Source organism: Bos indicus, chromosome 3 (genome assembly GCF_029378745.1).
Source record: "Bos indicus isolate NIAB-ARS_2022 breed Sahiwal x Tharparkar chromosome 3, NIAB-ARS_B.indTharparkar_mat_pri_1.0, whole genome shotgun sequence".
Classification (NCBI taxonomy): Eukaryota; Metazoa; Chordata; class Mammalia; order Artiodactyla; family Bovidae; genus Bos; species Bos indicus.
Window position 1 is genome coordinate 19688771 of NC_091762.1, and position 69239 is coordinate 19758009.

General features: G+C 48.7%; 3 protein-coding genes across 15 annotated transcripts in view; 2 read left to right on the top strand and 1 right to left on the bottom strand.

Annotated features, from left to right (window-relative positions):
• The window catches only part of RFX5 (regulatory factor X5), a 10084-nt gene extending 343 nt beyond the window's left edge, over window positions 1-9741 (top strand). For 2 of the 4 annotated variants that reach the window (XM_019955605.2, XM_070785695.1), the window contains exons 2-10: window positions 639-767; window positions 1019-1052; window positions 1472-1554; window positions 1996-2115; window positions 2303-2422; window positions 2564-2645; window positions 2945-3146; window positions 3366-3466; window positions 3620-9741. In XM_019955605.2, the coding sequence (XP_019811164.2) occupies window positions 652-767; window positions 1019-1052; window positions 1472-1554; window positions 1996-2115; window positions 2303-2422; window positions 2564-2645; window positions 2945-3146; window positions 3366-3466; window positions 3620-4609 (1848 nt within the window). In that variant the 5' untranslated portion in view covers window positions 639-651 and the 3' untranslated portion in view covers window positions 4610-9741. Of the gene's footprint in view, window positions 1-120; window positions 232-638; window positions 768-1018; window positions 1053-1471; window positions 1555-1995; window positions 2116-2302; window positions 2423-2563; window positions 2646-2944; window positions 3147-3365; window positions 3467-3619 lie in introns of those variants that run through there. The other 2 variants (XM_070785694.1, XM_019955607.2) reach the window with 2 other exon arrangements.
• Window positions 9742-17020: 7279 nt separating this feature from the next.
• Window positions 17021-45710, top strand: PI4KB (phosphatidylinositol 4-kinase beta). 6 transcript variants are annotated; one of them, XM_070785703.1, is made up of 14 exons: window positions 17021-17445; window positions 21194-21244; window positions 25352-26288; window positions 30888-30932; window positions 33360-33587; window positions 34456-34683; window positions 37566-37675; window positions 38268-38372; window positions 38869-38992; window positions 39714-39979; window positions 43256-43388; window positions 43616-43736; window positions 44388-44450; window positions 44826-45710. In XM_070785703.1, the coding sequence occupies exons 3-14, from the start codon at window positions 25380-25382 to the stop codon at window positions 45005-45007; spliced, it is 2514 nt and encodes an 837-aa protein (XP_070641804.1). In that variant the 5' UTR covers window positions 17021-17445; window positions 21194-21244; window positions 25352-25379; the 3' UTR covers window positions 45008-45710. The 6 variants fall into 6 exon arrangements, with proteins under 6 accessions (XP_070641804.1, XP_070641803.1, XP_070641802.1 ...); XM_070785702.1 differs by lacking the exon at window positions 21194-21244 and having other exon boundaries at window positions 17022-17445; XM_070785701.1 differs by lacking the exons at window positions 17021-17445; window positions 21194-21244 and adding an exon at window positions 18342-18487.
• Window positions 45711-45930: 220 nt separating this feature from the next.
• Window positions 45931-54597, bottom strand: ZNF687 (zinc finger protein 687). Of its 5 annotated transcripts, none has more exons than XM_019955612.2 (9): window positions 54440-54597; window positions 49329-51451; window positions 49019-49197; window positions 48452-48628; window positions 48190-48352; window positions 47700-48032; window positions 47467-47579; window positions 47132-47273; window positions 45931-47017 (listed from the first exon to the last, which is right to left on the bottom strand). In XM_019955612.2, the coding sequence occupies exons 2-9, from the start codon at window positions 51432-51434 to the stop codon at window positions 46520-46522; spliced, it is 3711 nt and encodes a 1236-aa protein (XP_019811171.1). In that variant the 5' UTR covers window positions 51435-51451; window positions 54440-54597; the 3' UTR covers window positions 45931-46519. The 5 variants fall into 5 exon arrangements, with proteins under 5 accessions (XP_019811171.1, XP_019811182.1, XP_070641799.1 ...); XM_019955623.2 differs by lacking the exon at window positions 54440-54597 and adding an exon at window positions 54243-54347; XM_070785698.1 differs by lacking the exon at window positions 54440-54597 and adding an exon at window positions 53754-53950.
• Window positions 54598-69239: the final 14642 nt, after the last annotated feature.

Consider the following 69239-nt stretch of genomic DNA (forward strand, 5'->3'; position numbering starts at 1 on the left):
CCCCCTACTTTGCAGCAACGCGGGATTGAATGGAGGGGGAAGGGAGAGACTGGGGGCGCGCGTCGGGAGGGGAGGTGAGGGCGATGACGTAGGGGCCGGCGACGTGGGGAGGGGGAGCTGCGGGGGAAGCCGTGGCGAGATTAAGTAATGAGAAGTTGGGCCCAGTTTTTTCCAAGCCTGGAAGGGCAGAAACTGTTCGTATCCTTTCTGACCTCCCAGGCAAATTCAGTGGTGAGGAGTATATTAGAGAATTAGACAACTTTATCCTGTGGTGGTGGTTGAGGGAAAGGAGGGTAGTATGGGGTTAGAGGCAGAAATGAAAATTTCTCTCTAACGTGGATTCCCAATCCCCCGTATCTCTTCCTTTACAGTTTTCCACATTTAGGAGACTGCAGAAAGGTGGGGCAGATAGAATGGAAATGGCAAAGATCTCTTTGGGTATATATGGGCCTGGAGAAGTAATGGAATAATTTCTAATTTTTGTAGAAGGCAAATTATAGAAAAAGACCACTGGGGAAATTCGGAGGCTTTCTTTCTGTTTTTCTGCCTTTCTGGGTAGAGAGGTGAGGAGTGCCCTGGGACCTCCAGCGGGGAAGGAAAATCTTGTTAAATCTTGTCCTGTCTTCTCTCAACTCTAGCCCTCATGCCAGGATGGCAGAAGATGAACCTGATGCTAAGAGCCCAAAGACTGGGGGAAGGACTTCCTCAGGTGGTGCTGAGGCGGGGGAACCCACCACCCTTCTTCAGAGGCTCCGAGGTACCATTTCGTAAGTACTCATCACCATCTCTAAACCTTGTTTCAGACCTGGGTATAGATCCCTATAGCACTTCTCTTCCTCTGTATTGGATGACCTGCACCTCCCCACGGGAGTGCATCTGACCAGGGGAGATTTTCATCATGGTAGCAGTTCTTGAGCACCTGCTAGGCTTTTCAGACCCCTTCCTCTCCCTAGCAGTCAGCCACAGGGATGGGGAGAAATCTTTTGTATGACCTCCAGCTTTTTCCTCTTCTCTACAGCAAGGCCGTGCAGAACAAAGTAGAGGGGATCCTGGTGAGTATTTACGGAAGAAGGCAAGAGAGATGGCATTGGTGGGGGGGATGAAGATGGTGAGGATATGGGTTAGAAAGATTCATGCAAGGGAGTCAGGGAGTCAGTGCTGTCTGCCCTGTCAGAAGATAATTGGCTTTACAACTTGTTATCGCTTTGACCTTGAGCATCTCACTTCATCTCTGTGACCTCTTGTGGAGAAGCCCAGTAGAGATAAAATCAGAGCTGATCCCCTCCACTACCCTTCTCACCTTGGTAATCCTTAAGGGCTCCTAACCTTAAATCATTTCTAAGGTCCTTTGTCAGCCTGACACTCACTCACTCAGCTAGACTGTTTAGTAAGGATCAGGATCAGAGGGTCCTACCTTGGGTATTTCTTGGCCTTATAATTTTTCCTACCTCTCTGTTACTCCCTACCTCAGCAAGATGTACAGAAATTCTCCGACAATGACAAGCTGTATCTCTACCTTCAGCTCCCCTCAGGGCCCAGTACTGGAGACAAAAGGTAGGTTTGGTGCTGGAATTTTAGATATCAGAGGTGCTTATTTTTAAAGAAAGGCTCCCTAGGGGTGGTCCCTGGTGGTCTAGTGGTTAAGACTTCACTTTCCAATGCAGGGGGTGCGGTTTCAATCCCTGGTTGGGGAGCTAAGATCCCACATGACTCCTGACCAAAATGTAAACAACAGGAGCAGTATTGTAACAAATTCAATAAAAACTTAAAAAAAAAAAAAAGAAAGGCTCCCTTAAAAAGGGCTTGGTGAATAGGAATACTCATAACAGCTCTCCTTAGTCGGGAATAAAAGTTGCTGTCCTGCCTTGGTTTACCAGAGAAAGGTGAATTCTGGATGCACTGATTCAGTCCAGCCCTACTGAGGTGATAATCTGGATGGAACCAGGGCAACTGTTGGGATGTTGGCAATACTTGTCTCTCTTATTTCTCTTGCAGCTCAGAGCCAAGTACACTCAGCAACGAGGAGTACATGTATGCTTACAGGTGGATCCGCAACCACCTAGAGGAGCATACCGACACCTGCCTGCCAAAACAAAGTGTTTATGATGCCTATCGGTGGGTGGATGGGAGGGGGTGTATGGGGGCTGGGGAGGTGGGCCTAGGACTACCCCCTCCTCCCTGGAGAGGCCCCTGCCTCGATGGAGCCGGACTTCAAGGGTCTCCCAACCTTGATTCCCAGGGACCCTCTGAACCCACCCTTCTTCTCTGAGTGTTCTTCCCTCTCTGTCCCTGCCTCACTCAGGAAGTACTGCGAGAGCCTCGCGTGTTGCCGCCCGCTCAGCACAGCCAACTTTGGCAAAATCATCAGAGAGATCTTCCCTGACATCAAGGCCCGAAGGCTTGGTGGCCGGGGCCAGTCCAAGTATCCTTGACTGGAGAGGGTGGGCTGGAGGACCTGGGGAAAGAACCTTAGGGTGAGGATGTGAAGAGCTGGAAGTGGAAACAGCCCAACCTTCCTACATGGGGACCTCCAGTGTGTTGGTTACCCCTTAACTTATGTCAGATATTGCTACAGTGGCATACGAAGGAAGACCTTGGTATCTATGCCGCCCTTGCCCGGACTTGACCTAAAGGGCTCTGAGAGTGTAAGTAACAACCCTCCGACTGCACTCTTCTCCCCAAAGTAGATGGCAGAGGACTTTGGGAGGTGTTTTGAGGCCTGACACAGCCTAGGTCGTTTGGCACAGTTTCTCAGCCTATAGGATATGCCCTTCTGCCTACGCTATGGCTGAGGCAGAGGAGAAAGAGAATTTGGGGGTTTCTGGGATGGCATGATAGAAGCTACTGCCATCCCTAGTCTGGTCTTATGGTCAACATTGGTGCCTGAGAGGGGCGCAGGGGCCTTTGTTCACAGTGTAATTGGGTGTGTCCTTCCCCTGTTTAGCCAGAAATGGGCCCAGAAGTAACCCCAGCGCCTCGGGATGAGGTGGTAGAAGCAGCCTGTGCCTTGACCTGTGACTGGGCTGAGCGAATCCTGAAACGGTCCTTCAGTTCCATCGTTGAGGTTGCCCGCTTCCTGCTACAGCAGCATCTCATCTCTGCCCGATCTGCACACGCCCATGTGCTCAAAACTGTGGGACTCGCTGGTGGGTGGACCCTGTATTACGTTCAGAGAACCCTTCAGCCACTTTCAAGCTTAAAGGCTCTCCCACATAAATGAGGAGAGAGACACCTTCTGTTCCTAGAGACCCTTCCCAGACATGCCTTAGCCCACCTCTTTCTCCTGCCTCTCTACCAGTCAGAATCACCTCCCTCCTCCATTCTGTTCCTTCCTCACCGCTTTTCCTTTTCTGGCACCTCCGCAGAAGAGGACGAACATGCCCCTCGGGAACGGTCATCTAAATCCAAGAACGGGGTAGAGAACCTGGAGGGCGGTTCTCATAAGAGACCAGAGAGACAGGTCCAGGTGAGGAAGCTGATGCCCTTGACCTTACTCCCCTGGGCTGCGGGTGTAGTACACCCTTCGCCCAGTGGGTTCAGTACTTTTTCACGTCCTGTTCCTATATTCCCTCCATTGTCCAGTCTTCCCACTTACTGTGTTCTTCTCTTTACTTTTTAGCCTCCTAAAGAGCTAGACCCCCGAGCTGGGGCTGGCCCCTCTGCACGTGGAGAGAGAAAGAAGAGTGTAGCGGAGAGCCCGGCGCCAGTAGCCAATAACCCGCAGGTTAATGCCCTAGTGGCACGGCTGCCTCTGCTCCTCCCCCGGGCCCCTCGCTCACTTATTCCGCCAATCCGAGTCTCTCCACCCATCTTGGCCCCCAAACTTTCTTCAGGCACTCTGAAAATGGCTGCACTGCCTCTGCCCAGTAGGGCTGGGGGACCCCAAGCAGCTGTTCCCATCATTAACATGATCTTACCAACGGTTCCTGCTTTGCCTGGACCTGGACCTGGGCCTGGGCAAGCTCCCCCTGGGGGGCTCGCTCAGCCAAGGAGTGCAGAGAACAGGGAAGTGGGCATAGGGGGTGACCTGGGACCCCATGACAAAGGTGTCAAGAGGACAGCTGAAGTGCCTGTGAGCGAAGCCAGTGGGCAGGACCCACCAGCTAAAGCCACAAAGCAGGATCTAGACGATACAGGAAGTGATGCCAAAAGAAAACGGGGGCGCCCTCGAAAAAAATCAGGTGGAAGTAGGGAAAGGAATTCTACCCCCGACAAGTCAGCAGCTGCTGTGGACTCAGCCCAGTCCTCAAGGTTACCACGGGAGGCATGGGCCTCTGGAGGGGAGAGCAACTCAGCTGGAGGATCAGGGGGGCCAGGGCCAGTAGGAGAGGCTGAGAAGGGGGTGCTTGCCCAAGGTCAGGAGGATGGCGCCGTTTCCAAAGGAGGAAGGGGCCCCAGTTCCCGTCATGCCAAAGAAGCAGAAGATAAAATTCCTCCTGTCACCCCCAAAGTGAGCGTCATCAGGGGCAGTAGAAGCCAAAAGGAGGCTCTTCATTTGGTCAGGGGAGAAGTAGACACCTCCGCACAGGGTAATAAAGACTTAAAGGGGCATGTGCTTCCGAGCTCCATTCCCCATGAGCGGAAAGACCCCAAAGCGGCACCCCCATGATAGGTATGTGGGAAGGAGTGTTTATAGCCCTATGTTAACTCTACCTGGCTGCCTAGAAGAGGCCCTTCTTTGCACTTGCTTCTCACTTGGCTCTTCATTCTCTTCTGTATAGACAGCTGAGGCACCCTGTCTTACATAGTGCCTGATTTTTGCCTCTCACCTTTCCAGCTCAGTCCCCTTGGCTTTAGAGTCACTAATCTGTAGTGACCCCTCTCCTGGATCCCTGCACTATCTTGTGGGAATATAGGGATGAAATACGATGAATGCCTAGGCTTGGAGTCTTTTGGTTTTAAATCATAGAAAACCTAACTCAGACTGGCTTAAAAACAAAGATTTATTGGCTCATGTGACTGGCAAGTCCAGAGGTAGGGCCAACTCCAGGTAAAGCTGATCCAGTGACTCCGTAAGTCTCTGAATACCTGATTGATTTTCCCCCCTACCTTCTGTAGGATCATCTTAAGCCTGGTCCACCTCGTGGCTGCCAGCACTCCTGGGATTCCATGTTTCCTCTCTCATGTCCAGCCAGAAAGAGAGGGCATCTTTGTGCCAGGAATCCTAGCAATAGCCCTAAGATTCACTTCGGTGAGGTCAGCCTGGGTCACACACCCATCCCTAGCCAGTCACTGTGGGCAGGAGATTGGTATAATAAATGCTAATTTGCTTGTTTACGCTACATCATGGCCTGTACCTTTTGAAAAAAAAAGGCAGGATCAGCCTCCTTAGAATCACATAGATTCCTCAATGGGGACTGGGAGTGGGGAGTTCCCGGGGAGTCACCTGACACCTGGCCACTGCTAAGAAGTAGGTGTGGTTTTAGCTTGCTAGGCTGAGACCAGTTATCTTCCTTCCTTTTTTTCCAGATAGTTTTGAATTTTCCTTACAGCAGCTGTAACCTCTTTTCCTCTTATTCTGGTCTCAGGGAATGAGAGGGAAATCTTTCTCATTTGGAGACTAGCTCTTTAGTCTCATTTGGATAACAATCCCCCTTTTTCTTCCACCTCCTTCTCAGAGATGGGTATCCTTCATTCTCCTCTTTCTGAATTTTAGTTTTCTCCTCATTCTCAATGCTTCACTCTACTGCCTCTTTCACCAAGTAGAGTGAGGTTTACTCCCTAGTCATTTTATTAAATTCACTCTGTATCCACCAGGTGTCAGTCTCTTGTCATGTAAGTGTCAGGACTTAGCTGGACCGGGATTGTGGGTTTAGGCTGTGTGTATGGAAGAAGGTACCTTGCCTATCTGGGAGCACCAGTAGGAAAGGAATTCAGGTATATATTTGGGAAAAGCAGTAAACCAACCAACATTAATTAAGGACCTACTTTATCTTCTGCATAGGGTAGCTTCCATCAGGGATTCTCCATTTTCTTTCAGGGAGCCTTCATTCATTTGTTCCTTTATTTCCACCATTGCAGATTTTTAAAAATTATATGTAATGTTTGATATCTATAAAGAATATATTTAACGTAAGTTATGAAGCATAATAACTAAATGACTCATCACCCAATTTGTACATTAAAACATTAGAAATACTACTGAATTTCTCGTGTTCTTCCCCTAACCTATGCTCCTGGCTCTCCCTAGAGGTCACCACTATCTTTAATTTTGTGTTTATTAACTACCTGCAATATATACATACATACATATATATATATATCCTTTCCATTTATGTATATACCCTTTAAAAATGGTTTTGCTTTTTAGCTTTACAAAATTTTATTCTCTAATACTCCCCTGTGGTTTGCTTTTTTTTCCCCACATAACATTATTTCTAAGATTCATCCATGTTGTAGATAGCTATTACTCGCTCATTTTTATCTATATAATATTGCAAGTGCATAAACCACAATTTATCCATGTCAGTGGACATTTGGGTTGTTCCCAGTTTTTTGCAGTTATAAATAATGCTGCTACTAACATTCTTGTACAGGTTAGTGCCTTTGTTTTTAGTAAGCTTTCTAAGGCTTCTGAGATGATTCCTTTGGTCTGTACACCCTCTGAGTTGGAAACTGTTCCCTCTTGTCTCATTCTCTAAAAACGTTTATATTAGATTGAACTGAACCATCCTTTGATCGTTTGATAAAACTTACTTGGTAAGCCATTTGAGCCTGGCCTTTCTTTGTGGGAAACATCTTAATTTCAATTTATTTAATAATTATAGGCTATTTGGGCTTTCTATTTCTTCTTGAGTCAATTTAGGTAAAGTGTTTTTCTAGAGTTTTGTGCATTTTACATCATTTATTTTTAATGAAATTCCTTCCATGTTCTTTTTCTCCTTTGCTCCCTGGGTGGTCGTGTCCTCCTTTTCATTTCTGCTGTTTACTTGTGCCTTCTTTTTTTCCCCTTTGACCAACTACACCAGAAATTTGTTTTACTTGTTTGATTTAGCTGCCATTCTGGGCTTTGTTGATACTCTCCCTTAAATATTTGTTTTCTACTTCATTAATTATGGATGTTATCTGTGGTATTTCCTTCTGCTTTCTTTAGATTTAATTTTATGTTCTTTTATATCAACTCTTTGCGACCCCATGAACTATACGGTCCGTGGAATTCTCTAGGCCAGAATACTGGAGTGGGTAGCCTTTCCCTTCTCCAGGGGATCTTCCCAACCCAGGGATCAAACCCAGGTCCCCCGCATTGCAGGTGGATTCTTTACCAGCTGAGCCACAAGGGAAGCCCAAGAATACTGGAGTGGGTAGCTTATCCCTTCTCCAGGGGATCTTCCTGACCCAGGGATTAAACCGGGGTCTCCTGAATTGCAGGTGGATTCTTTACCAACTGAGCTATAAGGGAAGCCACAAATATTTGTTTTCTACTTCACTAATTATGGATGTTATCTGTGGTATTTCCTTCTGCTTTCTTTAATTTTATGTACTTGTACATCTTAATTTTTATCTAATTAATTTTCAAGTTGTGTTATTTTCTATAAGTTTTCAAGGACTCACTTCCCTATATTCTCCACATTTTTCTGTTTAAAAGTATTTATTACTTAGTTCTAAGAATTTTTAAATTACCTTTATGACTTTTTGGATTCGTGATTTAGAAAAGTTTTCTAAATTTCCAAAATCTAGCTATTTAAAATTTTATCTTTTTGATACTAATTTTCAGTTTGATCATTTGTGCTCAGGAAATGTGGTCTCTGTGATAGCAGTTCTTTGAAGTTTGTCAGGATTGTTATTTTTATATTCTGGGGCTTCCCAGGTGGCTCAGTAGTAAAGAATCTGCCTGCCAATGCAGGAGATGCAGGTTCGATCCCTCGGTTAGGAAGATCTCCTGGTGAAGAAAATGGCAACCCACTCCAGTATTCTTGCCTGGAAATTCCCATGGACAGAGGAGTCTGGCAGGCTACAGTCCATGGGTTCACAAAGAGTCAGACTCAACTTAGTAACTGAACAACAATTTTATATTCTGTAACTTACCTTGGATATCTACCTGTTCTGTTGATTTCTGCTGATTTTCCCATAGCAGCTTGTTCCCTGGTATATTTTGTATTTTTGGATTTTGAGCTCCTATTTTGTTAATCTAAGGAAATCTGGTGGGCCTAAATTGGGGGTACTTTCCTCCAGAGAGAATTTGCACTTGTTTCTGCCAGGTGACAAAGGGTGCTCCTTACCTGGGACTGTGTTAACCTTTCAGGAGTCCTGATTTAACTCAGGAGTCCCAGATTTTCTCCCCTGCTTTGGCTGGGCCCAGGGTTTAGCCTCTGTTAATGATACTGATACTAGCATTTGTCCCCAGAGCAAACCTGCTTCTTCTGCTGCATGTTACTCATTCTGCATAAGGATTCAGCTCAATGTTATTTTTTCCCCTTCCTTTAGTGATCTCTTCTACTTTCTGATGAGCGTGACAAACATGTTTACTGTAATTTATCCAGGATCCAGTGGTATTCTGTGAGAGAGCCCTTTCTCTCCTCCATGCTGCCAGAAGTAGAAGTCCATTACTGTAGTTTTGGCATTTTCCTTCTTGTTAAGAGCTCTGCACTTGTTGGAAGCTAGCTGACTTAGCACTATCCTTAAGTCAATAATGATTTCAGCACAGTGTGAGTTATGTTAGCAGTAAGCACAGAGAGTGGTGGGAGCCCAGAGAAATAGACAGGGATCAGAAATGACTTGCTAGTAGAGGTGAGTAGGACAAGGCCAACTCATAAAGCAAGGACAGAACAACAGAAGACATGATACAAAGAACTGAATCATGATACCCATTCTGCTGCCTAAGAGCTGTAAATTCAAAGAGATTGAGTAATTTGGGAAGGCTTCTTGGAAAAGGTAGCCTTGAGTTAAGCCTTTAAGTAGAGCTTAAGTAGATTAAAAAAAAAAAAAAGTCATTCCAGGAAAAGCAGGAGTTTGAGGATGTGAGTAAGGACATGGCAGTCTAACCCAGTAAAAAGACCTGTTCGGCAGAAAGGTTATGTATGAACAAGAGAGAGAAATCAACTGGAAGAAAAACACACAACAGTTGAATGAATGGGTAAAAGTTATCCAGTGATGGAATTGAAAGTAATCCATTGATTGAATGAATGAAAGATACGAAGTTTGCATTAGAGGATGGAGGAACTGAAGTAAAAAAGAACCCTCCAGACAGCTGTTGCCATTGTCCATGTGGGAGGAGATGAGGGACTGGACCAGGTTGCTAACAAGTTGGAGGTGATAGGCATACGGAAAAGTAAACCACTGGTGATACGATAGAAGCTTCCAAGGGAACAGTGCCCTCACCACGATTGGGTTTGGGGATATATCCATTCACTTTAGGAGACCAGACCACTGGGTGATTTTAAGATTTACATGAATGTTATAGGGGTTTTAAGTAGCCTATTTTATATTTTTACCCTAATATTTTAAAAATCTAACATGAAACAAGTTATTCTTCTCTTGGTCAGGAAGTCTTCAGTTGGTTAGATGAAGGGCTAAACGAAGGTTTTGGGGACTGCCTACTGCTTCCTCTCTACTATTCCTTATTCTCTCCCCAATACCCTGTTCCCCAGTCCCATTGTTGTCTTTTTTCATTTTAGCCTTAGCATAAAGTAAGTCAGAAATAAAAATTTGTTACTTACTAAAACTTGAAATAATCTTTTGCTGTTAAACCAAGGTAAACTCTATGTCTAGTCTGTGGCCTCAAATAAATGAATGTATTGTTAACTTTTGTAGGCAACAGTCAATTTTCTTAAAAACAACAAAAAAAAGTAAATACCACATTGACTAACATGCTAAACGGGGGAATTAATATCATTATATATTTGTCTGTGTGTTTTGTCTCATGGTTCATCAGTAGGCCTATTCCTGCTTTGTCTAGGATCATTCTGCTGGTTCCATCTTATGCGGTAAAGCTAATTTTATATATATATATATATATGCTGCTAAGTCGCTTCAGTCGTGTCCGACTCTGTGCGACCCCATAGATGGCAGCCCACCAGGCTCCCCCATCCCCGGGATTCTCCAGGCAAGAACACTGGAGTGGGTTGCCATTTCCTTCTCCAATGCATGAAAGTGAAAAGTGAAAGTGAAGTCGCTCAGTCGTGTCCGACTCTTAGCGACCCCATGGACTGCAGCCCACCAGGCTCCTCCGTCCATGGGATTTTCCAGGCAAAAGTACTGGAGTGGGGTGCCATTGCCTTCTCCGATATATATATATATATAATACGATATACTATATATATATATATATAGTATTAAAACATGTTTGTGAAGAGGCATTTACCAGAAAGAGCATGAGTTCAGTTTACCACTTTCTATAGGATTTTGAACATTATTTAGTCCAGTTTTTTAAAACAGATTCAAAAACAGATGGCAACTCTGTAGTCGGTTGTGAAACTAATTTAGCAGTATGCAAAGCTAAATGTTTTTAAAAAGTGAAACAGGGACTTCCCCAGTGATCCAGTAGTTAAAACTCCATGCTGCCCATGCAGGGGGGTGGCAGGGGGTTCAATCCCTGGTCATGGAACTAAGATTCCATATGCCTTGTGCCACGACCAAAAGATAAAATAACTTTTAAAAAGTAAAATAGAGTAGAAAGTATCAATGTGCATTGCATATAGTAGGGTAATTGCATATCACTTCCTGAAACTTATTTCAGTGAAGACCATGTCTATATGCTCTTCAATGGTCGTGATTTAAAAATTGATTTCTTATTGTGGGTTGAAATAAAACAATTTCAAAAACCAATGACTTAGTCGTTCTGAAGCTCAGTTTCCATAAAATAACATCTGTTTCACAAAGATGTACTGAGGAATAAATGAGGTAGCATTAGTATTTATACACAGTAGGAGGCCAAGCAATAATTGCTAGTAGCTTCTTTTTCTTTTCTCTGGGGAAAAAAAAAGCCAATATCTATGGTTCAGGAAAAAAAAAATTACTCATTATAGTTTATTTAACCATAGGGGTGTTTAATATATAATTGGAGGTGTATTATGACCTGGGTCCTCTAGTTTTACCAACTTTTGATGAATAAGCCAACTTCTTTCCTCAATTTGATGACATTTAAATAAATAAATGAAATCAACAAAGCTAAAAGCTGGTTCTTTGAGAAGATAAATAAAATAGGCAAACTATTAGCCAGACTCATCAAGAAAAAAGGGAGAAGAATCAAATCAACAAAATTAGAAATGAAAATGGAGAAATCAAAACAGGCAACACAGAAATACAAAGGCTCATAAGAGACTACTATCAGCAACTATATGCCAATAGAATGGACAACTTGGAAGAAATGGACAAATTTCTTAGAAAAGTATAACTTTCAAAAACTGAACCAGGAAGAAATAGAAAATCTTAACAGACCTATCATAAGCATGGAAATTGAAACTGTGATCAGAAATCTTCGAACAAACAAAAGCCCAGGACTAGACAGCTTCACAGCTGAATTCTATCAAAAATTTAAAGAAGAGCTAACACCTATCCTACTCAAACTCTTCCAGAAAACTGCAGAGGAGGGTAAACTTCCAAACTCATTCTATGAGGCCACCATCACCCTAATATCAAAACCAAAGATGCCACACACACACACACACAAAAGAAAAAACTACAGGCCAATATCACTGATGAACATGGATGCAAAAATCCTTAACAAAATTCTAGCAAACAGAATTCAACAACATATTAAAAAGATCATGACCAAGTGGACTTTATCCCAGGGATGCAAGGATTCTTTAATATCTGCAAATCAATCAATGTGATACACCACATTAACAAATTGAAAGCTAAAACCCATATGATTATCTCAATAGATGCAGAGAAAGCCTTTGACAAAATTCAACATCCATTTATGATAAAAACCCTCCAGAAAGCAGGAATAGAAGGAACATACCTCAATATAATAAAAGCCATATATGATAAACTCACAGCAAACATCCTCAATGGTGAAAAATTGAAAGCATTTCCCCTAAAGTCAGGAACAAGACAAGGGTGCCCACTCTCACCACTACTATTCAACATAGTTTTGGAAGTTTAAGCCACAGCAATCAGAGAAGAAAAATAAAAGGAATCCAGATTAGAAAAGAAGAAGTAAAACTCTCACTGTTTGCAGATGACATGTCCTCTACATAGAAAACCCTAAAGATCACCAGAAAATTACTAGAGCTAATCAATGAATATAGTAAAGTTGCAGGATATAAAATTAACACACAGAAATCCCTTGCATTCCTATACACTAACAATGAGAAAAATAGAGAAATTAAGGAAACAATTCCATTCACCATTGCAACAAAAAGAATAAAATACTTAGGAATAAATCTACCTAAAGAAACAAAAGACCTATATGTAGAAAACTATAAAACACTGGTGAAAGAAATCAAAGAGGACACAAATAAATGGAGAAATATACCATGTTCATGGATCGGAAGAATCAATATAGTGAAAATGAGTATACTACCCAAAGCAATCTATAGATTCAATGCAATCCCTATCAAGCTACCAATGGTATTTTCAGAGAACTAGAATAAATAATTTCACAATTTGTATGGAAATACAAAAAACCTCGAATAGCCAAAGCAATCTTAAGAAGAATGGAACTGGAGGAATCAACCTGCCTGACTTCAGACTATACTACAAAGCTACAGCCATCAAGACAGTATGGTACTGGCACAAAGACAGAAATATAGATCAATGGAACAAAATGGAAAGCCCCGAGATAAATCCATGCATCTATGGACACCTTATCTTTGACAAAGGAGGCAAGAATATACAATGGAGAAAAGACAATCTCTTTAACAAGTGGTGCTGGGAAAAGTGGTAAACCACTTGTAAAAGAATGAAACTAGAACACTTTCTAACACCATACACAAAAATAAACTCAAAATGGATTAAAGATCTAAACATAAACCAGAAACTATAAACTCCTAAAGAAAAACGTAGGCAAAACACTCTCTGACATAAATCACAGCAGGATCCTCTATGACCCACCTCCCAGAGTAATGAAAATAAAAGCGAAATAAATGGGACCTAATTAAACTTAAAAGCTTTTGCACAATGAAGGAAATTATAAGCAAGGTGAAAAGACAGCGTTCAGAATGGGAGAAAGTAACAGCAAACGAAGCAACTGACAAAGAATTAATCTCAAAAATATACAAGCAGCTCCTGCAGCTCAATTCCAGAAAAATAAACAACCCAATCAAAAAATGGGCCAAAGAACTAAACAGACATTTCTCCAAAGAAGACATACAGATGGCTAACAAACACATGAAAAGATGCTGAACATCACTCATTATCAGAGAAATGCAAATCAAAACCACAATAAGGTAACATCTCACGCCAGTCAGAATGGCTGCTATCAAAAAGTCTACAAACAATAAATGCTGGAAAGGGTGCAGAGAAAAAGGAACCCTCTTACACTGTTGGTGGGAATGCAAACTAGTACAGCCACTATGGAGAACAGTGTGGAGATTCCTTAAAAAACTGTAAATAGAACTGCCATACGACCCAGCAATCCCACTGCTGGGCATACACACCGAGGAAATCAGAGCTGAAAGAGACATGTACCCCAATGTTCATCGCAGCACTGTTTACAATAGCCAGGACATGGAAGCAACCTAGATGTCCATCGGCAGACGAATGGATAAGAAAGCTGTGGTACATATACACAATGGAGTATTAGCCATTAAAAAGAATGCATTTGAATCAGTTCTAATGAGGTGGATGAAACTGGAACCTATTATACAGAATGAAGTCAGAAAGAAAAACACTAATACAATATACTAATGCATATATATGGAATTTAGAAAGATGGTAATGATGACCCTATTTGCTGATGACAGCAAAAGAGTCACAGATGTAAAGAACAGTCTTTTGGACTCTGTGCAAGAAGGCAAGGGTGGGATGATTTGAGAGGGTAGCATTGAAACATATATATTATCATATGTGAAGTGGATCACCTGTCCAGGTTTGATGCATGAGACAGGGTGCTCAGGGCTGGTGCACTGGGATGACCCTGGGGCATGGGATGGGGAGGGAGGTGGGAGGGGGGTTCTGGATGGGGAACACATGTGCGCCCATGGCTGATTCATGTCAATGTTTGGCAAAAACGACTACAATATTGTAAAGTAATTAGCCTCCAACTAAAATAAATAAATTAATTTAAAAATAAATAAACAAATGACTTTACTTGACCCTGTTAGTACTTTCCTGCCCTCACACTCCAAGGTGCCACACGCATACATGCTTTCCCATCAAGGCTTCATGCATATACAGGACAGTATGGGTTCCTCTAGGGTCACCACGTACAGGTCACCAATGTACATCTATACCTGTAGTGACTCCCTAGGACCTAAGACAGAAGTGTTTTGTTTTTTTTTCTATCAAAACAGAATCTAAAAAATAGTTTCAGTGTGGTGAAGAATTTTAGATAATATTATGCTTTTAAATATGGGAAACAGAATAGTATTCAGTTTTGTAATTTAAGAATTAAAGAGACTGAGGAGAAAAGCAAAGCAAATAGGAAGTGGGGGAATAATTTAGTCAAAATATTTATAAATATTTTTATTTTATTCATTTATGAAAACTAACTTTTACCAAAAGAACAACAACAATAAATCTGACAATTGGCACTGTTACACATTTTTGGAAATCTGCTTAATGCTTGACTGGATTCTCATATCTGCTTCTGCATTCAATTTGTTGCTACATAAACAAATATAAACATTTTTTCCTGTGGTGGAAACTAAGGATACAGCTAGGATACAAAAATAAATTCATTCTTGCCTTGAGGAACTCAGATTAGAGGGAGTTGGAGACCCAGGAACAGAGGGAACCAAAGAAAACCCCAAAAGAAGGCAGAAAGACAAAGTCATAGATGCAGATAAACACATAAAGGCCCTTAGAAACTTGAAACAAAATCTACCTCACAATAGTGTGTGTGTGTATGTGTGTGTGTGTATGAGGTTGAGGTGGGTCTCAGTTAATAAAGGACTTATAATAACTGCTATACCTACAAAAAGTTCCTACTTTAAAGTTTGAACAGAGATGTTACTGGAAAGTAGAAAAAGTCCCTCCAATAAAAGTAAAATATGCATCTCTTTTTACAATGTTTCAAAAAGTTAGTCCTTCAAACCTTGGAATCCCTATCCTTTGAGGGGATGGACATATGACATTTCAGACTCTAGGCAAAGCAGGGTCATCACCTCTCCATTCTTGCTCCACGGCTGACTAGGAGCTGGCCAGGAGCTGCTGGGCCTGACAGGTGGACTGGTGATTCCCCACTCCAGACCAGTGGTGACAAATTTAAACTATCTTTGGCACTCTTGGCCTCCTTCTCTGCTCATCTTTCATTACTGTACTCCTGCTTTAACCTAGCTTATCAGTTTGTCTTCTCATGAGCAAATTCCCTTCAGAATGCTCCTTCGTCTTTCTTGTTCCACTGGACCATTTCCAGTATCTCTTCAATGACCTTACTCACAATATCGAGAAAACGTTCATACTTTATCATATACAGAGCAGCCTTTTGTATTAACCATATGTTCCTTTAGCAATCAGGTACCCTATTTGTTCTTTTATACATACTGCACGTTTTACACAGGTATTTTCAAGCTATTAATCTTTATTCTGCCATCCAAACACTGAAGCAATTACCCCCTTTCATTTATATTATTGTCCCTGTGCCGGCATCACCAAGGCGATGGACATGAGTTTGTAGGCTCTGGGAGTTGGTGATGGACAGGGAAGCCTCGCATGCTGCAGTCCATGAGGTCGCAGAGTCGGACATGATTGAGCCACTGAACTGAGCTGTGCTAAGTCATTTCAGTCGTGTCCAACTCTTTGCGACCCATGGACTGTATGTGGCCTGCCAGGCTCTTCTGTCCCTGGGATACTCCAGGCAAGAAAACGGGTGGGTTGCCATTCCCTCCTCATATTATTGTCCCGATAATAGTCGTAATCTGTGCTCTCTTTTAGTCCTCACAAAACCCTGTAGGGTGTTAATATACCTGGATCTACTTTGCAGACATAGAAACGGAGGTTCACAGAGGATAAATCAGTCATTCCAAATCAAACAGCCTTCAAGTGGCAGGGAGGGTGGCGTCCAGGATCTGGGCTCAAATAACTAGCCTCAATGTAGACTATTAAGTAAGGTCCTATGAGGGGCAGAGGTTACGTCGGGACAGAGGTTCTGATGGAAAGGGTTCCTAGTCAGTAAGCTAACTGACAAATAGAATTACACAAGACAACACCAGAAGTCCATTTGCAGGCCGATTTTTGTTTATTTGTTTAGATTTTACATGGTTTGGTTTTGTTCGGAAGGCGTGATTATGCCCTCCAAGCTTTTGACATTTCACTCACCTTTCCCAACCTGGCCCAGTCCAGCCCCTCCCGGGCTGGATCGAGGTCCGAAGGCTGAAGGCCAAAGGCTGCCCAGGCAGGTGGTGACCTCGGAGGCAGAACCGCGGCCTCGAGTCGCGCCGCTAACGGCGGAAGATTGACGCGGTTGGACCGCGCCATTCCCCAAGCGATAAGGGGCGTAACCTTGGCGTCGTCCTTAAACATGAGTAAGAATAGGATAGTGAAGGTGACTATCTTCCCCGCCTGTCCTTTCTTTCTCTTTCTGCTGTCCAGCTCGGCCCCCAGCGTCCGTCCCCCGACCTGATTTACTAAAGGAGTCGTGTGGAATAGGGGAAAGTCACTGATTGCCATTACGGTAACTCGGTTGCTAACTCGAACGGGCTCATTTACGTATAATTTGCACGTTCCAGTGTTTACTGAAGTACGCGACAAGCTTGTACTTCTCCTCTAGCCGGGGACCCACGCCCGCCCGCTACACCGCCGCCTTCTGCTCTAAGCCGGGAGCCCCGGCCCCTTTATCCAGAAAATTTTACTTCCCTTTCGGCTTCCTTAGCTTCGCAAACGCTGCCTCGTAGGTCCGCCTCCCAAGGTTTGGCCCCTCCTCCCACCCGTAAGCTCCTCCCCTGGTCCTCTCCTCCTCCCCGGCTTCCAAATCTCTCTTCCCGCCCCCTTCTCTATTTCTGAACAGGCATGTTTCGGGCAGCTCACCCAACTCCTTAGATTACTATGGGATCCGTAGGGTCCTGAGCGTCGGAGTAGCAAGAAAGCATAGCCCACGAAGGGACTGAATTCAGAAGAAAACTCGAGATCTGCTGAGGAATTTATTTTATTTTTTTTTTAATCCTGTTGGTGCGAGAGAGGAAGACAAGGTTGTGAGGCCCGGTCGAACGCGCGGCAGCGCGAAGGCCCCCTCAGGCGGCGCTGAGGGCAGCCCCGCAGCCGGGGCCTGGTGCAGCCGCCGCGGCCGCTGTCAGGGAAGCGCAGGCGGCCAATGGAACCCGGGAGCGGCCGCTGCTGCTGAGGCGGCGGTGTCGGCAGCCCGACCCCGACCGCCCGCACCCCCTCCGCCGGGGTCCCCCGGAGGTAAGCGACTCCTACCCTGTGAGTGCCCCTTGCCCTGTGTGTGAAGGGGTCCCTCTCCCACCCTGTCCAGCACAGCCTCCCCCGCCCCCACACCTGGGTTCGACTACAAAACTATCCTCCCGGTGACACCTGCACCCCGGGTTCCTTCTCCACCTTTCTTCCCGAACCTGGGGTCCTCCCCTGCTTTTTGGCTTCCTCTTCTGTTTAGCTCCTCCCTCTGCCGGGGATTCCCCCCTCCCTCACGCTTATCCCTGTTGCCTCCGTCCCGAATTCTCTTCTCTTAAGTCGTCAAGCCTTTCCACATCACGATGCCTTTTATGGGGTCCATCCTTGTTTGTCTTTCCTCATTGTCTGTGCCCCAGCCCCCTTTCCCACGGCCTCCGCCTTTATCCCTTTTCCTGTTTTGCCCCTTAACTCCGATGTCTCTGTGCATCCCCAACCCCTGCTTCCCGGGCCTCTGTGGCCGTCTCTTCCTCTGCTGCTTCTAATTCCATTACCTCACTGCCACCCACCCACCCAGCTCCTGGCTTCCAAGAATTGTCTATTCCTTCTCCTTAAGGGATCTCAGGCCCTCACCATCATTCCCAAAGTGCTGTTTACATTCTGCTTTGACCTTAATCCTTTCTTCTCTAAAGTACTTAATGATTCCTGTAACTCTTCAGCTTTTCTCGACCCTTCCTCAGATCTCCCAACCTCTGGAGGTTTGTTCCTGTAGAAGAGAGATCTGACAGTGCTCCTTCCCATTCAGGATTTCCAACTTTGACACCTCCCTCGAGTTTCAAGGGTTTTGCTGATCCTTGTGGTACTGTTTTCCCTGTGGTCTTTATGTGTTCTCTGTCACTCTACCTTTACATACCACTTATTTCAGGATCAACTAAACCTTGAGCTAAGAAGATGTGTTGGGAGGAGGGGGGAGCCTCAGCTGTCTCAGGCTTTTCTCTGGACAGAGGGTGTTTCAGAAGGATGGAGCAAGTTTGAAGCAGTTCCTATCAGATTACACTTTGCTGGAGGAATGAACAGGCCTGCATGGAAACTGAATGAGGTTGTGAGAAATTTTGTTTTGGATAATTTAATTTTAGGCTTGTCTTAGAGGGATCACAGAATATAGTGTCTTCCCACCCCTAAGAGGAATCGGTTTACTCTCAGTGGCTTTACTAGAATGGTTTTGGTTGATTCCGTAAGACCTTAAGCCTGGAGTGGATTTGGTCAGGGGGTAACTGGGAAAAGGAACATGAGCCAATGGAAAGAGCATGTATATTGAGAATCAGGACTCCTGGGTTCAGGATGTGACTTCTTCACTTGACCTTTAGCGTGACTTTTTTTGGGCAAATGGTCCACTCTATAGGCATAGGTACAGTAATAGGCATATAGCACAATGTGGGGGAAAATTTTTGACTTCATTATTTGTTTACAAAACACAGGGTTCCTCAGACACAAGGTATTTATTAGTAGTGATTCAGTTCTGAGAATTTTCCTTCATTCTGGTCTCTCTGTTCAACCTTTCTAGTCTCCAACCATGGGAGTAAATCAGTTTGAAAGGCAAGCTCCAGGCCTGACTCTTTCATCTGCCTTGATTTGTTTCCCCACTGCTTCAAGTTGCTGACCAGCTTTGCTGTTGCTCTTGTTCTTGAGCCATAACTCCAGATTCTGTAGGCATAAAGTACGTTTGTGGGAAAATCCTTTGAGGAAACTGGCTGGAAAAGAACACTTGGATTGAGTTGGGACTTAGGAAGCTAGTTGCTCACCTGTATACCATGTCTCTCTCTTGGCCTCCAGTAGTGAAAAGGACACGTGAAGTTCCCTTCATCTTCCTACTCTAAGCCTGTTTGAAAGTAATCATGCTACCTTGTCCCACTTCCCCCTTTTTCTGCCTCCTCGTTAGCCAGCCAGTGTCCGAGTTCATAAGTCCCCTTTTTAGGAGCAGCTTTGCTCCTTGGGAGCACCCCTAAAGATAAGTCATATTCCTCCTAGTTGCTCTGCTTCCTTCTCAGAGCTGGGTCCACACTGTGTGAGGACACATTTGCTGAACACTATCCAAAGCAGCAAATTGAGATTGTCTAATTTGGGGAAGAAGCTTGAGAGGGACCTTTCAGTAAGTCGCATGAGACCGGAGAGAGCCTAGTTCAAGTGCATTTGGAGCTTGTGGTGGGGAGGAACAGTTCAGAGAGAGGTGAGTGTACAGGTTGCTTTCTTTGCCATCTGTCAGTTACACCAGGGGCTCCCAGAGCTGGCTTGGGCTGTCTGGCTGGTATCTGCTTATACCAGCTCTAGAGCCCTGAACAGATTTCTCCGCTTCATTCAATATTGACTTAACTTCCCTGAGACCACTGTTCTCCCTACCCTATCCCCTAATGCCACTCTGCCTTGGGACCTTGGGTCAGCATTTACCTGGTTCCTGGTAGGGCTCGAGCCTGTTTGATGGCTTGGTTCTGTGTTTCTACAAGGGAAGGGTTGTACTCAAACTCCATTTTTACCATTGAGGTTAAGAGGGAAGGATGAGCTAAGACCTCCTTAAAGAAAGGTTTGAGTTAGACTTTGAGACATGAAGAGGGAGTCCTCAGGAGCAGAACAGGCAGCTTAGGATGATTAGAAGTCCCTTTTGAAGAGCAGCTTCTTCTTCTTTTTTTTTTAATTTTATTTTATTTTTAAACTTTACATAATTGTGTTAGTGCCAAATATCAAAATGAATCCGCCACAGGTATACATGTGTTCCCCATCCTGAACCCTCCTCCCTCCTCCCTCCCCATACCATCCCTCTGGGTCGTCCCAGTGCACTAGCCCCAAGCATCCAGTATCATGCATCGAACCTGGACTGGAAACTCGTTTCATACATGATATTTTACAAGTTTCAATGCCATTCTCCCAAATCTTCCCACCCTCTCCATCTCCCACAGAGTCCATAAGACTGTTCTATACATCAGTGTCTCTTTTGCTGTCTCGTACACAGGGTTATTGTTACCATCTTTCTAAATTCCATATATATGCGTTAGTATACTGTATTGGTGTTTTTCTTTCTGGCTTACTTCACTCTGTATAATAGGCTCCAGTTTCATCCACCTCATTAGAACTGATTCAAATGTATTCTTTTTAATGGCTGAGTAATACTCCATTGTGTATATGTACCACAGTTTTCTTATCCATTCATCTGCTGATGGACATCTAGGTTGCTTCTTTTTAAAAATTATTATTAAAGACATATGTGCATTTGGTAACGAATCCAGTGGTACTTAAAGAATTTATGATGAAAATCAATAGTCCCTTTCCCTTTATCCCTACTCCTAAAGATAACCTCTTAGTTATTTTAGTGTTTCTCTCTGACAGTTATTGCCAGAGCTTTAGATAAAATTTTTGTTCTTCTGTTTTTTGGTTTATTAATCATTACAAAAGAAGACTGTGTTTCAGAAGATTCATACTTCTCTTGTTTATATGTTGTTTTTGTTTCTACTGGAAGCCTGAGTACTTTTAAATGACATATTTGAACCTCCTTTCCGTTAACTTTTTAAAAAATTATTTATTTTTAATTAGAGGATAATTGCTTTACAATATTGTGTTGGTTTCTGCCATACATCAGTGTGAATCAGCCATAGGTACACATATGTCCCCTCCCTCCCACCTCCCACCCTGTCCATTAACTTTTAATAGCCTCTCTTAACTACCTTGTAGGATGAAGATATTGGCTCCACTACTCTTTTTTCCGGTTCACATGATCCATCTCTCCATCTCAAAGGGATCTTTTTTTTTTTTCCAGAGGGATCTTTTAAAAGGTGATGGAAAATTGAGCTCACCTTTCTGTTTGGAGGTAAAGCAATAAATAAGATGATCTCTTAAGGGTCATTCTATGAAAATACAGGAACATATTAAAAACATGAGGACCGATCTGAAGCAGTCATGTTTATCTAATTCGTGGAAAAAGATTTCAAGAAGGGGATGGTGATTAACTGTGTGAGGAAATTGATTTGGGGCTCTTTACATCTTGTCCTAGCAGAGACCAATCCACCAAGTTGTTTCATGGAGGCCAGTGGAGGGTTGTTTGTCTAGAATCTTTTGAGGTGATGAGAAGCAAGAAGCCAAGTTAAGTGATAGCGTTCCCTACCCCCAGAATCTTCTGCAGACTTGGATGCTCAGTCACAGAAGACATGCACGTGTGCCTCTCCGTCCTCCTTCCCTGCTGTTCTCTGCTTGGCCCTGAGCAAGCCCTCTGATGCTCACCTGAGGATTCCCTTCTTTGCCCAGACATCAGGTGTGGAGCCAGTTGGTTGTCAACATTCCCCGTCCCCCTCCCACACACACCCCTTTCCGAGAAGCTAGCTGCTAGTCTGGGCCATGGTACATCTCTTCAGTTCCCTTCTAGCCTCACCGGAAGGCCACTTTAGGCTCCCAGTGTGAAGTGTGGAGCCTCAGTTGTCTGTGTCCTTGAGAGCCATAGGAGTCTTTTGATATTAAAGGTTTGGATTTTCTTCTCTGGGGTTTTTCTAGTTCTCTGACTTAAAAGGGGAAAGGTGGTGAAAACAGAAACCGTTTCTTCCTTTTTTGCTTTCTAGTCCTTTCACTCTCTTTAGAACAGTTACTCATCAAAGCTATATTTTCTTTGCATTTCAGAATGAATTAACTGATGTTAAAGACCATATCTGAATTTAGGTTTTGAAAAATCCATTTCTTATTTCTTATTGCCTAAATTACCAAAACAACCATTTCCTTCAGCTCCTCCTTCTCCCCATGAGTGCTTCAGAGGCAGGCAGTTCCTGAGACTCAGGAAGGCCAGGAGGGAAGCCAAACTCCTGTTTGGTGGTTTCTAGTGGCAGAGCTGCCCTTTACAGGAGAGGAGTTTGCTTTTCCTCCTCCTCTTGACATTATCTGTTCCCTGGGGAGTAAAGGTTGTCAAATGGGGGACCTGTTCTGTTCAGTGGGCAAGTCCCCTAAATACTGTAATATGGGATTTCTAGCTCAACCCTGGGATAAAAGAAATGATGGCCTCCTCGCCTTCCTTCCTGGTGCCAGTAGTAATCCCAGTTGTGACCATTTCCAGATCGTCTGTATTTCCTAGTGAAATCTGAAATGCTGTATGTGGGAGGATGTCTGAACTTCTTTTCCCTTGGAAGTTTTGATAAGTGGTCTTTTAGGAGCTTTTGGTGTCTTGAAAATCTCTGGAGTAGAGGAAAAGAGAATCATGTGCCAAGCATAGAGAGATTGAAAAAAAAAGAGTTGGTTATATAAAGTGATCTGAGTCTGTTTTGTGAGTGTCTAAGCAGACCTAAAGGGTAGTAGTGGCCCCAGATGAATTTGAGGAATCTGAGAACCCTTGGTGCAGGGCGCTACAGAGTTGCAGCAGGTACTGATGAACACTTCCCTCTTATTATTCCTGTGCGACCCACAGCTGCGAGTAGAGACAGATCCACATGGGCAGAGGCGGCCATGCCGGTTCTGCTGCTCAGAGGTCACTGCCTCATTTGGGAAAGAGCATAGTGAAAGAGTCGCCACCTTCTTGCTGATTCCAGTCTCAGACTGCATCAGAGAAATTTAATTGGGGGATGAACTTCTTGCTTGACAGAGTTAAGCGAAAAATAAACTGAATTAGCCTTTTTTTTTAAATACTCCTTGAGAACTTAAGAGTTCTCCATCCATCTTCCTGCACAACGTTAGTGGTTGACTGCTGGGCGAGAGCAAGCTGGACTATGTATGTTGGGCAGATGAAGGTAACCTTGAGTCTTAACATTTCAGAGGTTCAAGAAGAGGCACTGAAAGAGTAGCAGTGGAAACTCGGGCTTTGCAGAGTGACTAGAGAGTCTGTATCTTGAGCCTCCTTCCACTTACTTGGGTTCACTAGGGTCAGTCCCCACTTATCAGGTTCGTTGATGTCACTATCAGTTGGAAATGACCTGCCTTCCAGCTCCACAACTGCTTCTGCCTTCCTCCTGCTCATGCTCTTGAGTGTGACGGAGCCGCACGCTATATGTATTTGTGATGAGGCCTCTTGAGTCCTTTGCTACCTACAGCCAGACTCTGGAGCTGCGTCAATCTGACATTAATATAGTGTACCTCTCCCAGTCCTTGCTTTGAGATTTCCTCCTGTTCTGCACTGATTCTCCTGATCTGGATTTAGTGAGTCTCTGAAGAATCATTCTAGGCAGGCAGTGGCGTTTATCAGGTGTCCTCTCACTGACTTTCCTTCTGATTCCTCCAGAGAGGAATTGTTGGTTGTGTGTTTTCTTCTCCTTTGGAGATTCTGGACACATGGCTTCCAGCCTATCTTTTTGTCTTCTCACAGCCCCTCCAGTTCTTGGAGTGTGTGTATGAGGATGGGGGAAAGTGGGGTTGGGATAGGAGAGGGCTCACAGAAAACTAAGTCACTCTCCTTATAAACAACATAGGCATGTGCACGTGCATAGTTTATTAACCTTTTAGGTGATTAGGAATTAACTAGCATTTGTAGCAGAGAGGGCGATGGCACCCCACTCCAGTACTCTTGCCTGGAAAATCCCATGGGCGGAGGAGCCTGATGGGCTGCAGTCCATGGGGTCGCTAAGAGTCGGACACGACTGAGCGACTTCACTTTCACTTTTCACTTTCCTGCATTGGAGAAGGCAATGGCAACCCACTCCAGTGTTCTTGCCTGGAGAATCCCAGGGACAGAGGAGCCTGGTGGGCTGCCGTCTATGGGGTCCCACAGAGTCGGACACGACTGAAGCGACTTAGCAGCATTTGTAGAGTACTACTGTGTGCCTGTACTAGACTTCCTTGTAGTTCAAACAGTAAAGAATCTGCCTGCGAGGCAGGAGACCAGGGTTCGATCCCTGGGTTGGGAAGTTCCTCTGAAGAAGAGAATGGCAGTCCACTCCACTTTTCTTGCCTGGAGAATTCCATGGACAGAGAAGCCTGGTGGGCTATAGTCCATAGGGTCGCAAAGAGTTGGACACAACAGTGACTCACACACACACACACACACACTGTGGGCCAGGGACAGACATGTTAGTTCTTTCGCACACATAAAGTTACTCACTTTGTTAATACACAGTGACATTAAGAAATAGACATGTTTCTTCCCATTTTACAGTTGAGGAAACAAACTCGGAAGATAGGTGGTTTGCCTAAGTTTACACACATACTGGCAGAGCCTAGATTTTGAATCTCAGCCTGTTTGAGTCCCAGTTCAGGAGTTTTCCCACCATCCTTCAGCTGCCACAGCACTGGAGGAAGGGAGCATGATGTCATGTCCTCAGACGAGCAGAGAAATGGCACACCTCAGCAGGGCTGACGATGGATGTTTCTGAGCTATTTTCTTCTCGGTAAAGCCTGGTATGGTGGTTGCTGGCCATTATCTTTTGGGTGCGTTGAGTCTAAAAAGGAAGGTAAGAAAAGTATCTATAACTGGAAAAACACATCAAGATTTTAGCACTAAATAAAGGTGAGATGTTCAGGACCTGTGTATGGAGTGTTACATGAGGAACAAAATACAGTTTAAAGAGGAAAACATAAAGGTTACTGGCAAGGCATTTGAGGGAGATATCGGAAGAGCATGGAGGGAGAAAAAAGCATTTGAAGAGTGGGGACAAGAGAATTAAGACCAGAATTGCTTCCCAGTCTATCTGAAGAATTTGTAAACCTATATAAACATAACAAAGATAAAGCAACATTTAACAAATACAAGTTAAGAACAGAGGCTAAATTGAGTAACCAAGCACAGAAGGAGTGAAGAGTAATGTAGGGGTCGGAGGTGGAAGGAGGGAGTCAGGGTAAGCTTCCTGGGAGGGGATGACTTTTCATCTGAGTTTGAGTGAGTCCCGGAAGACATAAAGAGAGGGGATGCCTGGGAAGGTGTCCTGGTGAGGGCCAGACCTGAGGTTGGCACCACTAATGGTGTGTGTGTGTGTCTCCCTTTCTCTTCCTTTCTCCCTCCTTCCTTCTCTAGCTTGGAAGCTCAAAGTCTGGCTGTGGCCATGGGAGACACGATAGTGGAGCCTGCCCCCCTGAAGCCAACTTCTGAGCCCGCTCCTGGCCCACCAGGGAATAATGGGGGCTCCTTGCTAAGTGTCATCACGGAGGGGGTCGGGGAGCTCTCGGTGATTGACCCTGAGGTGGCCCAGAAGGCCTGCCAGGAGGTGCTGGAGAAAGTCAAGCTCTTGCATGGAGGCGTGGCCATCTCTAGCAGAGGCACCCCCCTGGAGCTGGTCAATGGGGATGGTGTGGACAGCGAGATCCGTTGCCTGGACGACCCACCCGCCCAGATAAGGGAGGAGGAAGATGAGATGGGGGCCACGGTGGCCTCAGGCACAGCCAAGGGAGCAAGAAGGCGGCGGCAGAACAACTCGGCCAAACAGTCTTGGCTGCTGAGGCTGTTTGAGTCGAAACTGTTTGACATCTCCATGGCCATTTCATACCTGTATAACTCCAAGGAGCCTGGAGTGCAGGCCTACATTGGCAACCGGCTCTTCTGCTTTCGTAATGAGGATGTGGACTTCTATCTGCCCCAGTTGCTTAACATGTACATCCACATGGACGAGGACGTGGGTGATGCCATCAAGCCCTACATAGTCCACCGCTGCCGCCAGAGCATTAACTTTTCCCTCCAGTGTGCTCTGTTGCTGGGGGCCTACTCTTCAGACATGCACATTTCCACTCAGCGACACTCCCGTGGGACCAAGCTACGGAAGCTGATCCTCTCAGATGAGCTGAAGCCCGCTCACCGAAAGAGGGAGCTGCCCTCCTTGAGCCCAGCCCCCGACACAGGGCTGTCTCCCTCTAAAAGGACCCACCAGCGCTCTAAGTCAGATGCCACCGCCAGCATAAGTCTCAGCAGCAACTTGAAACGAACAGCCAGCAACCCTAAAGTGGAGAATGAGGACGAGGTAAAATTCCCGGGCGGGACGGAGGGGCAAGCCAGGTGGCATGGAGACAGGATGTCTGGTTCAGGGTTACTCTGTCCGTTTCACTCCTTCCCTCTGTTTCATTTCACCAATTAAAGATGGAATGTTAGAATGGAAAAAGACCTTAGGATTCATGTATTCCAGCTGCCTCGTCTTACAAAGGAAGAACTCAGAGACCCAGGGAGATAAAGTGACTTGCCTCAGGTCGTATAGCTTAGTAGCAAGGCTGATACTCCTGACTGTCCAGTGGGTTTTTACTAAATTGCACTACCATCCTTTTACTTCCTGAGAACTGTGGCAGAGAGCCTCCCCAGCCTGACTTGAACCCTGGGATATCTACCAGGTCCTCTCAAAGCAGCAACCATGGCGGGGAGGAAAAGGGGTTCTGTGTGTGAATTCTGTGCATGCTGGGGGAGGGGAGATGATAAGTAGACCCTCAGCTTCATTCCCCTGGCCACTGCTCTTCATAATCCCTCTCCCTCACTCCCTGGAGATCCTGCTCCTTGTTGACATAAGGGTAAGGTTCATTCCCTGTCACTGAGGCATCTGCAGAATGCCTTCCCGCCTGCCTTTCCTTGGGGGAAGGGCTGTCTTGCTTGTCTCTTTCCCATATCATTTGGGAGAAGCACAGAAGGAAGAGGGAAGCAGTCCTGATACAGAGTAAATCTTGGGCACACCCAGTGTCGAGTCAAGGACCTGAACCCAAGAAGAGAAAGCAGCAGTCGGGGTGTCCCATTTAGGATACAGAGTGGGGTGAGATAAGCCACCAGCTGGTCATATTGTTCAGTCTCTAAGTCGTGTCCGACTCTTGGCGACCCCGTGGATGCAGCACGCCGGGCTTCATACACACCATTTATTCCACATCTGGACAGAGAGCAGGGAAACTTGCCCCATGAACAACCAAGTGTTAGTGACCTACCTAATGTCCCAGCCAGAAAATGGTCCCCCAGTCCCCACCCCACCCCTGACTCCCCACCAGCCAGGCTCCCATCTGGCTGCCAGCCTAGCCTTAGGGAAGAAGGGAGAAAAGACTGAGGCATTTGCACTTGCTGGAGAATGCGTGTAGCCATGGTGCTGGCATCTGCCTCTCTGGGGCCCACAACCCACCCACATTTTTGATACAATGGGACTTCTTTCAAGTAAAGAGGTCAGAGTGACTAGGGCAGGGAAAGGCAGGAGGGAAAGAGAATACAGAGCCTGGTCTGTCTGGAAATTTGGTGTTGTGATACATTTACTGAGCACTTAGTACGTGCCAAGCATCATGTCAGATATTTTACATTTAATCCTCACAACAACGTTAAGAGACAGGTATTGTTTTACCACTGAGGAAACAGAGGGGTTAGATGATTTGCCTCAAGTTTCTCAACCAGTGTCTGTCACACCCAGCCTCAGCTATCAGAGTCCACACGGGGAAGAACAGCCTAGGCCTTAGCCATGAAGGTTTCCACGCCCATGAACAGGCAGGGCCCAGCTGTTCTCAGAACCAGAATGGACCATTTTCATTTCCAGTTGAGCTTGGCAGGAAGCCCAGGGTCATGAAAGGAGGCTGTTGGAGAGCAAGAAGAATCATCCAGAGCTGGTGGGACTGAGGTCATGCAGGGTTTGGGAGCTCCTCTTGGGGTCAAGCCTGTAGTGGTATGAGTGTGAGCAGCTGTAAGTGAATCCCTTGGTGCCTCGTGTCAGGCGCCTCTTGGCTTTTCTCCGTGGGCATTTTGTAGTACTCATCTTAGGGCCAGGAAAACTGAGGCCTTGGGCTTTCTGTCCTCTGTGTTGATCCTTAGTCCCTCTTGCAGCCCACTACTGCCTAGGATGGGATTTGGGGTGATGCTGAGACACAGGTATTCTGTGAATGCTAAAATCCTCTAGATTGGCTTCTCCAGCTGCCATTCTTCCCAACCTGGCTCCTTTTTCCTGGGTCAGTAGATCCAGGGACGAAAGGAGACACCACTCCCAGGTTATATGATGCTAGCAGAAAGAGACACCAGAATCCACTGTGGCTCCCCAGGAAATGTGAGAGTGAGAGTCACCAGGAGTCTAAGCGTTGGAGTCTTCAGCCCAGAGGTCTCTCCAAACCCCTTTGACTTTTCGAAGATACATCTTTCAAGGCCTTTGTCTTCCAAGTATTGGTTTTCTTTCTTCTAATTGTCCACCTCCCCTGTCATGCAACATTCATTCACTCAGCCTGTAGTTCTCAAGCTTGTCCACGCAGAGCCTGTGCTGGAAGCAGCAGGGATGTAGGATAAAATGCTGTCCTTTCCTCCAGGAACTTACAAAGTAATAGGGAGATCCCATTATCTAGGAAGTTGTTTGGTTTGTGACTCTTCAATTTTGTATCCTGAAACTTTACTGAATTTCTTAGTTCTAGCGATTTTCTGGTGACTCTCTTGAAATGTTGATTCCTGTACGTGAGAAGGAAGTATACAGCTCACTAAAACAAAACTCAGGATTATCTAAGGTCTGAACAGAGACTCTCAAAGGAGAGACACCCTGTTCGCCCTCTCTGGCTTTCCCCGTGGGCTCTGAGTTTAATACTGTGCTCCCACCACCAGCAGGGACCCTCTGGAGGGTGAAGCGAGGACTCCAGGAAGAATCCCAGGTGCTCGTGCAGTCTCTTCCTGCCTAGGGTCTCCCAGCAGAGTTCTTCTCTCCCCACATTTCACAGAGGGTTCTGTTTTTTAATGAGGAATCCTTTACACTCTTCCCTACAAGTAAAGGGCTCCAGCACTGATTTCTCCCATCTCCTCCCGCTCCTGCTCCCACCCGCCGCCCAGCCCAGCCCTTCAGAGCAGTTTTTCTCAACCTCGTCAGGGAGCTCTTAAGTGGGGCAGGTAGTTTTCCTTTCCAGTTGTAACCACTTGGTGGATATTTTGGCCTAGGGTGGGGGCTCAGGGAACGGAGTGATTTAGATCCTACCCCCACCCAACACGTTCCCCCTGTAATGTAGATCAGCCTTGTCTTCTCAGGGCTATAACCTTTGTACAGAGAAATCTGTATATCACACTGGAAGCCCAAGAGGCCTTCCAGCCCGATAGAGTGTGATGTCAGCTTCTTGGCCTCAAGCTTCTCTCCTTAGAGCTGACTCAGTTTGAGTGACTCAAGTCTCCAGAGGAGGAGAGAGGAGCAGTTCATGGTATATCTCCCTGCCCCCAAGGCTGTTAATGAGTCAGACAGGACCATCCTGTCTGTAGAAGCAGCTGGCACGGGGCTTGTGGAACCCAAATCCTGCCTACTGTTCCTTCCCCACCCAACTCCGGGGTAGAGATTGAGCCAGCAAGTCATCATCAGCCTGCGCATCCTGGCTGCCTTGGTGCTCCCTCCCACCACCACTCCCCTCCAAGCAGAAGAGCTGTGGCCTTGGGAGAGTGTACAGCTTGACTTCTTCAAAGTGCCACTCTCTCCAGATTCTTTAAAGAAAGACCCAACAAGAGGGCCTCCAGCTGGAATAGAATGTAAACCGTGGAATCGAATTAAGTAGATGCTTGAAATTCTGATTGCAGAGTAGCTCAGTGACCACTGCCCTCCTGCCCTGAGAGCGGCTTTGACTTTGTCTCTCGAGTCCAGGACCCTCCCTTCCTGTGCACCGTGTACCCATATTGCCCCTCTCCCTGTCCTGGGAGACCTTGGTGGACAGAACCCAGGGTGGGCCTGTGCACGAGCGCAGCAGAGCCGCTCAGTGACTTGCAGCACCAGTCCTGTCCCTGTTTTGCTCGCAGACACTAGTAAGACAGGAATGGGGTGAGTTTTAGCTAACTCCCCCGAACTGGGACTAGGACAGCTGCTGTGGAGCAGCCAGCCACTCAGCTTTCTCAGACGGATTCAGTTGGGACCTGGCTTCTCAGCTTACATCCAAAAATTGTAGTTTATTGAGTGTCACATGAAACGGCCTGATCGGAAGCCCACAGAAGTTTGGTAGGGAAGAGAGTTACTCGTCCTTAACTCCCAGCAGCACCTAGCACAGATGTTTCATGCTCCTGGGTCCCTGCTAGCCCTCATCACATGATTCAGGGGTGGGATTGGGTTTCCCAGGGTGATAATGAGGCTGATTAGAGAGGAGATGTACCTGGCACTGAAAGGTTAGCTCTGCTTTCTCCTTGACATCTCCAAGAAGCTTGAGGAACATGGGATTTCTGGTATGGGGGCCATGCAGCTTGTTAAATTCAGTCTCAATGGTGGTCTCCATGGAGAAGGGGTTGGTTGAGCATGTGAGTGAATAAAGAGGAAGCAGGAAAGCTTTGCAGCATCAAGGTACCTGCCTCCCTGACGGATCCAGCTGTAGGATTTTTTCCTAGAAGGAAGGCTTGTGCAGGCAAGAACAGAAGGGCAGGAAATGAAAAGCAGAGGCCACTACCTCTTCAACCCTTCTGACCTCAAGGTCTACGCTAGCTTTCTAGCATCTTCCACAATGTCAAGAATCTAGGCAAGTGGCATTTGTGGGCTGACTTTCTTTCATTAAAGCAGAAGGGTAGAGCTGCATAAGAGAAATAGTTATGATCCAGGTTGGAGCTAAATTCTATGCCTTTGTCTCTCTCCCTTCCCTCCCTGCCCCTTTCTTCTCCCCCTTGCCCTCCGGCCCTTTCCCAGGAGCTCTCCTCCAGCACCGAGAGTATTGATAATTCATTCAGTTCCGTAAGTCGGGCCAGGCTGGGACTGGGTGGCAGGCTCCCCCCATGGCCGCATTTCCTCTCCGTCCCCAGGTCTTCTGAGTCCCCAGGTCAAGGCTGGAGTTAAAAGTTGCCTTTTCTTCCTGGGACTTCAGCCCCTAACTCCCAGGCCTCCGAGACCTGGAGGAGCCCCTGCGCTTCATTGCCAGTGCTGAGGGGGCTCAGTTGATCCTTCTCCCAGGACAGCTGGGTTGTAGTGCAACGCAGCCCCCAGCTCTTGGTTCTCTAGAGCAAACAGCTGGGAGAGAGGTAGAATTTACCCCTGGATTGAAGCCAAGAGCTGCTTGGCAGAAACCCCCAGGATCCTGTTTCTCCCACCCAGCACCCTTTCCCTGTGGCTTCTGCCGTCAGACCATCAAATACTTATTCAGTGTCTTCCAAATGCCAGGCCCCATGCTGGGTGAGCTGACTGGAGAAGCAAATAGGATTTGGCCTGAAGGAACGTTGCGCCTCCCCACACCAGTTTCCTTTTTAACTTCACATTTCTTTCAGGTCTGAGTTCTTCCCTTTCCCAGCCCCCTGCCCAGGATGTTTCGTAACCCTCATTCTCCTTTCTTGTTCCCTCTGGACTAACCCCTGACCCTCCGGTCCCACAGGGTCTCGGACCTTGTTGCTGGGCAGAGACGTGAGAGGAAATGCTGGACCCTCTGGGAGTTTGGATGATTCTTTTACGTTTTACTTTTGATTTGTCTTCCCAATCAGTTTTCTCTGTTCTGTGCTGATCCCCTTTCAGTCATGACTCCTATCTCCTCCCATGTGGCAGTGCCTCTCTCTCGAGGCCGGGGGTCATATTTCCAACATGCTGACGTAACTTAGGGGCTCCCAGCCCAAAGGCTGAATTGAGGATGGGAAGGAATTCTGTTGTTTCTAATCTGAAATAACTATGAATTGGTTGGGGTGGAGGGTCTTTGGGACCATGACCATTTGCCACCTGAGTGGATGGATTAGGGGATCAGGATGAATGAAGGAGTGAGTCTCCAGATTTCCTCTTCCTTTCTTTAACTCTCTCTGAAGCCCCTAGGATATTTCCAGGGACCAGAGGTCTAGTTCTGTTGTCTTCCTGTCTTTATCTCTTTTTCAACCCTGCCTCCCGAAGCATTCCTGACTGATTCAGACACCTGGGTCTTCATTACTGTGTGGGGCCCTGGGCCAGTCCCCTGTGGGTAGAGCCTGAGAGCTGAGCTGTCCCTTTGAACCCTGGCTCTGAGCACATGCAGAGCTGGGCCTGGTACTGCTCAGCTTTGCAAAGAAGCTCTTTATGGCAATGTGAGGGGGTGAGGGTAGAAATTCTCACTCGGGAAACTGAGCTTGACACACAAAGAGGGAGAGAAGCCTGGTGAGTGAGATACTACTGTTTCTATTTGAGGAAGAGAGATTGTCCTTGCCTAGCTGAGGAGAGATGGGCCAGGGAGCTGGGTGGCCATCTTGATAAAATGCCCCTTAAGGTGGAAGGACTTAGGCTGAGAAAGGAGCCCTTTTCCATGTCTAGCTGAGCCCATCTCTTTCCCCATCCCCGCCTGACTCCCAACACTGACTTTGCCCTTTCTAAGAATGAAGTGCCCAGCGTGAGCAGCCAAGCCCACAGGAGGGAGCGAATGTGGGTAGCCTAGTCCCTGAGAGGTAGGGGAAGAGGATCCAAGGAGGAATCACTGAGACAGGCCTTCAGGGCCGGCACCAGGGCCTGAAAGGAGCTGTCTTCTCCACCCACCTGTGCACACCTCCCAGCCTCCATGTGCTTTTTCTTTCCCTGTTGATTGTTCCCTCATTAGTGCAAAGTCTGCTCATCCTGCCTCATACCCTGCATGCGCACTGACCCTCGGTGAGAGATTGTGGGGTGGGCAGGGGGGTGCTGTGGAAGCAGCAGCAGTCACTTGAATGGACTGAATCCTCCTTTGAAAGGAGGGGTACTGATTCACAGCTCCCCTCTGGAGCTCTGCGGGCCTGCTGGACACCCAGCCTAGGGATCCTATGGGGAGAGGGATGGCCTCGTTGTTGAGATGGGTGAAGCACTTCAGGTGTGAGCAGCATTGCTGTCTGGGTCCCTGGCAGACCTCTCTGGATGTCATCCTCCCGTCCGTCTGGGAGCCTTGGGACAGTTCCTCGGGAACTCAAGTCCAAGAGAAGTGGGGTGCATCGAGTGACCTGGAGTCACACACCCCCTTCCCGTCAAGAAACAGCCTGTGAAGGAGGGCAGTGCTGGCTTTTCCGCCTGTTCCCAATTCAGGTTGATGGGCGTGGGTGGGATCTCCTGAGAGGGCCGTCAGGTCTCCCTTCCCTGGAGTACTGGAAACACTGGGACCCCTGGCCTGCGGGGCTAGTTGTGACTGAGTGGGAGGACCACTTTTTTCTATGGTTTCTTCACCATCTTTTACTTCACGCCACCCCCCTGTAGCCCGTCAGACTGGCTCCTGAGCGAGAATTCATCAAGTCCCTGATGGCGATTGGCAAGCGGCTGGCCACACTCCCCACCAAGGAGCAGAAGACACAGCGGCTGATCTCAGAGCTCTCCCTGCTCAACCACAAGCTCCCTGCCCGAGTCTGGCTGCCCACTGCTGGCTTCGACCACCACGTGGTCCGCGTGCCCCACACCCAGGCTGTTGTCCTCAATTCTAAGGACAAGGTAGGTGGGCTCGGGCCTCAACCAGACCCCTCATCTGTCTCTACTCCCGTGGCTGTGTGTACAGGCCCAGGGAAGCCCCCCTGGCATCCTGAACTCCTCCATAGCTCATATGCACCTGTCAGCCTTGACTTCACCTCCACTCTGTTGTGATTCCAAGCGCCCGCCTGTCCCTGTTCTTGGGCTTTGTTTTTCTGGACCAAAGAGGCCTAATGTGTTCAGCTTGCCTCCTGCTCTGTCTCAGAGAAGAGCCACTCTCCTCACCTTCTAGTCCTTCTGGGAGCCCTTCTCCAGCCCTTCCATAACTCTGAGGCTTTCCAGGTACAGCAACAATAAAAGTAGAGAAATGTTTGTTTCTAAGACCTTTTCTGATCACAGTGGGCAGGGAGAAGGAGAGAAAGGTGCCCAGTTCACATTGGAGAGAATTAGCTAAAGTAGTATGCTGGTTGAAATGAGTACTAATGGTTCAGATGTTTGTTTGTTTTTTCCAGAAGACGTATTGAAGATTAGAATCCTGGGCACAGTGCCCAGCTTTTTCCTAGTCTTTCGGTTTTGAGGACAAGTCCGCAGAGGCATTCAGGCCTCTCTGATGGGTGGTAATTGATAGTTTGGGGTGGTTTTGGTCAGGTGCACCCTCTGTACATTTTGAAGCTCGGCTGAACATTTGCTAGACCTATATACTCTCAGCCAGACTCTTACATATGTATTCACAGGATCAGTTCCTGCCCTAAGTAGGGCATTCCTGGTGTCTGGGGACTGATGGAGGCGCTGGTGCAGGGGTGGGTAGCAGGACAGACTGTGTTACCAAGGTTGAGTTTGAGGAGAGCAGTGGTGGAGGGATATTACAAATACTGTTCTCACTACCCCCCAGGCTCCCTACCTGATCTATGTGGAGGTCCTCGAATGTGAAAACTTCGACACCACTAGTGTCCCCGCCCGAATCCCCGAGAACCGAATTCGGAGCACCCGGTCTGTAGAGAACCTACCCGAATGCGGCATCACCCACGAGCAGCGGGCAGGCAGCTTCAGCACCGTGCCCAACTATGACAACGATGACGAGGCCTGGTCGGTGGATGACATAGGCGAGCTGCAGGTGGAGGTGAGGGAGCTCCGAGGAAGTAGTACTGGCCATAGGGCCTGTTCCAGGCGCTTTCAATGTATTTGAGACAACACAACACTCCCTGAGGCAGGCTGGAGCAAATGCTCAAATGAGTCGGGTAGTTAGTGACAGGGGTGAGCGGGGAAGCACTGACTAGGTCTAGTCTGGAATAAATTCGAAAGTGAAAGTGGAGAGTGAAAAAGTTGGCTTAAAGCTCAACATTCAGAAAACTAAGATCATGGCATCCGGTCCCATCACTTCATGGGAAATAGATGGGGAAACAGTGGAAACAGTGTCAGACTTTATTTTTCTGGGCTCCAAAATCACTGCAGATGGTGACTGCAGCCATGAAATTAAAAGACGCTTATTCCTTGGAAGGAAAGTTATGACCAACCTAGATAGCATATTCAAAAGCAGAGACATTACTTTGCCAACAAAGGTTCATCTAGCCAAGACTATGGTTTTTCCTGTGGTCATGTATGGATGTGAGAGTTGGACTGTGAAGAAGGCTGAGCACCGAAGAATTGATGCTTTTGAACTGTGGTGTTGGAGAAGACTCTTGAGAGTCCCTTGGACTGCAAGAAGATCCAACCAGTCCATTCTGAAGGAGATCAGCCCTGAGATTTCTTTGGAGGAAATGGTGCTAAAGCTCAAACTCCAGTACTTTGGCCACCTCATGCGAAGAGTTGACTCATTGGAAAAGACTCTGATGCTGGGAGGGATTGGGGGCAGGAGGAGAAGGGGAGGACAGAGGATGAGATGGCTGGATGACATCACTGACTCGATGGACGTGAGTCTGAGTGAACTCCGGGAGTTGGTGATGGACAGGGAGGCCTGGCGTGCTGCAATTCACGGGGGTCTCGAAGAGTCGGACACGACTGAGCGACTGAACTGAACTGGAATAAATTCAGTTGGAGCTTGTTTTCCAGCAAGAAGAATTTAGGCTTAACGTAAAGAGGAACTTCTAAGCCCAGGGGAGAGTGGAAAATTTAATCAAAATGTATATTGAACACCTGCTATATAAAGCAAAGAAGAATAAGTCATATGTTTGTTCATTCAAGGAATATTTATGGAGGGCCTTCTTTTTGCCCACTCTGAGTGCTGTGTGCTAGTAAACAAGGCTTGGACCCTGCCTGCAAGGAGTTTGTGACCTAATAGGAGAGAGAACAAGCCCAGTTAGCAGGTAGATGTAGTGTGGTGTGATCCAGGTTGTGCTGGAGAGAATTCCGTGCCAGGCAAGCATCTGCAGGTGGCTGCTGCTGCTGCTGCTAAGTCGCTTCAGTCGTGTTGGACTCTGTGCGACCCCATAGACGGCAGCCCACCAGGCTCCCCCGTCCCTGAGATTCTCCAGGCAAGAACACTGGAGTGGGTTGCCATTTCCTTCTCCAATGCGTGAAAGTGAAGCTGCTCAGTCGTGTCCGACTCTTAGCGACCCTATGGACTGCAGCCTACCAGGCTCCTCCGATCATGGGATCTTCCAGGCAAGAGTACAGGTGGGAGTGGCGCTTATTCCAGACTTGGGGTTGGACACACCCCAGATGATTTCCTGGAGGAAGTAATATCTCAGCTGAGGCCTGGAGGTAGGTAGGAATTAGCTGGACAGAGTATTCCAGGCAGAGGGGACACCTCGTGCAGAGACCGGAAGACACAAGGGAGCTTGGCCTATTTTAAGAATAGAAAGAAATTTTGTGTGGCTCTGATGTGTGGTCGTGAGATGAAGAGTGGTAAAGAATGAGGCTGGAGAGGCCAAAATGAGCCAGATATAAGAAGGATCCTGTAAGGTGCAGAAAGAAACTGGGATTTTGTTCTGGCGTTACAGGAATCCAGAACAGGATTCTGTTAGAGCTATGACCCAACCAGATTCCACTTTGTGAAAAGGCAGACTCTGTACTTGAGCTGGCAGTCCAACTGGGGAGATCAGATGCAGACATTTAAGAGAAAAAAAAAATCTATGTATAAGATACACAACAAAGCAGTGTGCAGAAATGGCGGATGGGGTTAGGAGAAATGCACTGGCACAAAGGAAGAAGAAAAGAAGGGGCTTGATACGGGCCTTGGAGGCTGGTAGTTTACAGTTAGAGGTGAGGAGGTAAGATTGAATGGCGCAGGGCTTCCCTGATGGCTCTGTGCTAAAAAAAATCCGCCTGCTAGTGCAGGAGACACAGGTTCAATCCCTGGTCAGGGAGGGTCCCACATGACGCGAAGCAACTAAGCCCGTGTGCCATGGCTGTTGGACCTGCTCTCTAGAGCCCAGGAGCCACATCCAGAGAAGCTACCGCATTAAGAAGCCCGAGCCCCACGACTAGAGAGTAGCCCCTACTCAGCAACAGAGACCCAGCACAGCCAAAGTAAATCAAAGATTGGATGGCTTCGTTTAAAGAAATGCTCAGAGGAACCTAGCTTGGAGAGGGTCTGTTCTGGACCCTAAGGAAGACTGCATTCCTGGCCTTGGGGAGCTCTCAGTATAAAGCTGAAAGTTCGGCTTTCTGTGATGGTCCTGGCAGTGGTTTGCAAACTGGAATGCATTGGAAGTCTTCTGGAGGCTTCGTTAGGAATTCATGCTTCCGGATCCTATTCCCAGTCATTTAAATGCAGATCGATGGTGGCTTGGGATCTGTGGTTTAGCAGCATTCCAGGTCATTCTGAGGCAGCTATAGCTGACACACTGAGAAACGCTGCTAGAGGGTCTGGGGGCGGAGTGGGGAACCTAGATAGTGTAGGGTCCAGGAGATGCATGACCTGGGAGGCTTCTTGGAGCAGAGTTTGAAAAGGAGGACTGGCCATGCTGTGGAGAGGGCAGCATGAAGGGTGCTCTGTAGAGGAGGTGGAAGAGGCGCCCCTGTGCTCAGCGCTTCTGACCTGCAGTGCCCTGCTCTCCCCAGCTCCCTGAAGTGCACACCAACAGCTGTGACAACATCTCCCAGTTCTCCGTGGACAGCATCACCAGCCAGGAAAGCAAGGAGCCTGTGTTCATCGCAGCAGGTGACATCCGGTATGGGCAGACTGTGCGGCCCCTCCTTTTTCATCCCTCTCTTAGGCACCACCTGTCTCTTTGTTCCTTTCCTTTCTGTCAGCCTATAGCTTCCCGCTTCTCTCTCCTTACTCTGTCCTTGTCCTGAGGCCACCAAACTAGAGGGAGTGAAGGTGTGGGTTGGGAAGTTACTGGGCTACTACAGAAAGAAAGTAAATTTTAAAAGGACTCCAAAGGAATGAAAGCACCAGAGGAAGGTCTGAGCATTTCCCAGAGTGGGTCTCGGAAGACAGAGGACACGCGTGTCAGACGCATTGCTCAGAGGAGGAGGAGATGGTGTGGGAAATGCAGATGCTGGAGCTATCTGTCCTGATGCAGAATCTTGGTAGGAAAATGGGGAGGGGCTGCTAATCTGCATTTAACATGATTACAAACCACCAGGTGAGCAGGAGGGTATCAGTGGTGTGTTTCCTTCCATGAGTCTGTCTCAGCCCAGGTTTCTATCTCTGTGTGCCCAGAGTCAAGGAGACAGTGCAGGAAATGCCGGCATAGACAGGGACAGGAGGCTCTGGGGTTGCTCCTCCAAGCAAATGATACAGTTTCTTCCTGCTAGACGGCGCCTCTCAGAGCAGCTGGCTCACACCCCCACAGCCTTCAAACGAGACCCGGAAGACCCTTCTGCAGTTGCTCTCAAAGAGCCCTGGCAGGAGAAAGTACGGTGAGTTGGGTAGAGATCCACCCTCCGTGTTCTGTCAGTCTCCTCTGAAAAATCCGTCAGGCCTCAGGCAATCTGAGTCCTTACCTTGAGGGGGGTTTGATTTGAGTTTTTTGTAGAAGTTGTGTCTCTGTCCTCCACCTGGCATCACCCCCTGTTCTTTTTTTTTTTTTTCTAATATTTTTTATTTTATTTTTGGCTGTGCTGGGTATTCATTGCTGCACGTGGGCGCTTTCTCTAGCTGCAGAGAGCAGGGGCCACTCTCTAGTTGCGGTGCGCGGGCTTCTCACTGCAGTGCCTTCTCGTGCTGTGGAATACAGGCTTTAGGGTGTGTGGGCTCAGCAGTTGTGGCATAGGGCTTAGTTGCAAGATTTCACATGGGATCTTCCTGGACCAGGGACCAAACGGATGTCCCCTGCGTTGCAAGGCAGATTCTTAACCACTGGACCACCAGGGCAGCCTGGAATCACCCTTGACAGTTTTTTGCTTCTCTTCACAGGCGCATTAGAGAGGGTTCCCCCTATGGCCATCTCCCCAATTGGCGGCTCCTGTCAGTCATCGTCAAGTGTGGGGATGACCTTCGGCAGGAGCTGTTGGCCTTTCAGGTGTTAAAGCAACTGCAGGTAAGAGAAGTGGGGGAGAAAGAAGGGAAACCCAGCCCATCTGTAGCCCACCTGAGGTGATCACACAGGTCCTTCTGCCAGAAACTCTGCTGGGGACCAACTTCCTGCCTAGGCCGAAGTTGGATTTCCATTAAACTAAGCTGGTGCTTCTCCCCAGAAGTAAAGCCCCAGGAGCAGCTCCACAGCGCTCTCTTGTGGCCCTTTTGTGACTGGCACCTGTTCTGATCACAGATCAGAAAACTCCCAACTGATTTGCAGCAAGTGGTTTGCGGTGGGCTAAGATGTCAATCCCTGACCCCCCAGGGTGGATGCCTACAAGCAAATTCACCTGTTTAATCAGTTCTTGATATAAATATTTTCATTTTCTGGAGAAGGTTCCTCTGAACCTAAATCTCTTGGTGTTTCTCCCAGTTGTTTGAACTTGGATTAACAGCTCCCACTTGCCCTGCCTGGGATGTGACAGTGAGGTCTCCTCTCCTCTCTCCCTCTTTTGAACGTCTCTCTATAAGATGCCTTTTCCTGCATGCCACCCTGTGTGTTAGACCCTGGATTTCCTTTCAGAACTTCCTGGCCCTCAGTGGGATAACAGGGTTTTTACTTACTCAATGGCCTAGAATCCAAGGCCACCAAGGATGGGAACTGTCTGAGGCTGGGAACAGAAGGGATGTTAGCCCCCCCTCTCATTTAGAGAGTCTGAATGCCACTGTGTGTCTCCTCACAGTCCATTTGGGAACAGGAGCGAGTACCCCTGTGGATCAAGCCATATAAGATTCTTGTGATTTCGGCCGACAGTGGCATGATTGAACCAGTGGTCAACGCTGTATCCATTCACCAGGTGAAGAAGCAGTCACAGCTCTCCCTGCTCGATTACTTCCTACAGGAGCATGGCAGTTATACCACTGAGGCATTCCTCAGCGCCCAGCGCAATTTTGTGCAGAGTTGTGCTGGCTACTGCTTGGTCTGCTACCTGCTGCAGGTCAAGGACAGGTAGGTGAATTCCTGTCCCTTATCCTTAGCTTTTCTCCAGGGTTTCCTCTGTCTCCTCATTTATTCATCACCGCCTTCCACTGCCAAGATGTAAAGATGAAACAAACAACATATTTTAGGCGGAGACAGATGTAGTCCTGTTCTATTAAGGTAAGAAGGCAGACTGACAAGTACCAGGGCAAGGGGCAAAGAAGTGAAGCATTTATGGGAGGAGGAAGGGTCTGAGCATGCAGAGTCTTGAAAGACAAAGGAGAATGAGGACAGAGAAAGCTGTGGATGGAAAGGATGTTCCAGGCAGAGGAAACAACTCAAGGTCATTTAAGCATGAGCTACACTGCATGGCACAGTAGTAGCGGTGATGTCACGTTAAGTTGAGGCTGGATTAGTAGGGCCTTCATCAGGCTCGGGAGGTTTATTCTGCAGGCAGAGGAAATACCGTGAGCCAGTCTGTGTTGAGTGAGTGTGCCCTGTGGCACTGTGGGCAAGAGTGGATCAGTGGACCTTCAGCTGTCAAACAAGAGGTGATGAGGCCTGGCGTGAGGGCAGTGGCAGAGACTGAGAGCAGAAAGGCGCAGATGAATGTGAAAGACAGTGGACACACAGTTGAAACTCCCAGCTCTGCATTCTCCTCTTCCGGCATATGATTTCCGAAACTCAAGTCATCTGTTCTGCCAGAGCTGCCGTTTCTGCCAGTATTGTGTGACGTTCAGGAAGCTCATCTTTGCACACAGGTGAACAACTTACCATACAAAGGTTATTACGCCCTTGAGGCCCTTTTTAAGACTGTCTCCAGACAGTGACTCAGGGTCAGTACTTGGAATGCACCTGTGAGTTGTGCCTCCTAGAGGGCATAGGGCAGCTGTCCTGGGAAAGCACTAGCTCAGTGGCCTGTGCTTCCAGGGTTCCCAGTGGGATGGCAGCACATTAAGGTTAGCCAGCGGAGCCGCTTAACAGAAATCTAGCATCTGTTAAGTGCCTGCGATGCCTGACATTTTTTTAAATTGAAGTATAGTTGATTTGCAATATCATGTTAATTTCAAGTATACAGCAGAATGATTCAGTTATGTATCTATATGTATGTATGAGCGTGTATACACAGGAACTTGGTGGGCTACAGTCCATGGAGTTGCAGAGTCAGACACGACTTGGTGACTAAACAACTCTGTGTGTGTGTTGCTTAGTCGTGTCCAGTTCTTTGCAAGGCTACTAGAGTGGGTCTCCCAGGGGATCTTCCCAACCCAAGGATTGAACCCAGGTCTCCCACACTGCAGGCAGATTCTTTACCATCTGAGTCACAGGGATATATATACACAGACACACACATATATTATCAGATTCTTTTCCATTGTAGGTTAATACAAGATATTGAATATACTTCCCTATGCTATAAAATAAATTCTTGTTTATCTTATATATAGCAGTGTGTATCTGTTAATCCCATACTCCTAATTTACCCTCCCTCTTCCCTTTGGTAACCATTTATTTTGTGTGTTTGAGTCTGTTCCTGTTTTGTAAATAAGTTCACTTATTACTCCACCATAATATTTATCTTTTTGTCTGACGTATTTCAGTTAGTGTGATGATTTCTAGGTCCATGCATGTTGCTGCTAATGGCATTATTTCATTCCTTTTTTATGGCTGAGTAAAGCTTGGTTGCAAGCTTTAGACTGTCCCTCAGGAGTCAGCATTTGGAACCCAGGGCCCAGAGAGCCTAGAGCCTGAGCCCCTATGTTGAGTAAGTGGGGGCAGGGAAGCAGGTGATACTCAGGCCTCTGGGCTTTTCTTTAGGAAACTAATATATTTAAAAGATGAGAGTCCACCCTTTAAAAGTGGAGGAAGAGACAGGCAGCTGGTAAACCTTTCATAATAACTCAAAAAAGAATAGATGTAGTTAAGTCCTGAATGGACGCATCCACTGGAGAGAAGCGTCGGCAGTGAAGGTCCCCCTAAGTGTTTCAGAATGAGGCCCCTGCAGCAGTGCAGCTGGAGTTCCCTCCAGCGGTTAAGGAGAGAAGAGTAACTGCCCTTCGCTCACTGGCTTGGGACCTTGGACAAGTCAGTCATTTCTTCTCTCAGGGCTTGTCTCCTCACCTGTAAAATGAGAGGCTGGACTAGGACATCTGGGGCTTTCTGGCTCCAAGGTTGAGTGTTGCTAAATTTGTTATGCTTCCCCAGCGGGTAAGGACTCAGGTGGGACTGGGTTCTCCCTGTCCCTCTTCTTTTGGCCAAACCGACCCCAGAGCCTCAGACCGGGAGCTCTTAGCCTAACAAAGCCTCTCTTGACTCTGAGGAGATCCCTTATGGGCCAGGCCTCACATGCTTAGCATGTTAATTGTTCCCCTCCGACTGGCCATTCATATGGGAATCACAAAGACCTGGGATTTATCTCTCTCTTCTTCATGCTGCTAGCCTGTAGGAATTGCCTCCTGGGAAATTTTTTTTCACGTAAGTGGTTTTACCAGACAGTTAAAGCTGACTCTTCGAAGCCCCCACACTATTTTACATTTAAACTCCACTCAGCCTGGGATTGGAGAAGGCAATGGCACCCCACTCCAGTACTGTTGCCCGGAAAATCCCATGGATGGAGGAGCCTGGTGGGCTGCAGTCTATGGGGTCGCTAAGAGTCAGACACGACTGAGTGACTTCACTTTCACTTTCCACTTTGATGCATTGGAGAAGGAAATGGCAACCCACTCCAGTGTTCTTGCCTGGAGAATCCCATGAACAGAGAAGCCTGGTAGGCTGCAGTCCATGGGGTCGCACAGAGTCGGACACGACTGAAGCGACTTGGCGGCGGCAGCAGCAGCAGCCTGGGATTGCTGTTCCCTTCCAGTGGGGTTTCTGATTTGCAGTGGGCCAACAGGAATTACAAACAAAACACAGGTAATTAGGTTGTAACTGGCCGCCTCCCACTAAGCCAAGTGCTTGGCCTCTAGGACAGCTGGCCAGAGTGCGGAGGCTGTGTTTTCTAGCTTCCCAGTTCTCTGCTAGATTGGGATTGGGTGCTTAGAAGTGCGATTATTGGGAAATGGGGATAATCATAATACTATTTTATGTCTAATGATAGCAAATCAGACCCCATTGCCTTTGTTAGCAGTCTGCTTTTCTAACTCTTTCTTCCTCCTGCCAGCTTTGGGTTCTAGGGGTTGGACTGAGTTCTAGGCAGCAGGAAAAGTGGCAGGGCCCTTGCCTGGTGTCATGTGGCCAGTGTGTTGCCGCTTAAGCTCCCACCTCAGTCAGACTTACTACTGTCTCTTCCATCTGCCCCCTCCTCAGACACAATGGGAACATCCTGTTGGACGCAGAAGGCCACATCATCCACATCGACTTTGGCTTCATCCTATCCAGCTCACCCCGAAACCTGGGCTTTGAGACATCAGCCTTCAAACTGACCACAGAGTTTGTGGACGTGAGTCAGGAAGGAGAGGTGCCTCACGGTGGTGTCGTGGGAGGGGGAGCTGGTAGTCTCCCCGCAAGTGGGAACAAACAGATCAGAAGTGGGAGTAAGTCAGGGTGAGGTTGGATGTCCTGGGAGGCTTCCTGCCTGATAAGAGGTGGACAAGTAACAGAGTTCGGCACGTTTACCTAAGGGAGGAAGTTGTGAGCTCCCTTGCGCACACAACTCTCTCCTCGCAGGTGATGGGCGGCCTGGATGGCGACATGTTCAACTATTACAAGATGTTGATGCTGCAGGGGCTGATCGCTGCTCGGAAACACATGGATAAGGTGGTGCAGATCGTAGAGATCATGCAACAAGGTGGGCTGGGGAGAAGCCTATGTTCGGGGACAGGGTGGGACCCATAGTGCCTTGGGATTCCATGTTGGGGCCCTGGGGCATGGAGCCTCCAGAAAGTTGATTCCACCTCAAGACTAGGGGTGGGGATCCCAGCTCTGATCCAGGGCCCTGCTCCTCCTTCCACATATTCCTCTCGATTCCTGACAGCTAGTCCTGGGGGTGGGAGGGCCGAGGCAACAGAAACTACCTCCTGTGTGCACTAAGGGGAAAAAAAAGGAGTCCCATCTCCAGCCTCCTGGTCTCTTCCTGTCTCCCCATCCTTTGTCCAGCTCTGAGTTTGTCTCCTTCCATTGCTTGGCTCTTCACCAACTCAGGTGTTTTCAGTCACCACCTTGCTCCCCACTGGCCTCTGACCTCTGATGGCCCTATCCTCAGACCCCTTCCCTGGGCCATGCTCACCCCTTCTGCTCAGAGCCGAGCTGTGTTCTTCTCTCCTCTTTATCTGCTCTCGCTGCTGTTTCCTCACGGCCTTGCCATCTATAGTCTATTGTCCAGGACCCCTCCTCTCCCATCTCCTCTGGGCCCTCATCCCCATTTCCTCCTCAGGGCTTTGGTGTCCACCCATTCTGAGCTGCCAGTCTCCTCCTCCCCATCCCTGCTCCCACCCCACAGGTTGTCGCCGTTGCTCAGGAGCATCCCCGTCTGGCCCCGTGATGACGGTGGCCCAGGTCATCTGTGAGTGTCAGACGTAGCATAGGCAGAGGCCTGCAACCAGATAAGTGCCCAGCTCAGGGCCCGCTCCCCAGACTCTTCCCGGCCTTCCCTCTGGGTCCTAAGACTGCTCCCTCCGCCCTTCCTGGAGGAGATGCGGTGCTGACCCCCTGCCCTCCTCTGCCCTTGTGCCCTTACCCAGAGGCACTTAGGAGTGTGGGATGAAAAGGGGCTCAAGACAGGGCCTCCCACCAGTCCTCCCTTCTCTGCCCAAGCAGACCTGCATCCATGCTGTCAGGGATCTGAGTGGGAGGGCAGGGGCAGCAGGCAGCCTGGCTCTCTACCGTTACGCTGCCCCTCCTTTCCATGTGTGACCCTGTTCCTCGCTGCTGCCCCCAGGTTCTCAGCTTCCTTGCTTCCATGGCTCCAGCACCATCCGCAACCTCAAGGAGAGGTTCCACATGAGCATGACCGAGGAGCAGCTGCAGCTGCTGGTGGAGCAGATGGTGGATGGCAGCATGCGGTCTATAACCACCAAACTCTATGACGGCTTCCAGTACCTCACCAACGGCATCATGTGACGCCCTCCTCCTCATGCCCCAGCACGATGGGGGGGTTCAGGGGACCCTCCCTGGGAAGGCCCTTGGAGAAACCCTAAGCCAGGAAGCCCCACCCCCCCAGCCATCCACCAAGGGGAATGGAAGGCAAGAAATACAAAGGATCATGTGGTAACCGTAGAGCTTGCCGGGGCGGGTGGGGAGAGCCAGCTGTGGGGTCCAGACTGACTGGGGCTTCCTTGCCGCCACCCCAGCTGTGTCAGTATTACCACCTGATGGGCTCCAGGACTCACTGCCCTCCAGAGAACAGAAGTGATAAGTGTGGGGGGCGCTGGGGCCTCACTTCTCCTCACCAGGGTCCGAGAGTTTCTTTCCACAGGCCATCCGCTTCATGTATTCTAGGTCCCAGGAAGAAGAGAGTAGGTTCTTGGTACTGAGGACTTGATCCTGTGGTTGGCCTTTGGCCATGCTGCTGCCTGTCCCCTCCCAGGGACTGAGCCCGAGCCCGAGTTCCCCTGGGTAGGTGGGCTTTGGCATAGGGTTCTGCACTTGCTGAGGTCCCCCATCCCAGAAGTGAGGAAGGGAATGATCACGGCCCCTCCAATCTGAGGGTACTGGCCTAGCCTCGGGGAATTCCTTGCCCTGATCCCTTCCCCACACCCAGGGAGATAGCTCTCAATTTTTTATTTTTAATTTTTGTTTGAAATAAAGTCCTTAGTTAGCCATCTGTGTCATTTCTGAGATGTATTTTTTTCAGGGGTGGGGAGTGGACATGCCTGTGTTCAGGTTACAAAAGGAACCACACAGAACAAGGGGGAGGAAGACTGCGTTTTCCCTGCCTGTCTTGGTCGATAACCACCTCATCCCCCAAGAAGGGCCTTCCCAGCTTTGTCACTCACCTCCCTCCCAGACCCGTCCACATCACCACATAAAAAGAGGAGCTTGAATGGGGATTAAACCACGAGCAGTTTTAATGGTCTGGTTTTCTCCCTCCCATTTCCCCCACTGTTAGTATTATTACTACAAGAATAAAGGATTCCTGAGAGCCTGTCCCCTCCTCTCCCTGGGACCCCCTTGACAGGACTCAACCCCACCAACCCCCCCCTCCCCCCCTGGGTTTCTGGGGAAAAAAAAAAGTGAAAGGCACTGCAGGGGTGGGGGCTGGAGTGCCAGTGAGTCTGAAGGGCATGCTGGGACTGCTGTCCGTGCCAGAGGTGAGGAGCGTGTCCCTGACCACCCCAGTATCAGGCCTTCCCATCCTCCCACCCCCACCCCCCGTCCCACATGGGGGGGCTGCAGCAAGAAAATAATTAGTGTTGGGCTCAGAAGGAAGGAATGGAGGACCCACTCTACTAGGACCCAAGTGGGGACCACAAGTAACTACCATCTTCAAAAGCTGGTTGTCCTTGGGGGTTAGCGGAAGAGGAGCTGAACAAAACGTGAATTATAATGGAACTCCCCAGCCCAGGGACCAGGCAGCAGCAGTGACCCAGGGCTCCCAAGGCAGCGGGCGGGGGCTCAGTCCAGGCCTGGGCCCTAGTTGTCCCCACTGCCCCCTTGCCGAGCCCTGATGAACGCCATGCCGTGTGTGCGGAAATGGGTCTTGAGGTTGAGAGGGCTGTCGCAGCTCTTGCCACAGACCTTACAGGTCAGCGGGCCTCCTGAGGCAGGCAAGGGTGACTCTCCACCATCTGGGTCGGACCTGGAAGGAGGGGGAGCCTCTTCCTCCCCATCCCCCAGGCTTAGGGCACTGGCACTCCCCACACCCCGTTTCTTCTTGTGGCTGATGAAACGGTGACGGCTCAGGGAGCCAGGCGAGGCAAAGCACAAGCCACAGTCGAGGCACTGCTGGGCACCACCGTCCACCCTCAAGCCCACCATGAGGCTCTGTTCTGCTGAGCCGCCGCCCCGGTAGCGCAGGGGGCCATGGCCGCCCGACCCGGGTGCACCCCTGGGGGACTTGGCTGGAGGTGTCGTGCTGTCAGGCTCCTCACTGCAAGAGTCTGAGGACTGGCGGCGCTTCCGTCCCGGCCCCTGGAGAAGACAGTAAAGGAACTGGGTATCCGGGGCCTCCCACGGCCCCAGCACCCCCACCCAGCGCCCCGAGGCCGCATCCACGTCCGCGCGGCAGCTTGGGCCTCCGCCTACCTGGGCTCTGGCACCAGGGCCCCGAGCCAGGGCGCTCCCCCGGCCAGGGGACTGGGCCCCAAGCGGCAAGCCGTGCCGGACCTGGACGTGTTTCTCCAGGATCAGGCGGCTGCTGAAGGTGCGCTTTCCCTCTGTGCAATACCTAAAGGGGAGAGCGGGCGGGTGGGCGCCGGGGCACAGCCCAAAGACCAAGGCTCGCGGCTTGAGCAGAGGGAGGCCTCAACCGTCAGTCCACTCAGACCTAAGAGGCAGGCGGGAAGGTTGTTTTGGGGAACCAGGGTTGGGGGCACCCTGCTAGACAGAGAAGAGGACAGGGGCACAGGGGTGAAGGTTACCTGCAAGGGTAAACTCGCTTGATACCCTCGTGGTTGACCCTGACATGGCGCCTCAGGCTGGGGGCCGAGCAGAAGGAGCGCTCACACAGGCGGCAGGGAAACTTTTTCACTGACTAGGAGAGCAGGGGGTGGGGGGGTCTTAGAGCCAGGCTCCCATCTGGGACCCCATCCCCACTGCCACACAGGTCAATCCCAGGCCAGCCCCTCTGGCTCCCAGGGGGCGCCCCCCTCACCTTGCCATGCTCCTTCTTCATGTGACCCACATATTCGTCACGCTCAGGAAACCAGGAGTGACACAGGCCACAGGTCCAGCCGCCAGGGCCCCCGCCCCCGCCCTTCATGCCTTTGCTCCCCAGTTCTCGCCGGGGCCGTTTGGTTGGGCGAGGGGGCTCAGGGGAGCTGGGCGGCTCCTCCTCTTCTGAGGTTGAAGAAGATTCCTCAGTAGGGGCAGCGGTTCCTGCCCGAGACACAGCCAGCTCCTCGGGCTCTGTCTTGGGGGTCAGAAGGGCACCCCCAGCTCCTTTCCCAGCGGTCTCCTCCCCCGGGCGCCCAGACTGATGGGTGTTCTGTGAGAGGGAGACAAGGCGTGTGGCTGTTTGGGGGGAGGGCCTGGCTTTGCCCAAGTCCTGGCCTCTCCCCCGCTCCCATTTCCAGAGGGGTGTGTGATCTTAACCCCCGATTGATACAGCTGAGCACCCCGCCTCTGTCTCTTGACTCCTCTACCTTGAGATGTTCCAGCATGGTCCTTTTTTGGGCAAAAAGCAGAGGACAAGATGGGCACTTAAAGACACTGACACGCTGGGGCAGCAAGTGCTGGTCGAAGTGTGAGGAGAGGAGGGGTTTATGAGTGAAGACCGTGTCACACATGGCGCACTTGTAGATCATCCTGTGTGGAAGGAGAGGACAATGCCCACATCCTGCCCCATGAAGGCCCGATCCCACCCCACCTCCCACCCCACCCCTATGCTCCCGCCCCAGGTCTCACTTGGCCTGCTGCGTGTGGAAGCTGGGATGCTGGGTGTAGAGGTGGGCGTGGGCGCTCGGTGCAGACTTGAAGGCCATGGGGCAGATGGGGCACTTGTGGAAAACCTCGCAGTGTGACGTCTGGATGTGGGACTTGATGGAGTTCACACCCCCAAACACCACTGCACAGCTGGGGCACCTTGGGGAGAAAGTCGGAGGCACGGTGGTGAGTGGGGAGCATCCCTGCAGCCACCCCCAACCCGACACTCATTCTCGGGGACCGGGTGACCTGAGAAGTTAATCGGCAGTGGAACACGAGCAAGTGGAGGAAGGAAGGAGTCACAGGACCCAGTCCCAGAGGGGAGGCCTGCGGAGGTAGAGCTGGTGCTCCAGAGGTGGCCCTGCTCGCCCGCTCCGTGGGGAGCGATGGAAAGGCAGGGAGCTCAGGCTGCACTCGCCAACACAGCATGGCTGAGTGATTCAGCAGGAGAGACGGGCTCGCCTTCTAAAAGGCTGGTCCCAGGAGCCACGAGACCATCAAGTACAGGAGGAAAAGTGTCGACATATGGGGAGGAGGTGTGGGAGGCACCTGTATCCTACGCGGCGAGAGAAATGTAGGCAGGCCTCCCGGAGATGGGTCTGAAAATTGGCTTGCAGAAAGTTGCCCCCACACTCAGGACAGACGTGGGGAGGTCGGTTCTTATGCATGCGCTGGTGGGCGCTGAAGCTGCAGCGGTTGGGGAGCATCATGGGGCAGGTTGGGCACACCTGTCGAGGGGGTCAAAACAAGGTGAGTCTGACCCCATTCCTTCTAACCAAGCCCCCACGCCTTCCTAGACCCTGTCCCCATGGCACCTGGCTGTCCCCTTCCCAGGGAGGGGCTGTGAAAGGCAACTCACATTGCTGGTGGCCCCAGGGGCGGGGGGCCCGAGCTGCTGGAAGTGGGCAGCCATGCCGGCCTTGTCGCGGCACTGCTCCTTGCACTCCAGGCAGCGGAAGCACGTGTAAGTAGAGGTGGCAGGGGTGGCGGGTGGCTCCGTTGAGAGCGGCAGCACGGGGGCCTCTGCGGCAACTGCAGTAATGGCGGACGTGGTGACGGCCCCTTCACCCTTGCCCAAGGCAGGCAAGGCTGGAGGTCCAAGGGCAGGTGGGACAGCCAGCAGGGGCGTGATGTCCGGCTGCCCCACCATCTGGTCCAGGGCCACCGGCCTCATGACCAGGTGTGAGCACTGCATGACGAGCCCCTTGTCCTTGTGCTCGCGGGCATGCAGAAGCAGGCTGCACTTGTTGAAGAAGACCAGGCGGCGGGCGCAGTGATTGCAGGTGACCTCAATGCGCATGCTCCGGCGGTCATAGTGTCTCGCCAGGCTCTTCTCCAATGAGAAGGCATCCCCACACTCGAGGCAGCGGTAGCCCGTGGGTGGCAGGGCCAGCCCGGCCTCAGCCGGCGGACTCAGGTTTGGCCGGTAGGCAGGCAGCAGGTTTTTGCTGTTGAGGATCTTGTTGAAGGCCTCCACCAGGCTGGACTGGGTCCGTGAGATCACCGTGCCACCTGCTGCCCCCGGCCCAGTGGCCGGCTTAGAAGGCTGCACCATTACCACCGAGGCGCCATTCACCTTCTGCCCCCCTGTCCCCAGCCCTGTCCTCCCCTCAGCCTTGGGCAGGGCTTGGGGCACCAGACCCAGCACATTCTTAGGCATCGTCTTAGGGCTGGTGGCAGTGCCCCCAGGCAGAACCACCGCTTTGCGGGCCACGCTGGCCGCCATCAACATGGCAGTACTTGCATTCTGAATGGTGGCCACAGGCAGCACGGTACCCTTGAGCCTCGTGCCATCACCCAGTTGGACACTCACCACCTTTGGACCCTCGGGGGTTGGGGTTGCCGGGGACAACTTCAGGAGGTTAGCCTCCGCCAGGAAGCCCCCCTCAGCCAAGGGGGCAGGGGGATCAGGGTCTGAGGGGACCCGGGTTACAGTCCTTGTGATATTTCCGCAGGATGTTTTAATGGTCTTGATCCGCACCTTGAGAGGCCGAGAGGAGCTGGAGGCAGGGGAGTCATTGCTGTCCTCGTCCGCAGCCTCAGCTCCACTGGAGGGACTCTGGGGACTTCCCGGGGAAGACTTGTCTACCGGTCCCTCATCCTCCTCTTCCTTCAGAGGCTGACAGCTGGGCCCTTTAGGGGAGGCAAGAGGGCTCTGGTGCCCCGGAGACTTCTTGAAGAAGGACACGCCTGCCACCTGGGAAGGGGAGGCACTGGCAGGAACTCCTGTGGCCTCAGGGCTAGTGCCTGAGCCTGGCTGGGCGAGGCTCTGGGGATGAAGAGGGCTGCAGCTTTCCTGCTTCAAGGTCCCCAGCAGTGGGGGAGAAGAGGGGGGCAGCAGGGCTGGGCCATTCTCCCGGGTCAGCTCAAAGGGAGAGGGGAAAGCAGGTGGGGTCAGGGCCCCTTCCCGAGGTGGGGAGGGCGCAGAGGGAGGAAGGGGATCAGGGTGCTCCCCTGGCTCAGGCCCAAAATGAGCAAACAGATCCAGCGGAGCTTTGCCTTCCAGGGATTTTTCTTTCCAGGTACCCCCACTGGGAGGAGCTGGAGAGCGTGGGGTTCCTGGAAGGGATGGCTCAGGGCCCCCAAAACCATTCTGCATCAGACGAGGTCCCAGAGGGCCTTCCTTCGTCACTCCCCCTGCCCGGGCCCCTTCCCCTCCTGAACTCCCAGCCAGGGACTCTGACTGCTCAGGACACACAGTGTTCTTGACGATGACGCTGACTGCTGAGACGTCCGGCGGTGGCAGGCTATGGTCAGAGGCTTGGGTGGGCCCCCCAGGGCCGTCCCCGGCAGGAGCTGCTGTTGCTTCTCCAGATTCACCTCCTACACTGGGTTCAGGCTTTCCGGAGCCTCCTGGCCCCTCATTTTCTTCTGGCCCAGAGTGGATGGCTTCATTTGCATCAATGTCAGGGATGTCAAAGGCAGCAAGGAGGTCATCAAAATCAGGGGTCTTCATGTCCCCCATGGCAATCGGTCCCAGACCTGAGGAGAACAGGGAAAAAAGTGAGAAACTGAGATGTCTGAAAGCAGGAACTCTGGACCTCCTCCCTCAGGATCCCCACATACATTCCCTCTCAGAAGTCCGTGCACACTGACTTGGGCACACCTCCATCACAGTGCAAATCCTAGAGAGCTGGTGGAGGCACCTGTTTTTCCAAACCCTAAAACTGGAAAGGAAGGTAGCATGCACATTCCAGAGAAAGATCCATAGAAAATCCAGAGAAAGCAAAGGAAAAGAGACTTCTCAGAAACACAGCTGAGAGACAACAGTAGAGATGGAGGAAGCTCTGTGAGCGTCCTGGTTGAAACCACCACAACCCCTCCTGTGCCCAGCACAGAATCAATCAACTAATCAATACTACTATTAAGGAGGCGAATGTACAAGATGTTCTAGGTTTAAAAGCTCATTCACAGCAGCATGGGATCCATTCATACTCTTCGTGCATCTTCTGGGGGTCCACAAAGATCTGAAAGGCCATATGCACAAAAGGGCAGCAACTTAAGCCAAGATGCAAGGACTGATTCCAGTTCCAGCCTTATCAACAGCCTGCTGTATAAACAAGTTACTCAACTGCCTTACTCTTGCTGTCTGAAACAGTGGGCAAGTTATCATAGGGTTGTTCTGAGCATGATATGAATCCTAAACCTGAGAGTGAGAACCCACAGAATAACTGATTATTACAGCTAGGACAAGGACATGCCAGGCTGAGAAGGCGCTGGGAGAGAATAAGCACTGGAAATCTAGGGCTGGGGTCAGAGACGAGAGTCAGGGGTCAGGGAAGGTCAAGTCTGGGCCACTTGGGGTCATTACTGGCACTTGGGAGATCTAGCTGGGTTAACAGGGAGAAGTGGGTTCAGGGAAGTTGCCCAAGAGACCAAAATGGAAAGAGTAAGACACAGGAACAGAAAGAGACAAAGAGAAGAAGCAGCGGAAAACTGTGACGGCAGCCCGGTCACAAGGGCCCCAGCCTAGGCCTCTGCTGCCACAAACACCTGCTGCTCCCTCACCTACCTCCCAGGAGTGCCTGGCCTTCCCCTGGCCAGCCCCGCCCCCGCCTCCCCAGCTTGCTCTCTCGGGACTCAAACGCCAGGCTATGAGCTTATCCAGCACAGCTGCCACAATGGGGAAAAGTCAGGCTCCTCACGCCTCTCATTTTTCCTCTGAGCTCCTCACCTCAGGTTATCCCCAACTCACACCCCTCACCCTTTTCATTTTCCCTGGGCAGCAGTGGCCCAGGAAGGCTCACCCAACCCCCACCTGTCCCAGTACAAGGGAAAAAAAAAAAAAATCCCAAGAGACTACAGCAGTACTAAACCAACAAGGTTGGCTGAGAGTCTGTGGGGGACCCAGGCTTGTTCCCTACCTCTCTCCCCACAGTGTTTCTGTATCTAGGAAGAAGCAACTGAAGAAGTCTCTTTCCTTCCACATTCCCTGCCCAGGATGCAAGCCGTTTCCCAGGCCAATTCTCTCACCGCCTTCCAGCCTTTAGACTGTAACTGGAGAGAGTCCCAGCAGGTGGCAGCTGGCATTGCTGGGACCAAGGTGGGGGTGGAGGAAGAGGGTACCAACTAGAGGAAGAAAGGGGAGTCCTCCCTTCATCCCCCTCTACTTAATTCTGCAGGCTCTGGGTTTAAACAAAGCCCTCCACCCTTGCGTCTGCCCTGCTGGATGGCTGCAGCCCTCCCCTGCCCCGGCGCCCTTCCCACCCTGAGAGGCCAGAGCCACCTTCCGCTTCGGCGCTCAGAAAAGTGGGCTGGTGGAGCACAGATCAATGGGGGCTATGAGAATACACCTACGAACTTGCCTCCTCCAAGCAACTCCCTCTTTGACGTCCAAGTGACTTAGAGGTCATCGGACAGTCAGGAACAGGCAGTAGATCAAGCAGCGGAGCTCAAGGCCGTAGAGGCTTCCCCCGCCCCACAGTCCAGGCCCTTCTGCGGCTGCTGCGCCCTGTCTCTTGGGCTCCAGCCCCCCTCCTTCCCTCCGTTCTTCCCCAAAAGCCAAAGGAAGGGGTTGAACAGGAAGAGGGTGAACTGGCTTGGGTCGGGAGGGGGCCCCGCGTCCCCTTCCCTGGCCCGGGGCCTGCTGCGCAGAGGAGGGCGAGGGGCCGGCGGCCGGGGGCGATTAGGCTGCCGCCAAGCAGGGCAACGGGCTGAATTAAGTCTCTGCCATCTGCCGAGGACCTGCGTGGGGAGCATGTCCAGGGTTGCGGGGAGGGGGCGGAGTGTACATGGGAGAAGTCAGAGGGGAAACTGAGGCGCGCCGCCCTTCTCTAGTTCTCACCCGCGTGCGAAGGGAAGGACGGGCCTCCGCCAGGCCAGGCCCTGAGGGAGCTGCCGCGCCGCACCTCCCGGCCCAGGAACGGGAGTAGGGGAGGCGTGGAAAGAGAGTTGGGAGGGGACAGTCTCTGCCTGACTCGCAGCTCTCCAGCCGGGGTCCGTCCCAACTCCGACCTCCTTCCCTCCCTCCCTGCGCAGCGCAGCCTCCCCCCGCGGACTCCCGAGGCTCTCTCGAGACCGGAGAGGAATCGGAAGGCGCGTCGCGGCCCGGAGCTCGAGCCTGAGTCCCGTCCGGGCCCGGACGCTGACCCGCGCCCAGGCGGGGTGCAGGCTCCGCTCCGGCCTGGCCCAGTTCCCCCGCCCCCACCCCCGGACACGGACACCATTTTAGGTCGCGACATCCCGCAGCTTCCAGTCCCCGGGCCGCGCTTCGGACGCCTCTTGGGCCAGGGGCGCCAGGAGTTGGGGACCCCGACCCTCCCTCCACGTTTACCCTGCTAGGGGCTGTGCTTTCAACAGGCTGGGAGTTTCGCCCACCAGCCCCAAGGAACGGGGGCGGCGTCGGGGCCAGAGTAGAAGCCATCCCGGGGGGCGGCGCGGAGGGGGGGGGGGTGGTAGTTGAGCAAGTGGGGGAGGGGCGGGGGTATTTACCCGCCCCCCCAGGGGGCGGGGCCAAAGGCGGGTATTTACCCCAGACACGCTTTCTTGTTCCGCTCCCAGTGTGGGCCGAGACCCGGCGGTCTCCCCACGGCTCCGGCCGCTACCGCCGCCGCCGCCGCCGCCCTCTCCAAGACCGCCGCTACTTCCTGCTTCTCTCCGGTTCAGCCTCCCCCTCCCTCAGCTCCCTTCGCGTTCCCGGTCTGGGCTGCCCGCTTTCGCACTCGCCATTGGTTAATGCCCCCGTCGTTCAGTACTTCGCCCCGCCCAGCTCCACACTGGATTGGCCTTAAGTGCTGCCACTCTGAACCAGCTCCGTACAGCCTTCCCGGCATCATTGGGCAAGAAGCTTGGTCCTTCTGAAGATGCTTCTCCTCATTGGTTGCGCCGGGGCCCACCTGCCCTCATCTGTGCGTCTCAAAAATGATTGCCCTCCGCGACTGTCGCTTAGAAAGAAACCAATCTGATTCCCTGCTTTCCTACTGGAGGCGGTGACTAACCCAGGTGCGTCTCCGCCCCTTCACTCCCTATTGGCCACGATCCAAGAAGCCTACAGATCACTTATGCAAATTTCAGAACCACTTTTTATTTGTTGGGCACTTTGAGGAGAACCTCGTTTGCCCTGAGTGGAACCCGGATGTGTGGGTTCATTTGCACTGTTTTCTCAAGCAACACCCCCATGTCAGTTTTTCCGTGCAGAAGTCACAAAGTGGGACGTCACCGAAAGCATCACGTCATCTGGTTGCCCATTTCCTCGCGGTTTTCCCACTATCTAAACCGTCATATAATCTACTTGGATGGGATCCTCGCAAGGGCTAGCTCTTGGGCGACGACGTCAACCACTGCTCCTCCCTCTGCAGGAGGGCTCGTAGCGGGGGCGGGATTTGTAGTGTGGAAGGAACCGGCACCTGAAACCTGGGACGGGCTTGCAGACCGGAAGTAAGGGAGAGGTGACGTTAGGGTGCTGGCGTGGCCAGGTCCATTTCAAAAGGGATCTTAAAGCGGCAATGTGGTAGGCTTCCTAAGCACGGAGAAACGGGATGGAGAAACCCTCCCCACCTCCGTTACCCATTTAAAGAGCTCTCGTCTTCCCCGCCCCTAGCAGGGGTAGGGGGTGGAGTCGTGGCCGGTTTTCCCGCGCTTTGTGGCCCTGCCCCCTGAAGGCGGAGGAAGAGGAGGGATACTCCGAAAGTGTTACTCTCTAATCGGCCTGGCGGGTTACAGTCCTTGGGGGGGCGGGGCGGGGCGGGGCGGGAGGTGGGGGGCGGTTCCCAAAGAGTCAGACACGACTTTGCGACTAAACAACAGCAAGTCAGCAAGCGCTCGCTGAACTCGTTTGCAAGTCCAGTATACCACCTCATATATACCCCAGCCGGCCCGCAAGCCTACCTATTCCGCCTTGCACACAGCCGCTGGAAACCTTATTAAGATGTTTCTATTGTGCTTTCCAAGACTCCGGGACCCAGGACACTATGGCGCTCCCTGAGAGAGTGGGTAATAGCGATTGTATTGAAGTGTGAATCAGAACCTCCGGATGGGAGTATCGGGCCACCATTTGTCAAATGGTTCATCGGGCAAATTGCTCAACCTCCTCAACCAAATTTTCTCATGGATAAAATTGGAATTATAATGCCCACCTGACATGATTTCTGTGATGATTTTAACGGTTTAAAATGTCAAAGTGAAAAAAAAAGTGAAAAAAAAAATAAATAATTAAATAAATAAAATAAAATGTCACAGTGCTTTGTAAAGCCATGGCAAATGGGATTAGGAACCCCTTCTCCAGCTCTGAATTTCGCAAGGTTGCGTGCAGTTGTCCCAACTCACAGCTCCTCGTCCACCTCTGAACAAATTAGAATCGCATACTGGATGTTTGTGAATGTATGGGAATGCCCACGGGCATTCCATTCTCCTCTCCTCTGAGTCTTCTGTGCTGCTATGCTTAGTCGCTCAGTCCTGTCCGACCCTTGGCAAACCCCATGGACTGTAGCCTGCCAGCTCCTCTGTCCAAGGGATTCACCAGGCAAAAATACTGGAGTGGGTTGCCATGCCCTCCTCCAGCGGATCTTCCCAATCCAGGGACTGAACCCACGTCTCCTGCATTGCAGGCAGATTCTTTACCACTTGAGCCACCAGGAAAGCCCATGGAACCATAATTACGACTCATATACTGGTACTATTGTTGTTGTTCAGTCACTAAGCCAGGTCCCACTCCATGTGACCACATGGACTGCAGCACACCAGGCTTTTCTGTCCTTCACTATCTCCCAGAGTTTACTCAAACTCATGTGCATTGAGTTGATGATACCATCCAGTCATCTCAGCCTCTGTCATCCCCTTCTCTTCCTGCCTTCAATCTTTCCCAGCATCAGGGACTTTTCCAGTGAGTGGGCTCTTGGCATCAGGTGGCCAAAGGATTGGAGCTTCAACTTCAGCACCAGTCCTTCCAATGAATATTCACAACTGATTTCCTTTAGGATTGACTGGTTGGATCTCCACGCAGTCCAAGGGAGTCTCAAGAGTCTTCTCCAACACCACAGCTCAAAAGCATCAATTCTTTGGCATTTAGCCTTCTTTATGGTCCAACTCTCACATCCATACATGACTACTGAAAAAACCATAGCTTTGACTAGACGGACCTTTGTCAGCAAAGTAATGTCTCAGCTTTTAATATGCTGACTAGGTTTGTCATAGCTTTTCTTCAAAGGAGCAAATGTCTTTTAATTTCATGGCTGCACTCACCATCTGTAGTGATTTTGGAGCCCAAGAAAATGAAGTCTCTCACTGTTTCCATTGTTTCCCCACCTATTTGCCATGAAGTGATGGCCCAGATGCCATGATCTTCATTTCTTGAATGTTGAGTTTTAAGCCAGCTTTTCACTCTCCTCTTTCACTTTCATCAAGCGGCTCTTTAGTTCTTCGCTTTCTGCCATAAGGGTGGTGTCATCTGTATATCTGAGGTTATTGATATTTCTATCAGCAGTCTTGATTTCAGCTTGTGCTTCCTCCAGCCCGGCATTTCTCATGATGTACTCTACATAGAAGTTAAATAAGGAGGGTGACAATATACAGCCTTGATGTACTCCTTTCCCAATTTGGAATCAGTCAGTTGTTCCATGTCCAGTTCTAACGGTTGCTTCTTGACCTGCATACAGATTTCTCAGGAAGCAGGTAAAGTGGTTTGGTATTCCCATCTCTTTAAGAACTTTCCACAGTTTGTTGTGATTCACACAGTCAAAGGCTTTGGCTTAGTCAATAAAGCAGAAGTAAGTGTTTTCTGGTGGATACATTGTGGTATTTCATTGTGGTTTTCATTTGTATTACACTGTTTAAAAATGTTAAACACCTTTTCATTACTCTTATTGACCATTTGTATCATCTCTTTTGTAAAGTGCTTTGTCCAGGATTTAATTGTTAGTCTGTTCATTTCTTTGTTTTTGGCCATGCCATGTGGCCTGTGGGATCTTAGTTCCCTGAACCCACCAGGGACGGAACCCACGCCCCTCTGCAGTAGAAGCATGGAGTCTTAACTACTGGACTGTCAGGGAGGTCTATTTTGTTTGTTTTTGTTTTATCTTGTTTTGCTTTTTGATTTGTAGTTTTTTATATATTCTGGACACAAGTCCTTGTCAAGAATGTTAATTTCAGATTGGAATTGCACTTCTTCCATCTTTTCAGCCTTCAGTCAGACTGGCAGAAACTCTTTGGGAAATAACATCATGATGGCTGCCCAAGAAGAACCCCAGGTTCAGTTCAAACTTGTATTGGTTGGTGATGGTGGTACTGGAGAGCTACATTCATGAACCGACATCTGACTGGTGAATTTGAGAAGTATGTAGGTACTGATTGGAGACTCTCAGTTGGTATTTGTTGCCATGCCTGCTCTTGCCCCACTAGAGGTACAGTATGAACATGATCTAGAGGTTGCTCAGATGACTGCTCTCCCGGATGAAGATGATGACCTGTGAGAAAGTGAAGTTGGGGTCCAGCATCAGAAGTCCAGTTGTATAGGCAACTGTTCTGTGATGTCAGTGGTACAGCAAGTTTGCCACTTTATTCCATAGCTAAGCAGAACAAGTGCTTAATGTTTGAATGCTGAAGGAGCTGGATGGGCTTTGGAGTGAATGTGGCAGGTAAAAAATACACCTTCGTTTTTGGACCTGCATGTTTAGGTGCTGTGGGACAGTTATTTCCTCCTTGAGTTTCAAATATGAGACTGCCATAAGACTTCCTTGGTGGCGCAATGGATAAAAACCCACCTGCCGGTGCAGGGGACACAGTTTCAATCCCTGGTCCGGGAAGATCCCACATGCTTTGGGATTACTAAGCCCATACACTGAGCCCATGCTCTAGAGCCTGTGCTCCACAACGAAGAGTAGCCCTGCTCCCCACAACTAGAGGAAGCCGTCTCACAGCGACGAAGACCCAGTGTGGCCAAAAAACAATAAGTTTTTTTAAGTTTAAAAACAACTGCTATAGTCACATCATAATGTTGAGAGGTGGAATCTTGTTTGTTACTGTCGTTCTCGTTCCTTTTTGTTTAGAATCAGAATAAAGTAGTTCAAACATCAAAAAAAAAGAGAGAGAGAGAATGTTAATTCCAGATATTTTCTTCCTGGCTATAGCTTGCCTTTCTATTTTCTTTCTTTCTTTTTGGCTGCGCTGGGTCCAAGTTGGTGTGCTCAGGCTTTCTCTAGCCTCGGCGATGAGGGGCTACCCCTGGTCGCCACGCTGGGGCTCTCACTGCAGTGGCTTTTCTTGTTGCAGAGCACAGGCTCTAGATGGAGCATGGGCTCAGTAGTGTGGGCACGGGCTTAGTTGTCCCAAGGCATCTGGGATCTTCCCAGGCCAAAGACTGAACCTGTATCCCCTACACTGGCAGGCAGGTTCTTAACCACTGGACCACCAGTGACGTCTGCCTTTCTACTTTCTTAACGATTTTTTTTTTTTGGTGAACATAAAGTTTTAATTTTTTGTGGTAAAATTCACATATTATAAAATTAACATTTTAAAGTGAACAATTGAGTGGCATATTCATATTGTTGTGTAACCACCACAGCTATCTAGTTCTAAAACATTTTCATCGCCCCAGAAGGAAACTCCATACCCATCAATCAGTTGCTCCCATGCCCCACCCTCTCAGCTCTTGGCAACCAGCAGCCTCTGTTCTGTTTCTATGGATTTAACTATCTAGATATTGCACACAAATGGAACCATGCAATATATGACCTTTCATGTTTGGCTTCTGTCACTTAGCAGAATGTTTTCCAAGTTCATCCAAGAAGTTTCTTTTTGGGGGGCTGCTCCACATGGTTTGTGGGCTCTTAGTTCCCCAGGCAGCGATTTTACCTGAGCCATGGCAGTGAAAGCTCAGAGTCCTAAGCGTGGACCACCAGGGAATTCCCAGAATTTTTAAAATTTTAATAAAGTTCAATTTATCAACCTTTCTTTTAGGTTAGTGTTTTCCACCTCCTGTTTAAGGTCAAGAAAAAAAATTTTTTCCTTAGCAGGCTTGTTTTACTTTTCACTTTTAAGTTCATGAGTGTTAGTCACTCAGTGGTATCTGACTCTTTTCGACTACCCCCCACCAGACTCCTCTGCCCATGAAATGCCCTGGAGTGAGTTGCCCTTCTGTTCTGTAGGGTAGCTCCCCAACCCAGGGATCGAACCCAAGTCTCCTGCATCACAGCAGACTGTTTACTGTCTCAGCCACAAACCTAGTGTAAATTAATGTTTATATGTGGTATGAGGTTAAGAATCAAAGTTCCATTTTTCCTCCATGTGGATATACACCATTTATTGAAAAGATCATCCTCTCCCCCACTGAATTGCAATGGAGTAGTCTTGTGTGTGTGTGTGTGTGTTTTTAATAAAGTGGTACTAAAAAATAATAATAAATAAATGGTACTTTTTTTTTCAGGGTGAGGGGCTATGCTGGGGATCTTAGTTCCCCAACCAGGGGACAAACCCATGGCCCCTGTGGTGGAAGTGCAGAGTCCTAACTACTGCACCACCAGGAAACTCTTAGAATTGTATTCTTGAACTGGATAGTTCCAATAAATCTTCTGATAGCCTCTCAGCTTTCTGATCATGGAATACATAGCAGCCTCCCCAACTGACTGGTTCTGACATGTTCTGAGAATTATTCCTGGAAGCCCAGAGTAGAGCCCTCTCCTACTTTACTTCTAATAACTTGGTAAAAATCTAATTCAATAAATTCTTTTCTCCTCAAAATACCTAGGCTAGATTTTCTTTACTGTACGGAATACTGACCAATCCAGTCCTCACAGTTGTTTGATCCCAGTGCTATTGGTGGCTTATTATTGTTACCTGGAACTTAAATTTATCTTATTTCCCAGGCAGCTGTCTTGCTAAAGGGTAGGTGGGACTGTGGTAACAAAGAGGGAAAAGCTTTCCTGTGGTTTATTTTAAATTGTTGCAACCTAAGGGAAAACTGAGCCACTGAAACCTCCATATATGTGCATATACAGAGCCCAACCAAAAGTCCCCTCGGGGGCTTCCCTGGCAGCTCAGTGGTAAAGAATTTGCCTGCCAATGCAGGAGACACTGGTCCGATCCCTGATCTGGGAAGATCCCATATGCCGCAGAGCCACAAAGCCTGTGCACCACAACCACTGAGCCTGTGCTCAAGAGCCCGTCCAAGAGAGGCCACCCCAATGAGAAGCCCTCGAGCCGCAACTACGGAGTAGCCCTCACTCTCCACAACTAGAGACAGCCTGCGCAGCACCAAAGACCCAACAGAGCCAGGAATAAATAAATAAACAACGGAAAAAAAAGTCCCCTCAGCCTCATCCTCCCCAACCCAACAACACTCTCATTCAGGTAGACTTAATCTTCAGAAATTGGAAGCCCTCACACCCCTTACCCTAACACTCCCTCTCCAATCCACACCTTCTCCCCGGGTGACCTTGTCCACAAACATTTATCACCTTGGCCTAATGACTCTGCATCTCTCACTCAGATCTTCCACCTGCATTCCAGAGTGCCACCAAAAATACCAGACACTTCCAAGGCCCCATAATGCGAACCAAATTCACTGCTTTCTACCAAACATTCTCTTGTTTCTGGATTTGCATCTCAGGGAAAGTTACCACCACTAACCCCCACAGAGAAACCTGAGAATTGTCTTCTCCTCATCCTTCTTTCTTATCCCCTGTCATGACCAAAGCTTTTCAATTCCACCTCCTTAATAACGCTCAGAGTCCCCCCTCAAGCCCACCATCACAATCCTTGTTCCAGCCACCATTATATCTAGCCTGGGTGTTTTCGAGAGATTCCTCATCCTTGCCCCGCCCCAAATGAAACTAATCATACTCGAATGCCTAAAATTCTTCACTCTCTTCAATTGCCTGCATGATAAAGTCCAAACTTCTTGGAATGTGTGAGGGTGAAACAAAGACATTTTACGTCAACAGAAAGAACTTTTTACCGGATTTACTCCTGGAAGAATAAAAATTATCCCAGAAAGAAGATCTGTAAAGCAAGAATTAGTGTGGAAAAAAATTAGTAAACTCATGAATAAAGTTAAATCAACACTGCTTACATATGAAAATAATGATAATATCCAATTTATGTGGTTTTAAAACAAGATAGACATTTGGGTATAGAGGGCACATTGAATATGCTCTTTTTTCTTTTCCTTCCTGAAATCTACTGAAATGACAGTAAAGAGTTTTTTTTTTTTTTAAAGACTGAAGCTCCCAAAGACAAGGAGACTGGAAAAGACAACACCATTGGATGCTTAAAAAGCCGATAAATATGTGTGACTGACTAGACAGATCAAAGAAAACTGAATTCTAAGTCAGTGGGTAAAGCTGAAAAAACAAACTGATAACACTGCAGATGAAGAACCCCCTGATTATCAGGAGTCAGCAACACCAGATACGTCTGAAGCGGTTGATAAATGAGGGATGAGAAACAGGAGAACTATTTGAAACTCTGTTTGAGGAGGGGTGTGTCCCAGGTCCACACAGCAATTTGACTGCCTCTCCTCAACCACAGTAGAAACCTGGAGGTTCATGCTCCAGAGAGGACCAAGAGAACATTTACATCCTATATTCTGAGAACCCCAGCCTTTCCCCCCAGCTCAGTACCCAGAACACTGGCAATCAGGACTATAGTCTCCAAGTAGGAGACTGGAATAGGTTTGCTTTGGAGAATCTGATCTAAAGATACTGACATTTGGGGTTCCCTCAAGAAAAGACCTGGCTAGATCATCCTACAGAGAACTTTACAGTTAACAGCTCCCCAGAAAGTCTCAAAAATATTGTCTCCCACACACACTGAGAAACTAAAACGTAGCTGTGACTGAGAGAGTCAGTCCACCCTGCCGTTCATCAAGCTGGGATAAGAGACACAGAAAGCCAGCAAAGTTAACAAGAAACACTGTTTCCCCCAAGCTATGTAGCAGAGACATTCATAACAACCCCTTTCTGTGACTATTGCTTTCTTATGCACTGAGAAACCCTGTTCTCTAAAATCATAAACTATAAGAAACATTGCTGTTGGAAAGCATATCAGTAAGAATGAGTCATTCTCCTTTTGCCTGGAGGATCCAAGTCACCCTGAGACGGAGGAGCAGCACCGATTGTTACAGCCAGGTGCAGAGCTTTAGATAGGGGTTTCTGGACATATCATTCTACATCAGTGTTGACTTCAGACTCCAGACGGGTACTAACCTCTGTAGACAGGACCCTATTTCCTTTGAACCTCCAAGAACACTGCTTCATTTAAATGTCACCTAAAGGTTCACCCTTGCCCCCAATCCTTGAGCACACATATCTTGCCCTTTATTTCATGAAATGCCTCACATTTTCTTCGGTCTGTGATCTCCTTCACTGCCACAGGCCAATAAGGTCATGCTGGTGGTTGGCTGGTTGGGCTAGAATAACTCTCTCAAAGAAAACTGGGGCCTTTGGTCCACCAAAGCAAAGAGGAGACCAAGAAGGAAGTCCAGTGGAATATGGGAAATAGGATCCAGACTTCCCTGGTGGTCTACTGGTTAAGAATCCGCCTGCCAATACAAGGGGCATGGGTTCAATCCTTGGGCTGGGAAGATCCCACATGCTGCAAGGCAACTGGACCCGTGCACCACAACTACTGAGACCACACTCTAGACCCCACGAGCCACAACTGCTGAGCCCACATGCCCTAGAGCCTCTATTCTACAACAACAGAAGCCACTGCAATGAGAAGTCCATGCAACCGCAACTAGAGAAAGCCCCTTGCACGGCAAAGAAGACCCAGCGCAGCCAAAAATAATCCATAAATTAAAGAAATAAATGAAAAATTTCAAAAAAGGATCCAAAAAAGTTCAGTAGGATTCAACGTAGAGAAGAAGTCAGGAGTTCGAATTCCCAGGATGAGCATGAAGGGAGAGCATAGAGGAAAGGGCAAGGAGGCCAGACAGGCACCAGCAGGAGGCTCAGAGGAAGATGTCTGTGAGAAAGTGAGATTGGTGGATGCATTCAGATGAGATCCAGACAGCTGGAGAAGAGCTTGGGGTCAATTAGTAAGGGTCATAGTGACTCATCTATGAATATTATTTGCATAGTCAAAATAATGTAAATTCTGAATAGTCCTTTAACCAAAATTGTTATATGTAACTATATGGAGGAAATGGGGGAAGGAGAAGGCAGATGTAAAACAGCCGAGCCCTTTTGTCTATTTTAGAAATCAGTGCCTAGGGGCTTCCCTGCTGGTCCAGTGGTTTAAGAGTCCGAGCTCCCAGTGGAGGGGGCCGGGGCTGATCCCTGGTCAGGGAACTAAGATCTCACATGCCTCACAGTGTGGCTTAAAAAAAATATCAGTGCATAATGCTATTAAGTAAAAAATCAAGTAGTCACTGTATGTTACTTAGATATATGAAAAGAGATAATTAATAAAATACCAGATACAAGATTTGAAAGTGGTTGCTTCTAGGTAGAGGGAAAGGGGGAGAGTAGACCAGAATGTTTTGTTTACGCCTGTTTACGAATATTAGAACTGTTTAACTTGAGGAATTCCCTGGTAGTACAGTGGTTAAGACTGCGCTTCCACTGCAGGGGGAATGGGTTCAACCCCTGGTCACAGAAATAAGATCCCCAAAGCCATGTGTTACCCACCCCCCACGAAGATTCAGTAAATTAAAATTCATACCCATTTATATGTTGATTGGAGAAGAATGGCACCCCACTCCAGTACTCTTGCCTGGAAAATCCCATGGGTGGAGGAGCCTGGTAGGCTGCAGTCCATGGGGTCGCTAGGAGTCGGATACAACTGAGCAACTTCACTTTGACTTTTTACTTTCATGCATTGGAGAAGGAAATGGCAACCCACACCAATGTTCTTGCCTGAAGAATCCCAGGGATGGGGGAGCCTGGTGGGCTGCCGTCTATGGGGTCACACAGAGTCGGACACGACTGAAGTGACTTAGCAATAGCATATGTTGATTACAAGAGACATACCTAAAACATAAGAAATAGCTTAAAAGTAAAAAAACAGAAAATATATATGTGCCAAGCAAATACTAAACAAACAAATAAAACAGCTGGTGTAGGTATGTTACTACTAGATAAAATAAAATTTATGACTAAGAACATGAACTAGAGATAAAGAGAGCTGCCACATTGATATGTTTTAATGCACCAAGAAGACATAATTATAAACCTATGTTTCTTAATAACACAGCTTCAAATTTATAAACTGTCAGAACTCCCAGGAAAAATTAATAATTACAATTGTGGGAAATGTTAACATATTTCCCTCAGTTGATTAATGGATCAAGAAAAATGTGTTTTGGACTTCCTGGAGTCCAGTGATTAGGAGTTCATTTGCCAGTGCAGGGGACATGGGTTGGATCCCTGCTCTGGGAGGATTCCACATGCTTCGGGGCAACTGAGCCCACGCACCAAAACTACTGAAGCTTGCGCTCTAGAGCCAGAGACCAGCAACTGCTGAGCCTGCGCTCTGTAAGAGAAGCTACAACAATGAGAAGCCCAAGAACAACTAGAGAGAAGCCTCCGCTCAGTGCAACTAGAGAAAGCCCACATGCAGCAATAAAGATCCAGCACAGCCAAAAATAAAGTTTTCAATAAAAAGAAAAAATATGTTTCAGTAAGAATATAGGAGATCTGAACAACATAATTGAAGGTTTGACCTATTATCTAAAACCCTGCAGCCAATAATTGAGGGTACATATTCTTTTCACATACACATACAATATCTTTAAAAGATTTGTTGAGGTATAACTGACATACAGTAAGCTGCACATATTTAAAATGTACAATATAGGGGAACTTTCCTGGTGGTCCAGTGGCTAAGACTCTGAGCTCCCAATGCAGTGGGCCTGGGTTCAATTCCTGGTTGGGGAACTAGATCCCACACGCCACAACTAAGACCTGGCACATTCAAGTATATAAATCAGTTCAGTTCAGTTCAGTCGCTCAGTCTTGTCTGACTCCCCCATGAATCGCAGCTCGCCAGGCCTCCCTGTCCAGCACCAACTCCCGGAGTTCACTCAGACTCACGTCCATCGAGTCGGTGATGCCATGAATCGCAGCTCGCCAGGCCTCCCTGTCCAGCACCAACTCCCAGAGTTCACTCAGACTCATGTCCATCGAGTCGGTGATGCCATCCAGCCATCTCATCTTCTGTCATCCCCTTCTCCTCCTGCCCCCAATCCCTCCCAGCAACAGTCTTTTCCAATGAGTCAACTCTTCGCATGAGGTGGCCAAAGTACTGGAGTTAAGTACATAAATAAAAATAAATTTTTTAATTAAAAAAATGTGTACGTTGAAACCAGGTGGTGCTAGTGTAAAGAATCCACCTACCAACACAGAAAACATGAGACATGGATTCAACCCCTGGGTCAGGTAGATCCCCTGGAGGAGGGCATGACAACCCGCTACTCCAGTATTTCTGCCTGGAGAAGCTCTCAGATGGAGGAGTCTGGCAGGGTACAGTCCATAAGGTTGCAAAGAGTTGGACACAACTGAAATGACTTAGCAGGCACACACATATGCACATGCCTCCATTAAAAAGGAAATAATATTCTGCTTAGGAAAAGTGCTCTTTGCTTCAGGCACACACAAAATCACGAATATAAAAGTTGACTGAGAGTCTTATTAAATGGAGCCTGCTGGATTGAAAGAGTCAACTGTTTCTCTACCCTCCAAATGGAAGCAGCTCAGAATGGTAGCTGCTAAATAGTCACCATACCAAGATCTAACACAGATTCCAACCCTTTCTCAAGCACCCTCTGCTCAGTTCAGTTCAGTTGCTCAGTCATGTCCGACTCTTTGCAACCCCATGGACTGCAGGACACCAGGCTTCCCTGTCCATCACCAACTCCCGGAGTTTGGTCAAATCAGGTCCATCAAGTCGATGATGACGTCTAACCATCTCAGCCTCTGTCGTCTCCTTCTCCTCCTGCCTTCAATCTTTCCCAGCATCAGGGACTTTTCCAATGAGTGGGCTCTTGGCATCAGGTGGCCAAAGGATTGGAGCTTCAGCTTCAGCACTAGTACCTCCAATGAATATTCAGGACCGATTTCCTTTAGGATTGATTGATTGGATCTCCTTGCAGTCCAAGGGAGTCTCAGGAGTCTTCTCCAACACCACAGTTCAAAAGCATTAGTTCTTTGGCACTCAGCTTTCTTTATGGTCCAACTCTCACATCCATACATGACTACTAGAAAAACCATAGCTTTGACTAGACTTTTGTCAGCAAAGTAATGTCTCAGTTTTTAATATGCTGACTAGGTTTGTCATAGCTTTTCTTCAAAGGAGCAAGTGTCTTTTAATTTCATGGCTGCACTCACCATCTATAGTGATTTTGGAGCCCAAGAAAATGAAGTCTCTCACTGTTTCCATTGTTTCACCTTCTATTTGCCATGAAGTGATGGGACCAGATGCCATGATCTTAGTGTTCTGAATGTTGAGTTTTAAGACAACTTTTTCACTCTCCTCTTTCACTTTCATCAAGAGGCTCTTTAGTTCTTCTTTGCTTTCTGCCATAAGGGTGGTGTCATCTGTATATCTGAGGTTATCGATATTACTCCCAGAAATCTTGATTCCAGATTGTGCTTCATCCAGCCCGACATGTCTCATGATGTACCCTGCATAGAAGTTAAATAAGAAGGGTGATAATATACAGTTTTGATGTACTCCTTTCCCAACTTGGAACCAGTCTGTTGTTCCAAATCCAGTTCTAACTGTTGCTTCTTGACCTGCATACAGATTTCTTAGGAAGCAGGTCAGGTGGTCTGGTATTCCCATCTCTTTAAGAACTTTCCAGTTTGTTGTGATCCACACAGTCAAAGGCTTTGGCATAGTCAATAAAGCAGAAGTAGATGTTTTTCTGGAACTCTCTTGCTTTTTTGATGATCCAATGGATGTTGGCAATTTGATCTCTGATTCCTCTGCCTTTTCTAAAACCAGCTTGAACATCTGGAATTTCATGGTTCACACACTATTGAAGCCTGACTTGGAGAATTTGGAGCATTGCTTTGCTAGGGTGTGAGATGAGTGCAACTGTGCATAGTTTGAACATTCTTTGGCATTGCCTTTCTTAGGGATTGGAATGAAAACTGACCTCTTCTAGTCCTGTGGCCATTGCTGAGTTTTCCAAATTCACTGGCATATTGAGTACAGCACTTTCGCAGCATCATCTTTTAGGATTTGAAATAGCTCAACTGGAATTCCATCGCCTCCACTAGCTTTGTTCATAGTGATGCTTCCTAAGGCCCGCTTCACATTCCAGGATGTCTGGTTCTAGGTGAGTGATCATACCATCATGGTTATCTGGGTCATGAAGATCTTTTTTGTATAGTTCTTCTGTGTATTCTTGCCACCTCTTTTTAATATCTTCTGCTTCTGTTAGGTCCATACCATTTCTGTCCTTTATTGTGACAGTTCCTTTGGTCACTATGAAAAGTTCCCTTGGTATCACTAATTTTCTTGAAGAGATTTCTAGTTACTCCCATTCTATTGTTTTCCTCTATTTCTTTGCATTGATCACTGTGAAGAGGTGCAAAACCCAGCAAAGACCAGATTAGCAGTGTTATTTTCTCCTTCAAACCTTAAAAAATAATTAGGGAGGATAGTTAGAGCACAGAAACCAACATGCGAAATGTGATCTTTAGGGTTTAATATGCTACGTAAGATCTTTGGGTTTCCCCAGTGGCTCAGCGGCAAAGAATCTGCCTGCAGTGGAGGAGATGCAGGAGACTCAGGTTCAATCCCTAGGTTGGGAAGATCCCCTGGAGGAGGGCCTGCAATCCACTCCAGTATTCTTGCCTGGAGAACCCCACAGAGAGAGGAGCTTGGCAGGCGACATTCCATAGGGTTGCGAACAGTCAGATACAACTGAAGCAAGTGAGAACGCGTGCATGCACTCACTTAAGATCTTTGGCCATAGTAACTCATGCTTAAGAATTGACTGGAAGCCTACTATTTATTTCAGGAAACTATGCTAACAAAAACAAACGTAACCCACATCTGGCCTACAGCAGCTATGGCTGTTGGCAAAAACACTGAATCTCTTACACAGAAGAGGCTCCCTCTAGAGGTAGCTGCCGAAGGTGTGTAGCCCTTAAGGAGAGTGTTACCCACAGGGCCCACTTCAGATGGGTCATGAGAGATGGAGGATGAGAAACAACTTCCCTGGGACTTCCCTGGAGTCCCGTGGCTAAGACTCTGCACTCCCAATCCTGAGGGCCTGGGTTTGATCCCTAATCAGGGAACTAGATCCCACATGTCGCAACTAAGAGTTCACATGCCACAACTAAAAATCCTGCATGCTGTAACGAAGATCAGAGATCCCACGTGGTGA

Excerpts from the sequence above, each read along its gene's own strand:
- ZNF687 (XM_019955612.2), bottom strand. The coding sequence starts at position 51,434 with ATGGGGGACATGAAGACCCCTGATTTTGATGACCTCCTTGCTGCCTTT. Across the intron at positions 48,353-48,451 it reads TTCCACACGCAGCAGGCCAA|GATGATCTACAAGTGCGCCA; the intron begins GTGAGACCTGGG and ends CCTTCCACACAG. Across the intron at positions 48,033-48,189 it reads CCATGCTGGAACATCTCAAG|AACACCCATCAGTCTGGGCG; the intron begins GTAGAGGAGTCA and ends TCCCTCTCACAG.
- PI4KB (XM_070785701.1), top strand. Across the intron at positions 39,980-43,255 it reads CTGCTGCAGGTCAAGGACAG|ACACAATGGGAACATCCTGT; the intron begins GTAGGTGAATTC and ends CCCCCTCCTCAG. Across the intron at positions 44,451-44,825 it reads GACGGTGGCCCAGGTCATCT|GTTCTCAGCTTCCTTGCTTC; the intron begins GTGAGTGTCAGA and ends TGCTGCCCCCAG.